This window comes from Schistocerca cancellata, chromosome 2 (genome assembly GCF_023864275.1).
Source record: "Schistocerca cancellata isolate TAMUIC-IGC-003103 chromosome 2, iqSchCanc2.1, whole genome shotgun sequence".
Taxonomy (NCBI): domain Eukaryota; kingdom Metazoa; phylum Arthropoda; class Insecta; order Orthoptera; family Acrididae; genus Schistocerca; species Schistocerca cancellata.
In genome coordinates, this window is record NC_064627.1 from 3524766 (window position 1) to 3596854 (window position 72089).

Here is a 72089-nt window from a genome sequence, read left to right on the forward strand (position 1 = left end):
GGATCACACAAATTGCGTCCCGATTCAATACATCGTCCTCCAGCAGACTTGTCTCCATGGGTCTATTGCTGCCTCGGGCACCTTATGGCAGGCCTGCTGTGACTCAAAGATTTTCGAATCGGCCGAAAAACTGATAGTGAATTGTAACGTTCAGGGCCTCATAATGACGATGGAACACTCAAATTGCGTCCCGATACAATACATCGTCCTCCAGCAGACTTGTCTCCATGCGTCTATTGCTGCCTCGGGCACCTTATGGCCGTTCTGCTGTGAGTCAAAGATTTTCGAATCGGATGAAGAACTGATAGTGAATTGTACCGTTCAGGGCCACCTAATGACGATGGATCACTCAAATTGCGTCCCGATTCAATACATCGTCCTCCAGCAGACTTGTCTCCATGCGTCTATTGCTGCCTCGGGCACCTTATGGCCGTTCTGCTGTGAGTCAAAGATTTTCGAATCGGATGAAGAACTGATAGTGAATTGTACCGTTCAGGGCCACCTAATGACGATGGATCACTCAAATTGCGTCCCGATTCAATACATCGTCCTCCAGCAGACTTGTCTCCATGCGTCTATTGCTGCCTCGGGCACCTTATGGCCGTTCTGCTGTGAGTCAAAGATTTTCGAATCGGATGAAGAACTGATAGTGAATTGTACCGTTCAGGGCCACCTAATGACGATGGATCACTCAAATTGCGTCCCGATTCAATACATCGTCCTCCAGCAGACTTGTCTCCATGCGTCTATTGCTGCCTCGGGCACCTTATGGCCGTTCTGCTGTGAGTCAAAGATTTTCGAATCGGACGAAGAACTGATAGTGAATTGTACCGTACAGGGCCACCTAATGACGATGGATCACTCAAATTGCGTCCCGATTCAATACATCGTCCTCCAGCCGACTTGACTCCATGGGTCTATTGCTGCCTCGGGCACCTTATGGCCGTTCTGCTGTGAGTCTAGATTATCGAATGGGACAAAAAACTGATAGTGAGTTGTAACGTTCAGGGCCTCCTAATGACGATGGATCACTCAAATTGCGTCCCGATTCAATACATCGTCCTCCAGCAGACTTGTCTCCATGGGTCTATTGCTGCCTCGGGCACCTTATAGCCGTTCTGCTGTGAGTCTAGATTATCGAATGGGACGAAAAACTGATAGTGAATTGTAACGTTCAGGGCCACCTAATGACGATGGATCTCTCAAATTGCGTCCCGATTCAATACATCGTCCTCCAGCCGACTTGACTCCATGGGTCTATTGCTGCCTCGGGCACCTTATGGCCGTTTTGCTGTGAGTCTAGATTATCGAATGGGACGAAAAACTGATAGTGAATTGTAACGTTCAGGGCCTCCTAATGACGATGGATCACTCAAATTGCGTCCCGATTCAATACATCGTCCTCCAGCCGACTTGACTCCATGGGTCTATTGCTGCCTCGGGCACCTTATGGCCGTTCTGCTGTGAGTCTAGATTATCGAATGGGACGAAAAACTGATAGTGAATTGTAACCTTCAGGGCCTCCTAATGACGATGGATCACTCAAATTGCGAACCGATTCAATACATCGTCCTCCAGCAGACTTGTCTCCATGGGTCGATTGCTGCCTCGGGCACCTAAAGGCCGTTCTGCTGTGAGTCAAAGAATTTCGAATCGGACGAAAAACTGATAGTGAATTGTAACATTCAGGGCCACCTAATGACGATGGACCACGCAAATTGCGTCCCAATTCAATACATCGTCCTCCAGCCGAGTTGACTCCATGGGTCTATTGCTGCCTCGGGCAGCTTATGGCCGTTCTGCTGTGAATCTAGATTATCGAATGGGACGAAAAACTGATAGTGAATTGTAACGTTCAGGGCCACCTAATGACGATGGATCACTCAAATTGCGTCCTGATTCAATACATCGTCCTCCAGCAGACTTGACTTCATGGGTCTATTGCTGCCTCGGGCACCTTATGGCCGTTCTGCTGTGAGTCAAAGATTTTCGAATCGGACGAAAAACTGATAGTGAATTGTAACTTTCAGGGCCACCTAATGACGATGGATCACTCAAATTGCGTCCCGATTCAATACAGCGTCCTCCAGCGGACTTGTCTCCATTGGTCTATTGCTGCCTCGGGCACCTTATGGCCGTTCTGCTGTGAGTCAAAGACTTTCGAATCGGACGAAAAACTGATAGTGAATTGTAACATTCAGGGCCACCTAATGACGATGGAACACGCAAATTGCGTCCCGATTCAATACATCGTCCTCCAGCCGAGTTGACTCCATGGGTCTATTGCTGCCTCGGGCACCTTATGGCCGTTCTGCTGTGAATCTAGATTATCGAATGGGACGAAAAACTGGTAGTGAATTGTAACGTTCAGGGCCTCCTAATGACGATGGATCACTCAAATTGCGTCCCGATTCAATACATCGTCCTCCAGCCGACTTGACTCCATGGGTTTATTGCTGCCTCGGGCACCTTATGGCCGTTCTGCTGTGAGTCTAGATTAACGAATGGGACGAAAAACTGATAGTGAATTGTAACGTTCAGGGCCTCCTAATGACGATGGATCACTCAAATTGCGTCCCGATTCAATACATCGTCCTCCAGCAGACTTGTCTCCATGGGTCGATTGCTGCCTTCGGCACCTAATGGCCGTTCTGCTGTGAGTCAAAGAATTTCGAATCGGACGAAAAACTGATAGTGAATTGTAACATTCAGGGCCACCTAATGACGATGGACCACGCAAATTGCGTCCCGATTCAATACATCGTCCTCCAGCCGAGTTGACTCCATGGGTATATTGCTGCCTCGGGCAGCTTATGGCCGTTCTGCTGTGAATCTAGATTATCGAATGGGACGAAAAACTGATAGTGAATTGTAACGGTCAGGACCACCTATTGACGATGGATCACTCAAATTGCGTCCCGATTCAATACATCGTCCTCCAGCAGACGTTTCTCCATGGGTCTATTGCTGCCTCGGGCACCTTATGGCAGGCCTGCTGTGAGTCAAAGATTATCGAATCGGACGAAAAACTGATAGTGAATTGTAACGTTCAGGGCCTCCTAATGACGATGGAACACTCAAATTGCGTCCCGATTCAATACATCATCCTCCAGCAGACTTGTCTCCATGGGTCTATTGCTGCCTCGGGCACCTTATGGCCGTTCTGCTGTGAGTCAAAGATTTTTGAATCGGACGAAAAACTGATAGTGAATTGTAACATTCAGGGCCACCTAATGACGATGGACCACACAAATTGCGTCCCGATTCAGTACATCGTCCGCCAGCCGATCTGACTCCATGGGTCTATTGCTGCCTCAGGCACCTTATGGCCGTTCTGCTGTGAGTCTAGATTATCGAATGGGACGAAAAACTGATAGTGAATTGTCACGTTCAGGGCCACCTAATGACGATGGATCACTCAAATTGCGCCCCGATTCAATATATCGTCCTCCAGCAGACTTGTTTCCATGGGTCTATTGTTGCCTCGGGCACCTTATGGCCGTTCTGCTGTGAGTCAAAGATTTTCGAATCGGACGAAAAACTGATAGTGAATTGTAACTTTCAGCGCAACCTAATGACGATGGATCACTCAAATTGCGTCCCGATTCAATACATCGTCCACCAGCCGACTTGTCTCCATGGGTCTATTGCTGCCTCGGGCACCTTATTTCCGTTCTGCTGTGAGTCAAAGGGTTTCGAATAGGACGAAAAACAGATAGTAAATTGGAACGTTCAGGGCCTCTAATGACGATGGAACACTCAAATTGCGTCCCGATTCAATACTTCGTCCTCCAGCGGACTTGTCTCCATTGGTCTATTACTGCCTCGCGCACCTTATGGCCGTTCTGCTGTGAGTCAAAGACTTTCGAATCGGACGAAAAACTGATAGTGAATTGTAACATTCAGGGCCACCTAATGACGATGCAACACGCAAATTGCGTCCCGGTTCGATACATCGTCCTCCAGCCGAGTTGACTCCATGGGTCTATTGCTGCCTCGGGCACCTTATGGCCGTTCTGCTGTGAGTCTAGATTATCGAATGGGACGAAAAACTGATAGTGAATTGTAACGTTCAGGGCCACCTAATGACGATGGACCACACAAATTGCGTCCCGATTCAAGACATCGTCCACTAGCCGACTTGACTCCATGGGACTATTGCTGCCTCGGGCACCTTATGGCCGTTCTGCTGTGAGTCTAGATTATCGAATGGGATGAAATACTGATAGTGAATTGTAATGTTCAGGACCACCTAATGACGATGGATCACTCAAATTGCGTCCCGATTCAATACATCGTCCTCCAGCAGACTTGTCTCCATGGGTCTATTGCTGCCTCGGGCACCTTATGGCAATCCTGCTGTGACTCAAAGATTTTCGATTCGGACGAAAAACTGATAGTGAATTGTAACGTTCAGGGCCTCCTAATGACGATGGAACACTCAAATTGCGTCCCGATTCAATACATCGTCCTCCAGCAGACTTGTCTCCATGCGTCTATTGCTGCCTCGGGCACTTTATGGCCGTTCTGCTGTGAGTCAAAGATTTTCGAATCGGACGAAAAACTGATAGTGAATTGTAACGTTCAGGGCCACCTAATGACGATGGATCACTCAAATTGCGTCCCGATTCAATACATCGTCCTCCAGCCGACTTGACTCCATGGGTCGAATTGCTGCCTCGGGAACCTTATGGCCGTTCTGCTGTGAGTCTAGATTATCGAATGGGACAAAAAACTGGTAGTGAATTGTAACGTTCAGGGCCTCCTAATGACGATGGATCACTCAAATTGCGTCCCGATTCAATACATCGTCCTCCAGCAGACTTGTCTCCATGGGTCTATTGCTGCCTCGGGCACCTTATGGCCGTTCTGCTGTGAGTCAAAGATTTTCGAATAGGACGGAAAACTGATAGTGAAGTGTAACATTCAGGGCCACCTAATGACGATGGATCTCTTAAATTGCGTCCCGATTCAATACATCGTCCTCCAGCCGACTTGACTCCATGGGTCTATTGCTGCCTCGGGCACCTTATGGCCGTTCTGCTGTGAGTCTAGATTATCGAATGGGACGAAAAACTGATAGTGAATTGTAACGTTCAGGGCCTCCTAATGACGATGGATCACTCAAATTGCGTCCCGATTCAATACATCGTCCTTCAGCAGACTTGTCTCCATGGGTCGATTGCTGCCTCGGGCACCTAATGGCCGTTCTGCTGTGGGTCAAAGATTTTCGAATCGGACAAAAAACTGATAGTGAATTGTAACATTCAGGGCCACCTAATGACGATGGACCACGCAAATTGCGTCCCGATTCAATTCATCGTCCTCCAGCCGAGTTGACTCCTTGGGTCTATTGCTGCCTCGGGCACCTTATGGCCGTTCTGCTGTGAATCTAGATTATCGAATGGGACGAAAAACTGATAGTGAATTGTAACGTTCAGGGCCACCTAATGACGGTGGATCACTCAAATTGCGTCCCGATTCAATACATCGTCCCCAGCCGACTTGACTCCATGGGACTATTGCTGCCTCGGGCACCTTATGGCCGTTCTGCTGTGAGTCTAGATTATAGAATGGGATGAAAAACTGATAGTGAATTGTAACGTTCAGGGCCACCTAATGACGATGGATCACTCAAATTGCGTCCCGATTCAATACATCGTCCTCCCTCAGACTTGTCTCCATGGGTCTATTGCTGCCTCGGGCACCTTATGGCAGGCCTGCTGTGACTCAAAGATTTTCGAATCGGACGAAAAACTGATAGTGAATTGTAACGTTCAGGGCCTCCTAATGACGATGGATCACTCAAATTGCGTCCCGATTCAATACAACGTCCTCCAGCCGACTTGACTCCATGGGTCTATTGCTGCCTCGGGAACCTTATGGCCGTTCTGCTGTGAGTCTAGATTATCGAATGGGACAAAAAACTGATAGTGAATTGTAACGTTCAGGGCCTCCTAATGACGATGGATCACTCAAATTGCGTCCCGATTCAATACATCGTCCTCCAGCAGACTTGTCTCCATGGGTCTATTGTTGCCTCGGGCACCTTATGGCCGTTCTGCTGTGAGTCTAGATTACCGAATGGGACGAAAAACTGATAGTGAATTGTAACGTTCAGGGCCACCTAATGACGATGGATCTCTCAAATTGCGTCCCGATTCAATACATCGTCCTCGAGCCGACTTGACTCCATAGGTCTATTGCTGCCTCGGGCACCTGATGGCCGTTCTGCTGTGAGTCTAGATTATCGAATGGGACGAAAAACTGATTGTGAATTGTAACGTTCAGGGCCTCCTAATGACGATGGATCACTCAAATTGCGTCCCGATTCAATACATCGTCCTCCAGCCGACTTGACTCCATGGGTCTATTGCTGCCAAGGGCACCTTATGGCCGTTCTGCTGTGAATCTAGATTATCGAATGGGACGAAAAACTGATAGTGAATTGTAACGTTCATGGCCACCTAATGACGGTGGATCACTCAAATTGCGTCCCGATTCAATACATCGTCCCCAGCCGACTTGACTCCATGGGACTATTGCTGCCTCGGGCACCTTATGGCCGTTCTGCTGTGAGTCTAGATTATAGAATGGGATGAAAAACTGATAGTGAATTGTAACGTTCAGGGCCACCTAATGACGATGGATCACTCAAATTGCGTCCCGATTCAATACATCGTCCTCCCTCAGACTTGTCTCCATGGGTCTATTGCTGCCTCGGGCACCTTATGGCAGGCCTGCTGTGACTCAAAGATTTTCGAATCGGACGAAAAACTGATAGTGAATTGTAACGTTCAGGGCCTCCTAATGACGATGGATCACTCAAATTGCGTCCCGATTCAATTCATCGTCCTCCAGCCGACTTGTCTCCATGGGTCTATTGTTGCCTCGGGCACCTTATGGCCGTTCTGCTGTGAGTCTAGATTACCGAATGGGACGAAAAACTGATAGTGAATTGTAACGTTCAGGGCCACCTAATGACGATGGATCTCTCAAATTGCGTCCCGATTCAATACATCGTCCTCCAGCCGACTTGACTCCATGGGTCTATTGCTGCCTCGGGCACCTTATGGCCGTTCTGCTGTGAGTCAAAGATTTTCGAATCGGACGACAAACTGATAGTGAATTGTAACTTTCAGGGCCACCTAATGACGATGGATCACTCAAATTGCGTCCCGATTCAATACATCGTCCTCCAGCCGACATGTCTCCATGGGTCTATTGCTGCCTCGGGCACCTAGGCCGTTCTGCTGTGAGTCAAAGATTTTCGAATCGGACGAAAAACTGATAGTGAATTGTAACGTTCAGGGCCTCCCAATGACGATGGAACACTCAAATTGCGTCCCGATTCAATACATCGTCCTCCAGCCGACATGTCTCCATGGGTCTATTGCTGCCTCGGGCACCTAGGCCGTTCTGCTGTGAGTCAAAGATTTTCGAATCGGACGAAAAACTGATAGTGAATTTTAACGTTCAGGGCCTCCTAATGACGATGGATCACTCAAATTGCGTCCCGATTCAATACATCGTCCTCCAGCCAATTGACTCCATGTGTCTATTGCTGCCTCGGGCACCTTATGGCCGTTCTGCTGTGAGTCTAGATTATCGAATGGGACAAAAATCTGATAGTGAATTGTAACGTTCGGGGCCTCCTAATGACGATGGATCACTCAAATTGCGTCCCGATTCAATACATCGTCCTCCAGCAGACTTGACTCCATGGGTCTATAGTTGCCTCGGGCACCTTATGGCCGTTCTGCTGTGAGTCAAAGGTTTTCGAATCGGACGAAAAACTGATAGTGATTTGTAACATTCAGGGCCACCTAATGACGATGGATCACTCAAATTGCGTCCCGATTCAATACATCGTCCTCCAGCCGACTTGACTCCATGGGTCGAATTGCTGCCTCGGGCACCTTATGGCCGTTCTGCTGTGAGTCTAGATTATAGAGTGGGACAAAAAACTGATAGTGAATTGTAACGTTCAGGGCCTCCTAATGACGATGGATCACTCAAATTGCGTCCCGATTCAATACATCGTCCTCCAGCAGACTTGTCTCCATGGGTCTATTGCTGCCTCGGGCACCTTATGGCAGGCCTGCTGTGACTCAAAGATTTTCGAATCGGACGAAAAACTGATAGTGAATTGTAACGTTCAGGGCCTCCTAATGACGATGGAACACTCAAATTGCGTCCCGATTCAATACATCGTCCTCCAGCAGACTTGTCTCCATGCGTCTATTGCTGCCTCGGGCACCTTATGGCCGTTCTGCTGTGAGTCAAAGATTTTCGAATCGGACGAAAAACTGATAGTGAATTGTAACGTTCAGGGCCACCTAATGACGATGGATCACTCAAATTGCGTCCCGATTCAATACATCGTCCTCCAGCCGACTTGACTCCATGGGTCGAATTGCTGCCTCGGGCACCTTATGGCCGTTCTGCTGTGAGTCTAGATTATCGAATGGGACAAAAAACTGATAGTGAATTGTAACGTTCAGGGCCTCCTAATGACGATGGATCACTCAAATTGCTTCCCGATTCAATACATCGTCCTCCAGCAGACTTGTCTCCATGCGTCTATTGCTGCCTCGGGCACCTTATGGCCGTTCTGCTGTGAGTCAAAGATTTTCGAATCGGACGAATAACTGATAGTGAATTGTAACTTTCAGGGCCACCTAATGACGATGGATCTCTCAAATTGCGTCCCGATTCAATACATCGTCCTTCAGCCGACTTGACTCCATGGGTCTATTGCTGCCTCGGGCACCTTATGGCCGTTCTGCTGTGAGTCTAGATTATCGAATGGGACGAAAAACTGATAGTGAATTGTAACGTTCAGGGCCTCCTAATGACGATGGATCACTCAAATTGCGTCCCGATTCAATACATCGTCCTCCGGCCGACTTGACTCCATGGGTCTATTGCTGCCTCGGGCACCTTATGGCCGTTCTGCTGTGAGTCTAGATTATCGAATGGGACGAAAAACTGATAGTGAATTGTAATGTTCAGGGCCTCCTAATGACGATGGATCACTCAAATTGCGTCCCGATTCAATACAACGTCCTCCAGCAGACTTGTCTCCATGGGTCGATTGCTGCCTCGGGCACCTAATGGCCGTTCTGCTGTGAGTCAAAGATTTTCGAATCGGACGAAAAACTGATAGTGAATTGTAACATTCAGGGCCACCTAATGACGATGGACCACGCAAATTGCGTCCCGTTCAATACATAGTCCTCCAGCCGAGTTGACTCCATGGGTCTATTGCTGCCTCGGGCACCTTATGGCCGTTCTGCTGTGAATCTAGATTATCGAATGGGACGAAAAACTGATAGTGAATTGTAACGTTCAGGGCCACCTAATGACGGTGGATCACTCAAATTGCGTCCCGATTCAATACATCGTCCCCAGCCGACTTGACTCCATGGGACTATAGCTGCCTCGGGCACCTTATGGCCGTTCTGCTGTGAGTCTAGATTATAGAATGGGATGAAAAACTGATAGTGAATTGTAACGTTCAGGGCGACCTAATGACGATGGATCACTCAAATTGCGTCCCGATTCAATACATCGTCCTCCAGCAGACTTGTCTCCATGGGTCTATTGCTGCCTCGGGCACCTTATGGCAGGCCTGCTGTGACTCAAAGATTTTCGAATCGGACGAAAAACTGATAGTGAATTGTAACGTTCAGGGCCTCCTAATGACGATGGAACACTCAAATTGCGTCCCGATTCAATACATCGTCCTCCAGCAGACTTGTCTCCATGCGTCTATTACTGCCTCGGGCACCTTATAGCCGTTCTGCTGTGAGTCAAAGATTTTCGAATCGGACGAAAAACTGATAGTGAATTGTATCGTTCAGGGCCACCTAATGACGATGGATCACTCAAATTGCGTCCCGATTCAATACAACGTCCTCCAGCCGACTTGACTCCATGGGTGTATTGCTGCCTCGGGCACCTTATGGCCGTTCTGCTGTGAGTCTAGATTATCGAATGGGACAAAAAACTGATAGTGAATTGTAACGTTCATGGCCTCCTAATGACGATGGATCACTCAAATTGCGTCCCGATTCAATACATCGTCCTCCAGCAGAATTGTCTCCATGGGTCTATTGCTGCCTCGGGCACCTTATGGCCGTTCTGCTGTGAGTCAAAGATTTTCGATTCGGACGAAAAACTGATCGTGAATTGTAACATTCAGGGCCACCTAATGACGATGGACCATGCAAATTGCGTCCCGATTCAATTCATCGTCCTCCAGCCGAGTTGACTCCATGGGTCTATTGCTGCCTCGGGCACCTTATGGCCGTTCTGCTGTGAGTCTAGATTATCGAATGGGACGAAAAACTGATAGTGAATTGTAACGTTCAGGGCCACCTAATGACGATGGATCACTCAAATTGCGTCCTGATTCAATACATCGTCCTCCAGCAGACTTGACTCCATGGGTCGATTGCTGCCTCGGGCACCTTATGGCCGTTCTGCTGTGAGTCAAAGATTTTCGAATCGGACGAAAAACTGATAGTGATTTGTAACATTCAGGGCCACCTACTGACGATGGACCACACAAATTGCGTCCCGATTCAGTACATCGTCCACTAGCCGACTTGACTCCATGGGACTATTGCTGCCTCGGGCACCTTATGGCCGTTCTGCTGTGAGTCTAGATTATAGAATGGGATGAAAAACTGATAGTGAATTCTAACGTTCAGGGCCACCTAATGACGATGGATCACTCAAATTGCGTCCTGATTCAATACATCGTCCTCCAGCAGACTTGTCTCCATGGGTCTATTGCTGCCTCGGGCACCTTATGGCAGGCCTGCTGTGACTCAAAGATTTTCGAATCGGACGAAAAACTGATAGTGAATTGTAACGTTCAGGGCCTCCTCATGACGATGGACCACACAAATTGCGTCCCGAGTCAGTACATCGTCCTCCAGCCGACCTGACTCCATGGGTCTATTGCTGCCTCAGGCACCTTATGGCCGTTCTGCTGTGAGTCTAGATTATCGAATGGGACGAAAAACTGATAGTGAATTGTAACGTTCATGGCCACCTAATGACGATGGATCACCCAAATTGCGTCCCGATTCAATATATCGTCCTCCAGCAGACTTGTTTCCATGGGTCTATTGTTGCCTCGGCACCTTATGGCCGTTCTGCTGTGAGTCAAAGATTTTCGAATCGGACGAAAAACTGATAGTGAATTGTAACTTTCAGGGCAACCTAATGACGATGGATCACTCAAATTGCGTCCCGATTCAATACATCGTCCTCCAGCCGACTTGTCTCCATGGGTCTATTGCTGCCTCGGGCACCTTATGGCCGTTCTCCTGTGAATCTAGATTATCGAATGGGACGAAAAACTGATAGTGAATTGTAACGTTCAAGGCCTCCTAATGACGATGGAACACTCAAATTGCGTCCCGATTCAATACATCGTCCTCCAGCAGACTTGTCTCCATGCGTCTATTGCTGCCTCGGGCACCTTATGGCCGTTCTGCTGTGAGTCAAAGATTTTCGAATCGGACGAAAAACTGATAGTGAATTGTAACGTTCAGGGCCACCTAATGACGATGGATCACTCAAATTGCGTCCCGATTCAATACATCGTCCTCCAGCAGACTTGTCTCCATGGGTCTATTGCTGCCTCGGGCACCTTATGGCAGGCCTGCTGTGACTCAAAGATTTTCGAATCGGACGAAAAACTGATAGTGAATTGTAACGTTCAGGGCCTCCTAATGACGATGGATCACTCAAATTGCGTCCCGATTCAATACATCGTCCTCCACCAGACTTGTCTCCATGGGTCTATTGCTGCCTCGGGCACCTTATGGCCGTTCTGCTGTGAGTCTAGATTATCGAATGGGACGAAAAACTGATAGTGAATTGTAACGTTCAGGGCCACCTAATGACGATGGATCTCTCAAATTGCGTCCCGATTCAATACATCGTCCTCCAGCCGACTTGACTCCATGGGTCTATTGCTGCCTCGGGCACCTTATGGCCGTTCTGCTGTGAGTCTAGATTATCGAATGGGACGAAAAACTGATAGTGAATTGTAACGTTCAGGGCCTCCTAATGACGATGGATCACTCAAATTGCGTCCCGAATCAATACATCGTCCTCCGGCAGACTTGTCTCCATGGGTCGATTGCTGCCTCGGGCACCTAATGGCCGTTCTGCTGTGAGTCAAAGATTTTCGAATCGGAAGAAAAACTGATAGTGAATTGTAACATTCAGGGCCACCTAATGACGATGGACCACGCAAATTGCGTCCCGATTCAATACATCGTCCTCCAGCCGAGTTGACTCCATGGGTCTATTGCTGCCTCCGGCACCTTATGGCCGTTCTGCTGTGAATCTAGATTATCGAATGGGACGAAAAACTGATAGTGAATTGTAACGTTCAGGGCCACCTAATGATGAAGGATCACTCAAATTGCGTCCCGATTCAATACATCGTCCCCAGCCGACTTGTCTCCATGGCTCTATTGCTGCCTCGGGCACCTTATGGCCGTTCTGCTGTGAGTCTAGATTATCGAATGGGACGAAAAACTGATAGTGAATTGTAACGTTCAGGGCCACCTAATGACGATGGATCACTCAAATTGCGTCCTGATTCAATACATCGTCCTCCAGCAGACTTGACTTCATGGGTCTATTGCTGCCTCGGGCACCTTATGGCCGTTCTGCTGAGTGTCAAAGATTTCCGAATCGGACGAAAAACTGATAGTGAATTCTAATTTTCAGGGCCACCTAATGACGATGGATCACTCAAATTGCGTCCCGATTCAATTAATCGTCCTCCAGCCGACTTGACTCCATGGGTCGATTGCTGCCTCGGGCACCTTATGGCCGTTCTGCTGTGAATCTAGATTATCGAATGGGACGAAAAACTGATAGTGAATTGTAACGTTCAGGGCCACCTAATGACGAAGGATCACTCAAATTGCGTCCCGATTCAATACATCGTCCCCAGCCGACTTGTCTCCATGGGTCTATTGCTGCCTCGGGCACCTTATGGCCGTTCTGCTGTGAGTCTAGATTATCGAATGGGACGAAAAACTGATAGTGAATTGTAACGTTCAGGGCCACCTAATGACGATGGATCACTCAAATTGCGTCCCGATTCAATACATCGTCCTCCAGCAGACTTGACTTCATGGGTCTATTGCTGCCTCGGGCACCTTATGGCCGTTCTGCTGAGTGTCAAAGATTTTCGAATCGGACGAAAAACTGATAGTGAATTGTAACTTTCAGGGCCACCTAATGACGATGGATCACTCAAATTGCGTCCCGATTCAATACATCGTCCTCCAGCCGACTTGACTCCATGGGTCGATTGCTGCCTCGGGCACCTTATGGCCGTTCTGCTGTGAGTCAAAGATTTTCGAATCGGACGAAAAACTGATAGTGATTTGTAACATTCAGGGCCACCTAATGACGATGGACCACACAAATTGCGTCCCGATTCAGTACATCGTCCACTAGCCGACTTGACTCCATGGGACTATTGCTGCCTCGGGCACCTTATGGCCGTTCTGCTGTGAGTCTAGATTATAGAATGGGATGAAAAACTGATAGTGAATTGTAACGTTCAGCGCCACCTTATGACGATGGATCACTCAAATTGCGTCCCGATTCAATACATCGTCCTCCAGCAGACTTGTCTCCATGGGTCTATTGCTGCCTCGGGCACCTTATGGCAGGCCTGCTGTGACTCAAAGATTTTCGAATCGGACGAAAAACTGATAGTGAATTGTAACGTTCAGGGCCTCCTAATGACGATGGAACACTCAAATTGCGTCCCGATTCAATACATCGTCCTCCAGCAGACTTGTCTCCATGCGTCTATTGTTGCCTCGGGCACCTTATGGCCGTTCTGCTGTGAGTCAAAGATTTTCGAATCGGACGAAAAACTGATAGTGAATTGTAACGTTCAGGGCCACCTAATGACGATGGATCACTCAAATTGCGTCCCGATTCAATACATCGTCCTCCAGCAGACTTGTCTCCATGGGTCTATTGCTGCCTCGGGCACCTTATGGCCGTCCTGCTGTGAGTCAAAGATTTTCGAATCGGACGAAAAACTGATAGTGAATTGTAACTTTCAGGGCCACCTAATGACGATGGATCTCTCAAATTGCGTCCCGATTCAATACATCGTCCTCCAGCCGACTTGACTCCATGGGTCTATTGCTGCCTCGGGCACCTTATGGCCGTTCTGCTGTGAGTCTAGATTATCGAATGGGACGAAAAACTGATAGTGAATTGTAACGTTCAGGGCCTCCGAATGACGATGGATCACTCAAATTGCGTCCCGATTCAATACATCGTCCTCCAGCCGACTTGACTCCATGGGTCTATTGCTGCCTCGGGCACCTTATGGCCGTTCTGCTATGAGTCTAGATTATCGAATGGGACGAAAAACTGATAGTGAATTGTAACTTTCAGGGCCACCTAATGACGATGGATCACTCAAATTGCGTCCCGATTCAATACATCGTCCTCCAGCAGACTTGTCTCCATGGGTCTATTGCTGCCTCGGGCACCTTATGGCCGTTCTGCTGTGAGTCAACGATTTTCGAATCGGACGAAAAACTGATAGTGAATTGTAACGTTCAGGGCCACCTAATGACGATGAATCACTCAAATTGCGTCCAGATTCAATACATCGTCCTCCTGCCGACATGTCTCCATGGGTCTATTGCTGCCTTGGCACCTTATGGCCGTTCTGCTGTGAGTCAAAGATTTTCGAATCGGACGAAAAACTGATAGTGAATTGTAACGTTCAGGGCCACCTAATGACGATGGATCACTCAAATTGCGTCCCGATTCAATACATTGTCCTCCAGCAGACTGTCTCCATGGGTCTATTGCAGCCTCGGGCACCTTATGGCCGTCAGCTGTGACTCAAAGATTTTCGAATCGGACGAAAAACTGATAGTGAATTGTAACGTTCAGGGCCTCCTAATGACGATGGAACACTCAAATTGCGTCCCGATTCAATACATCGTCCTCCAGCCGACTTGACTCCATGGGACTATTGCTGCCTCGGGCACCTTATGGCCGTTCTGCTGTGAGTCTAGATTATAGAATGGGATGAAAAACTGATAGTGAATTGTAACGTTCAGCGCCACCTTATGACGATGGATCACTCAAATTGCGTCCCGATTCAATACATCGTCCTCCAGCAGACTTGTCTCCATGGGTCTATTGCTGCCTCGGGCACCTTATGGCAGGCCTGCTGTGACTCAAAGATTTTCGAATCGGACGAAAAACTGATAGTGAATTGTAACGTTCAGGGCCTCCTAATGACGATGGAACACTCAAATTGCGTCCCGATTCAATACATCGTCCTCCAGCAGACTTGTCTCCATGCGTCTATTGCTGCCTCGGGCACCTTATGGCCGTTCTGCTGTGAGTCAAAGATTTTCGAATCGGACGAAAAACTGATAGTGAATTGTAACGTTCAGGGCCACCTAATGACGATGGATCACTCAAATTGCGTCCCGATTCAATACATCGTCCTCCAGCAGACTTGTCTCCATGGGTCTATTGCTGCCTCGGGCACCTTATGGCCGTCCTGCTGTGAGTCAAAGATTTTCGAATCGGACGAAAAACTGATAGTGAATTGTAACGTTCAGGGCCACCTAATAACGATGGATCTCTCAAATTGCGTCCCGATTCAATACATCGTCCTCCAGCCGACTTGACTCCATGGGTCTATTGCTGCCTCGGGCACCTTATGGCCGTTCTGCTGTGAGTCTAGATTATCGAATGGGACGAAAAACTGATAGTGAATTGTAACGTTCAGGGCCTCCTAATGACGATGGATCACTCAAATTGCGTCCCGATTCAATACATCGTCCTCCAGCAGACTTGTCTCCATGGGTCGATTGCTGCCTCGGGCACCTAATGGCCGTTCTGCTGTGAGTCAAAGATTTTCAAATCGGACGAAAAACTGATAGTGAATTGTAACATTCAGGGCCACCTAATGACGATGGACCACGCAAATTGCGTCCCGATTCAATACATCGTCCTCCAGCCGAGTTGACTCCATGGGTCTATTGCTGCCTCGGGCACCTTATGGCCGTTCTGCTGTGAATCTAGATTATCGAATGGGACGAAAAACTGATAGTGAATTGTAACGTTCAGGGCCACCTAATGACGGTGGATCACTCAAATTGCGTCCCGATTCAATACATCGTCCCCAGCCGACTTGACTCCATGGGACTATTGCTGCCTCGGGCACCTTATGGCCGTTCTGCTGTGAGTCTAGATTATAGAATGGGATGAAAAACTGATAGTGAATTGTAACGTTCAGGGCGACCTAATGACGATGGATCACTCAAATTGCGTCCCGATTCAATACATCGTCCTCCAGCAGACTTGTCTCCATGGGTCTATTGCTGCCTCGGGCACCTTATGGCAGGCCTGCTGTGACTCAAAGATTTTCGAATCGGACGAAAAACTGATAGTGAATTGTAACGTTCAGGGCCTCCTAATGACGATGGATCACTCAAATTGCGTCCCGATTCAATACATCGTCCTCCAGCAGACTTGTCTCCATGGGTCGATTGCTGCCTCGGGCACCTTATGGCCGTTCTGCTGTGAGTCAAAGATTTTCGAATCGGACGAAAAACTGATAGTGAATTGTAACATTCAGGGCCACCTAATGACGATGGACCACGCAAATTGCGTCCCGATTCAATACTTCGTCCTCCAGCCGAGTTGACTCCATGGGTCTATTGCTGCCTCCGGCACCTTATGGCCGTTCTGCTGTGAATCTAGATTATCGAATGGGACGAAAAACTGATAGTGAATTGTAACGTTCAGGGCCACCTAATGATGAAGGATCACTCAATTTGCGTCCCGATTCAATACATCGTCCCCAGCCGACTTGTCTCCATGGGTCTATTGCTGCCTCGGGCACCTTATGGCCGTTCTGCTGTGAGTCTAGATTATCGAATGGGAGGAAAAACTGATAGTGAATTGTAACGTTCAGGGCCACCTAATGACGATGGATCACTCAAATTGCGTCCTGATTCAATACATCGTCCTCCAGCAGACTTGACTTCATGGGTCTATTGCTGCCTCGGGCACCTTATGGCCGTTCTGCTGAGTGTCAAAGATTTTCGAATCGGACGAAAAACTGATAGTGAATTGCAACTTTCAGGGCCACCTAATGACGATGGATCACTCAAATTGCGTCCCGATTCAATTAATCGTCCTCCAGCCGACTTGACTCCATGGGTCGATTGCTGCTTCGGGCACCTTATGGCCGTTCTGCTGTGAGTCAAAGATTTTCGAATCGGACGAAAAACTGATAGTGATTTGTAACATTCAGGGCCACCTAATGACGATGGACCACACAAATTGCGTCCCGATTCAGTACATCGTCCACTAGCCGACTTGACTCCATGGGACTATTGCTGCCTCGGGCACCTTATGGCCGTTCTGCTGTGAGTCTAGATTATAGAATGGGAAGAAAAACTGATAGTGAATTCTAACGTTCAGGGCCACCTAATGACGATGGATCACTCAAATTGCGTCCTGATTCAATACATCGTCCTCCAGCAGACTTGTCTCCATGGGTCTATTGCTGCCTCGGGCACCTTATGGCAGGCCTGCTGTGACTCAAAGATTTTCGAATCGGACGAAAAACTGATAGTGAATTGTAACTTTCAGGGCAACCTAATGACGATGGATCACTCAAATTGCGTCCCGATTCAATACATCGTCCTCCAGCCGACTTGTCTCCATGGGTCTCTTGCTGCCTCGGGCACCTTATGGCCGTTCTGCTGTGAGTCTAGATTATCGAATGGGACGAAAAACTGATAGTGATTTGTAACTTTCAGGGCCACCTAATGACGATGGATCACTCAAATTGCGTCCCGATTCAATACATCGTCCTCCAGCAGACTTGTCTCCATGGGTCTATTGCTGCCTCGGGCACCTTATGGCCGTTCTGCTGTGAGTCAAAGATTTTCGAATCGGACGAAAAACTGATAGTGAATTGTAACGTTCAGGGCCACCTAATGACGATGAATCACTCAAATTGCGTCCCGATTCAATACATCGTCCTCCAGCCGACATGTCTCCATGGGTCTATTGCTGCCTTGGCACCTTATGGCCGTTCTGCTGTGAGTCAAAGATTTTCGAATCGGACGAAAAACTGATACTGAATTGTAACGTTCAGGGCCACCTTATGACGATGGATCACTCAAATTGCGTCCCGATTCAATACATTGTCCTCCAGCAGACTGTCTCCATGGGTCTATTGCAGCCTCGGGCACCTTATGGCCGTTCAGCTGTGACTCAAAGATTTTCGAATCGGACGAAAAACTGATAGTGAATTGTAACGTTCAGGGCCTCCTAATGACGATGGAACACTCAAATTGCGTCCCGATTCAATACATCGTCCTCCAGCAGACTTGTCTCCATGGGTCTATTGCTGCCTCGGGCACCTTATGGCCGTTCTGCTGTGAGTCAAAGATTTTCGAATCGGACGAAAAACTGATAGTGAATTGTAACGTTCAGGGCCACCTAATGACGATGGATCACTCAAATTGCGTCCCGATTCAATACATCGTCCTCCAGCCGACTTGACTCCATGGGTCTATTGCTGCCTCAGGCACCGTATGGCCGTTCTGCTGTGAGTCTAGATTATCGAATGGGACGAAAAACTGATAGTGAATTGTAACGTTCAGGGCCACCTAATGACGATGGATCACTCAAATTGCGTCCCGATTCAATATATCGTCCTCCAGCAGACTTGTTTCCATGGGTCTATTGTCGCCTCGGCACCTTATGGCCGTTCTGCTGTGAGTCTAAGATTTTCGAATCGGACGAAAAACTGATAGTGAATTGTAACTTCCAGGGCAACCTAATGACGATGGATCACTCAAATTGCGTCCCGATTCAATTCATCGTCCTCCAGCCGACTTGTCTCCATGGGTCTATTGCTGCCTCGGGCACCTTATGGCCGTTCTGCTGTGAGTCTAGATTATCGAATGGGACGAAAAACTGATAGTGAATTGTAACTTTCAGGGCCACCTAATGACGATGGATCACTCAAATTGCGTCCCGATTCAATACATCGTCCTCCAGCAGACTTGTCTCCATGGGTCTATTGCTGCCTCGGGCACCTTATGGCCGTTCAGCTGTGACTCAAAGATTTTCGAATCGGACGAAAAACTGATAGTGAATTGTAACGTTCAGGGCCCCCTAATGACGATGGAACACTCAAATTGCGTCCCGATTCAATACATCGTCCTCCAGCCGACTTGTCTCCATGGGTCTATTGCAGCCTCGGGCACCTTATGGCCGTTCAGCTGTGACTCAATGATTTTCGAATCGGACGAAAAACTGATAGTGAATTGTAACGTTCAGGGCCTCCTAATGACGATGGAACACTCAAATTGCGTCCCGATTCAATACATCGTCTTCCAGCCGACTTGTCTCCATGGGTCTATTGCTGCCTCGGGCACCTTATATCCGTTCTGCTGTGAGTCAAAGATTTTCGAATCGGACGAAAAACTGAAAGTGAATTGTAACTTTCAGGGCCACCTAATGACGATGGATCTTTCAAATTGCGTCCCGATTAAATACATCGTCCTCCAGCCGACTTGTCTCCATGGGTCTATTGCTGCCTCGGGCACCTTATGGCCATTCTGCTGTGAGTCAAAGATTTTCGAATCGGTCGAAAAACTGATAGTGAATTGTAACGTTCAGGGCCACCTAATGACGATGGATCACTCAAATTGCGTCCCGATTCAATACATCGTCCTCCAGCAGACTTGTCTCCATGCGTCTATTGCTGCCTCGGGCACCTTATGGCCGTTCGGCTGTGAGTCAAAGATTTTCGAATCGGTCGAAAAACTGATAGTGAATTGTAACGTTCAGGGCCACCTAATGACGATGGATCACTCAAATTGCGTCCCGATTCAAACATCGTCCTCCAGCAGACTTGTCTCCATGGGGCTATTGCTGCCTCGGGCACCTTATGGCAGGCCTGCTGTGACTCAAAGATTTTCGAATCGGACGAAAAACTGATAGTGAATTGTAACGTTCAGGGCCTCCTAATGACGATGGAACACTCAAATTGCGTCCCGATTCAATACATCGTCCTCCAGCAGACTTGTCTCCATGCGTCTATTGCTGCCTCGGGCACCTTATGGCCGTTCGGCTGTGAGTCAAAGATTTTCGAATCGGACGAAAAACTGATAGTGAATTGTAACGTTCAGGGCCACCTAATGACGATGGATCACTCAAATTGCGTCCCGATTCAATACATCGTCCTCCAGCCGACTTGACTCCATGGGTCTATTGCTGCCTCGGGCACCTTATGGCCGTTCTGCTGTGAGTCTAGATTATCGAATGGGACAAAAAACTGATAGTGAATTGTAACGTTCAGGGCCTCCTAATGACGATGGATCACTCAAATTGCGTCCCGATTCAATACATCGTCCTCCAGCAGACTTGTCTCCATGGGTCTATTGCTGCCTCGGGCACCTTATGGCCGTTCTGCTGTGAGTCTAGATTATCGAATGGGACTAAAAACTGATAGTGAATTGTAACGTTCAGGGCCACCTAATGACGATGGATCACTCAAATTGCGTCCCGATTCAATACATCGTCCTCCAGCCGACTTGACTCCATGGGTCTATTGCTGCCTCGGGCACCTTATGGCCGTTCTGCTGTGAGTCTAGATTATCGAATGGGACGAAAAACTGATAGTGAATTGTAACGTTCAGGGCCTCCTAATGACGATGGATCACTCAAATTGCGTCCCGATTCAATACATCGTCCTCCAGCCGTCTTGACTCCATGGGTCGATTGCTGCCTCGGGCACCTTATGGCCGTTCTGCTGTGAGTCTAGATTATCGAATGGGACGAAAAACTGATACTGAAATGTAACGTTCAGGGCCTCCTAATGACGATGGATCACTCAAATTGCGTCCCGATTCAATACATCGTCCTCCAGCAGACTTGTCTCCATGGGTCGATTGCTGCCTCGGGCACCTAATGGCCGTTCTGCTGTGAGTCAAAGATTTTCGATTCGGACGAAAAACTGATAGTGAATTGTAACATTCAGGGCCACCTAATGACGATGGATCACTCAAATTGCGTCCCGATTCAATACATCGTCCTCCAGCCGAGTTGACTCCATGGGTCTATTGCTGCCTCGGGCACCTTATGGCCGTTCTGCTGTGAATCTAGATTATCGAATGGGACGAAAAACTGATAGTGAATTGTAACGTTCAGGGCCACCTAATGACGATGGATCACTCAAATTGCGTCCCGATTCAATACATCGGCCTCCAGCCGACTTGACTCCATGGGTCTATTGCTGCCTCGGGCACCTTATGGCCGTTCTGCTGTGAGTCTAGATTATCGAATGGGACAAAAAACTGATAGTGAATTGTAACGTTCAGGGCCTCCTAATGACGATGGATCACTCAAATTGCGTCCCGATTCAATACATCGTCCTCCAGCAGACTTGTCTCCATGGGTCTATTGCTGCCTCGGGCACCTTATGGCCGTTCTGCTGTGAGTCTAGATTATCGAATGGGACGAAAAACTGATAGTGAATTGTAACGTTCAGGGCCTCCTAATGACGATGGATCACTCAAATTGCGTCCCGATTCAATACATCGTCCTCCAGCAGACTTGTCTCCATGGGTCTATTGCTGCCTCGGGCACCTTATGGCCGTTCTGCTGTGAGTCTAGATTATCGAATGGGACGAAAAACTGATAGTGAATAGTAACGTTCAGGGCCACCTAATGACGATGGATCACTCAAATTGCGTCCCGATTCAATACATCGTCCTCCAGCCGACTTGACTCCATGGGACTATTGCTGCCTCGGGCACCTTATGGCCGTTCTGCTGTGAGTCTAGATTATCGAATGGGACGAAAAACTGATAGTGAATTGTAACGTTCAGGGCCTCCTAATGACGATGGATCACTCAAATTGCGTCCCGATTCAATACATCGTCCTCCAGCCGACTTGACTCCATGGGTCTATTGCTGCCTCGGGCACCTTATGGCCGTTCTGCTGTGAGTCTAGATTATCGAATGGGACGAAAAACTGATAGTGAATTGTAACGTTCAGGGCCTCCTAATGACGATGGATCACTCAAATTGCGTCCCGATTCAATACATCGTCCTCCAGCAGACTTGTCTCCATGGGTCGATTGCTGCCTCGGGCACCTAATGGCCGTTCTGCTGTGAGTCAAAGATTTTCGATTCGGACGAAAAACTGATAGTGAATTGTAACATTCAGGGCCACCTAATGACGATGGATCACTCAAATTGCGTCCCGATTCAATACATCGTCCTCCAGCCGAGTTGACTCCATGGGTCTATTGCTGCCTCGGGCACCTTATGGCCGTTCTGCTGTGAGTCTAGATTATCGAATGGGATGAAAAACTGATAGTGAATTGTAACGTTCAGGGCCTCCTAATGACGATGGATCACTCAAATTGCTTCCCGATTCATTACATCGTCCTCCAGCCGAGTTGACTCCATGGGTCTATTGCTGCCTCGGGCACCTTATGGCCGTTCTGCTGTGAGTCTAGATTATCGAATGGGACGAAAAACTGATAGTGAATTGTAACGTTCAGGGCCTCCTAATGACGATGGATCACTCAAATTGCGTCCCGATTCAATACATCGTCCTCCAGCCGACTTGACTCCATGGGTCTATTGCTGCCTCGGGCACCTTATGGCCGTTCTGCTGTGAGTCTAGATTATCGAATGGGACGAAAAACTGATAGTGAATTGTAACGTTCAGGGCCTCCTAATGACGATGGATCACTCAAATTGCGTCCCGATTCAATACATCGTCCTCCAGCAGACTTGTCTCCATGGGTCGATTGCTGCCTCGGGCACCTAATGGCCGTTCTGCTGTGAGTCAAAGATTTTCGATTCGGACGAAAAACTGATAGTGAATTGTAACATTCAGGGCCACCTAATGACGATGGATCACTCAAATTGCGTCCCGATTCAATACATCGACCTCCAGCCGAGTTGACTCCATGGGTCTATTGCTGCCTCGGGCACCTTATGGCCGTTCTGCTGTGAGTCTAGATTATCGAATGGGATGAAAAACTGATAGTGAATTGTAACGTTCAGGGCCTCCTAATGACGATGGATCACTCAAATTGCGTCCCGATTCATTACATCGTCCTCCAGCCGACTTGACTCCATGGGTCTATTGCTGCCTTGGGCACCTTATGGCCGTTCTGCTGTGAGTCTAGATTATCGAATGGGACGAAAAACTGATAGTGAATTGTAACGTTCAGGGCCTCCTAATGACGATGGATCACTCAAATTGCGTCCCGATTCAATACATCGTCCTCCAGCAGACTTGTCTCCATGGGTCGATTGCTGCCTCGGGCACCTAATGGCCGTTCTGCTGTGAGTCAAAGATTTTCGAATCGGACGAAAAACTGATAGTGAATTGTAACATTCAGGGCCACCTAATGACGATGGACCACGCAAATTGCGTCCCGATTCAATACATCGTCCTCCAGCCGAGTTGACTCCATGGGTCTATTGCTGCCTCGGGCACCTTATGGCCGTTCTGCTGTGAATCTAGATTATCGAATGGGACGAAAAACTGATAGTGAATTGTAACGTTCAGGGCCACCTAATGACGATGGATCACTCAAATTGCGTCCCGATTCAATACATCGGCCTCCAGCCGACTTGACTCCATGGGTCTATTGCTGCCTCGGGCACCTTATGGCCGTTCTGCTGTGAGTCTAGATTATCGAATGGGACAAAAAACTGATAGTGAATTGTAACGTTCAGGGCCTCCTAATGACGATGGATCACTCAAATTGCGTCCCGATTCAATACATCGTCCTCCAGCAGACTTGTCTCCATGGGTCTATTGCTGCCTCGGGCACCTTATGGCCGTTCTGCTGTGAGTCTAGATTATCGAATGGGACGAAAAACTGATAGTGAATTGTAACGTTCAGGGCCTCCTAATGACGATGGATCACTCAAATTGCGTCCCGATTCAATACATCGTCCTCCAGCAGACTTGTCTCCATGGGTCTATTGCTGCCTCGGGCACCTTATGGCCGTTCTGCTGTGAGTCTAGATTATCGAATGGGACGAAAAACTGATAGTGAATTGTAACGTTCAGGGCCACCTAATGACGATGGATCACTCAAATTGCGTCCCGATTCAATACATCGTCCTCCAGCCGACTTGACTCCATGGGTCTATTGCTGCCTCGGGCACCTTATGGCCGTTCTGCTGTGAGTCTAGATTATCGAATGGGACGAAAAACTGATAGTGAATTGTAACATTCAGGGCCTCCTAATGACGATGGATCACTCAAATTGCGTCCCGATTCAATACATCGTCCTCCAGCAGACTTGTCTCCATGGGTCGATTGCTGCCTCGGGCACCTAATGGCCGTTCTGCTGTGAGTCAAAGATTTTCGATTCGGACGAAAAACTGATAGTGAATTGTAACATTCAGGGCCACCTAATGACGATGGATCACTCAAATTGCGTCCCGATTCAATACATCGTCCTCCAGCCGAGTTGACTCCATGGGTCTATTTGCTGCCTCGGGCACCTTATGGCCGTTCTGCTGTGAGTCTAGATTATCGAATGGGATGAAAAACTGATAGTGAATTGTAACGTTCAGGGCCTCCTAATGACGATGGATCACTCAAATTGCGTCCCGATTCATTACATCGTCCTCCAGCCGACTTGACTCCATGGGTCTATTGCTGCCTTGGGCACCTTATGGCCGTTCTGCTGTGAGTCTAGATTATCGAATGGGACGAAAAACTGATAGTGAATTGTAACGTTCAAGGCCTCCTAATGACGATGGATCACTCAAATTGCGTCCCAATTCAATACATCGTCCTCCAGCAGACTTGTCTCCATGGGTCGATTGCTGCCTCGGGCACCTAATGGCCGTTCTGCTGTGAGTCAAAGATTTTCGAATCGGATGAAAAACTGATAGTGAATTGTAACATTCAGGGCCACCTAATGACGATGGACCACGCAAATTGCGTCCCGATTCAATACATCGTCCTCCAGCCGAGTTGACTCCATGGGTCTATTGCTGCCTCGGGCACCTTATGGCCGTTCTGCTGTGAATCTAGATTATCGAATGGGACGAAAAACTGATAGTGAATTGTAACGTTCAGGGCCACCTAATGACGATGCATCACTCAAATTGCGTCCCGATTCAATACATCGTCCTCCAGCCGACTTGACTCCATGGGTCTATTGCTGCCTCGGGCACCTTATGGCCGTTCTGCTGTGAGTCTAGATTATAGAATGGGATGAAAAACTGATAGCGAATTGTAACGTTCAGGGCCACCTAATGACGATGGATCACTCAAATTGCATCCCGATTCAATACATCGTCCTCCAGCAGACTTGTCTCCATGGGTCTATTGCTGCCTCGGGCACCTTATGGCAGGCCTGCTGTGACTCAAAGATTTTCGAATCGGACGAAAAACTGATAGTGAATTGTAACGTTCAGGGCCTCCTAATGACGATGGAACACTCAAATTGCGTCCCGATTCAATACATCGTCCTCCAGCAGACTTGTCTCCATGCGTCTATTGCTGCCTCGGGCACCTTATGGCCGTTCGGCTGTGAGTCAAAGATTTTCAAATCGGACGAAAAACTGATAGTGAATTGTAACGTTCAGGGCCACCTAATGACGATGGATCACTCAAATTGCGTCCCGATTCAATACATCGTCCTCCAGCCGACTTGACTCCATGGGTCTATTGCTGCCTCGGGCACCTTATGGCCGTTCTGCTGTGAGTCTAGATTATCGAATGGGACAAAAAACTGATAGTGAATTGTAACGTTCAGGGCCTCCTAATTACGATGGATCACTCAAATTGCGTCCCGATTCAATACATCGTCCTCCAGCAGACTTGTCTCCATGGGTCTATTGCTGCCTCGGGCACCCTATGGCCGTTCTGCTGTGAGTCTAGATTATCGAATGGGACGAAAAACTGATAGTGAATTGTAACGTTCAGGGCCACCTAATGACGATGGATCACTCAAATTGCGTCCCGATTCAATACATCGTCCTCCAGCCGACTTGACTCCATGGGTCTATTGCTGCCTCGGGCACCTTATGGCCGTTCTGCTGTGAGTCTAGATTATCGAATGGGACGAAAAACTGATAGTGAATTGTAACGTTCAGGGCCTCCTAATGACGATGGATCACTCAAATTGCGTCCCGATTCAATACATCGTCCTCCAGCAGACTTGTCTCCATGGGTCGATTGCTGCCTCGGGCACCTAATGGCCGTTCTGCTGTGAGTCAAAGATTTTCGATTCGGACGAAAAACTGATAGTGAATTGTAACATTCAGGGCCACCTAATGACGATGGATCACTCAAATTGCGTCCCGATTCAATACATCGTCCTCCAGCCGACTTGACTCCATGGGTCTATTGCTGCCTCGGGCACCTTATGGCCGTTCTGCTGTGAGTCTAGATTATCGAATGGGATGAAAAACTAATAGTGAATTGTAACGTTCAGGGCCTCCTAATGACGATGGATCACTCAAATTGCGTCCCGATTCATTACATCGTCCTCCAGCCGACTTGACTCCATGGGTCTATTGCTGCCTTGGGCACCTTATGGCCGTTCTGCTGTGAGTCTAGATTATCGAATGGGACGAAAAACTGATAGTGAATTGTAACGTTCAGGGCCTCCTAATGACGATGGATCACTCAAATTGCGTCCCGATTCAATACATCGTCCTCCAGCAGACTTGTCTCCATGGGTCGATTGCTGCCTCGGGCACCTAATGGCCGTTCTGCTGTGAGTCGAAGATTTTCGAATCGGACGAAAAACTGATAGTGAATTGTAACATTCAGGGCCACCTAATGACGATGGACCACGCAAATTGCGTCCCGATTCAATACATCGTCCTCCAGCCGAGTTGACTCCATGGGTCTATTGCTGCCTCGGGCACCTTATGGCCGTTCTGCTGTGAATCTAGATTATCGAATGGGACGAAAAACTGATAGTGAATTGTAACGTTCAGGGCCACCTAATGACGATGGATCACTCAAATTGCGTCCCGATTCAATACATCGGCCTCCAGCCGACTTGACTCCATGGGTCTATTGCTGCCTCGGGCACCTTATGGCCGTTCTGCTGTGAGTCTAGATTATCGAATGGGACAAAAAACTGATAGTGAATTGTAACGTTCAGGGCCTCCTAATGACGATGGATCACTCAAATTGCGTCCCGATTCAATACATCGTCCTCCAGCAGACTTGTCTCCATGGGTCTATTGCTGCCTCGGGCACCTTATGGCCGTTCTGCTGTGAGTCTAGATTATCGAATGGGACGAAAAACTGATAGTGAATTGTAACGTTCAGGGCCTCCTAATGACGATGGATCACTCAAATTGCGTCCCGATTCAATACATCGTCCTCCAGCAGACTTGTCTCCATGGGTCGATTGCTGCTTCGGGCACCTAATGGCCGTTCTGCTGTGAGTCAAAGATTTTCGATTCGGACGAAAAACTGATAGTGAATTGTAACATTCAGGGCCACCTAATGACGATGGATCACTCAAATTGCGTCCCGATTCAATACATCGTCCTCCAGCCGACCTGACTCCATGGGTCTATTGCTGCCTCGGGCACCTTATGGCCGTTCTGCTGTGAGTCTAGATTATCGAATGGGACGAAAAACTGATAGTGAATTGTAACGTTCAGGGCCTCCTAATGACGATGGATCACTCAAATTGCGTCCCGATTCATTACATCGTCCTCCACCCGACTTGACTCCATGGGTCTATTGCTGCCTCGGGCACCTTATGGCCGTTCTGCTGTGAGTCTAGATTATCGAATGGGACGAAAAACTGATAGTGAATTGTAACGTTCAGGGCCTCCTAATGACGATGGATCACTCAAATTGCGTCCCGATTCAATACATCGTCCTCCAGCAGACTTGTCTCCATGGGTCGATTGCTGCCTCGGGCACCTAATGGCCGTTCTGGTGTGAGTCAAAGATTTTCGAATCGGACGAAAAACTGATAGTGAATTGTAACATTCAGGGCCACCTAATGACGATGGACCACGCAAATTGCGTCCCGATTCAATACATCGTCCTCCAGCCGAGTTGACTCCATGGGTCTATTGCTGCCTCGGGCACCTTATGGCCGTTCTGCTGTGAATCTAGATTATCGAATGGTACGAAAAACTGATAGTGAATTGAAACGTTCAGGGCCACCTAATGACGATGGATCACTCAAATTGCGTCCCGATTCAATACATCGTCCCCAGCCGACTTGTCTCCATGGGTTTATTGCTGCCTCGGGCACCTTATGGCCGTTCTGCGGTGAGTCTAGATTATCGAATGGGACGAAAAACTGATAGCGAATTGTAACGTTCAGGGCCACCTAATGACGATGGATCACTCAAATTGCATCCCGATTCAATACATCGTCCTCCAGCCGACATGTCTCCATGGGTCTATTGCTGCCTCGGGCACCTTATGGCAGGCCTGCTGTGACTCAAAGATTTTCGAATCGGACGAAAAACTGATAGTGAATTGTAACGTTCAGGGCCTCCTAATGACGATGGAACACTCAAATTGCGTCCCGATTCAATACATCGTCCTCCAGCAGACTTGTCTCCATGCGTCTATTGCTGCCTCGGGCACCTTATGGCCGTTCGGCTGTGAGTCAAAGATTTTCGAATCGGACGAAAAAATGATAGTGAATTGTAACGTTCAGGGCCACCTAATGACGATGGATCACTCAAATTGCGTCCCGATTCAATACATCGTCCTCCAGCCGACTTGACTCCATGGGTCTATTGCTGCCTCGGGCACCTTATGGCCGTTCTGCTGTGAGTCTAGATTATCGAATGGGACGAAAAACTGATAGTGAATTGTAACGTTCAGGGCCTCCTAATGACGATGGATCACTCAAATTGCGTCCCGATTCAATACATCGTCCTCCAGCAGACTTGTCTCCATGGGTCGATTGCTGCCTCGGGCACCTAATGGCCGTTCTGCTGTGAGTCAAAGATTTTCGAATCGGACGAAAAACTGATAGTGAATTGTAACATTCAGGGCCACCTAATGACGATGGACTACACAAATTGCGTCCCGATTCAGTACATCGTCCACTAGCTGACTTGACTCCATGGGACTATTGCTGCCTCGGGCACCTTATGGCCGTTCTGCTGTGAGTCTAGATTATAGGATGGGATGAAAAACTGATAGCGAATTGTAACGTTCAGGGCCACCTAATGACGATGGATCACTCAAATTGCATCCCGATTCAATACATCGTCCTCCAGCAGACTTGTCTCCATGGGTCTATTGCTGCCTCGGGCACCTTATGGCAGGCCTGCTGTTACTCAAAGATTTTCGAATCGGACGAAAAACTGATAGTGAATTGTAACGTTCAGGGCCTCCTAATGACGATGGAACACTCAAATTGCGTCCCGATTCAATACATCGTCCTCCAGCAGACTTGTCTCCATGCGTCTATTGCTGCCTCGGGCACCTTATGGCCGTTCTGCTGTGAGTCAAAGATTTTCGAATCGGACGAAAAACTGATAGTGAATTGTAACGTTCAGGGACTCCTAATGACGATGGATCACTCAAATTGCGTCCCGATTCAATACATCGTCCTCCAGCAGACTTGTCTCCATGGGTCGATTGCTGCCTCGGGCACCTAATGGCCGTTCTGCTGTGAGTCAAAGATTTTCGAATCGGACGAAAAACTGATAGTGAATTGTAACATTCAGGGCCACCTAATGACGATGGACCACGCAAATTGCGTCCCGATTCAATACATCGTCCTCCAGCCGAGTTGACTCCATGGGTCTATTGCTGCCTCGGGCACCTTATGGCCGTTCTGCTGTGAATCTAGATTATCGATTGGGACGAAAAACTGATAGTGAATTGTAACGTTCAGGGCCACCTAATGACGGTGGATCACTCAAATTGCGTCCCGATTCAATACATCGTCCCCAGCCGACTTGACTCCATGGGACTATTGCTGCCTCGGGCACCTTATGGCCGTTCTGCTGTGAGTCTAGATTATCGAATGGGACGAAAAACTGATAGTGAATTGTAACGTTCAGGGCCTCCTAATGACGATGGATCACTCAAATTGCGTCCCGATTCAATACATTGTCCTCCAGCAGACTGTCTCCATGGGTCTATTGCAGCCTCGGGCACCTTATGGCCGTTCAGCTGTGACTCAAAGATTTTCGAATCGGACGAAAAACTGATAGTGAATTGTAACGTTCAGGGCCTCCTAATGACGATGGAACACTCAAATTGCGTCCCGATTCAATACATCGTCCTCCAGCCGACTTGTCTCCATGGGTCTATTGCTGCCTCGGGCACCTTATGGCCGTTCAGCTGTGACTCAAAGATTTTCGAATCGGACGAAAAACTGATAGTGAATTGTAACGTTCAGGGCCTCCTAATGACGATGGAACACTCAAATTGCGTCCCGATTCAATACATCGTCCTCCAGCCGACTTGTCTCCATGGGTCTATTGCTGCCTCTGGCACCTTATGGCCGTTCTGCTGTGAGTCAAAGATTTTCGAATCGGACGAAAAACTGATAGTGAATTGTAACTTTCAGGGCCACCTAATGACGATGGATCACTCAAATTGCGTCACGATTAAATACATCGTCCTCCAGCCGACTTGTCTCCATGGGTCTATTGCTGCCTCGGGCACCTTATGGCCATTCTGCTGAGAGTCAAAGATTTTCGAATCGGACGAAAAACTGATAATGAATTGTAACGTTCAGGGCCTCCTAATGACGATGGAACACTAAAATTGCGTCCCGATTCAATACATCGTCCTCCAGCAGACTTGACTTCATGGGTCTATTGCTGCCTCGGGCACCTTATGGCCATTCTGCTGTGAGTCTAGATTATCGAATGGGACGAAAAACTGATAGTGAATTGTAACGTTAAGGGCCACCTAATGACGATGGATCACTCAAATTGCGTCCCGATTCAATACATCGTCCTCCAGCCGAGTTGACTCCATGGGTCTATTGCTGCCTCGGGCACCTTATGGCCGTTCTGCTGTGAGTCTAGATTATCGAATGGGACGAAAAACTGATAGTGAATTGTAACGTTCAGGGCCTCCTAATGACGATGGATCACTCAAAATGCGTCCCGATTCATTACATCGTCCTCCAGCCGACTTGACTCCATGGGTCTATTGCTGCCTCGGGACCCTTATGGCCGTTCTGCTGTGAGTCTAGATTATCGAATGGGACGAAAAACTGATAGTGAATTGTAACGTTCAGGGCCTCCTAATGACGATGGATCACTCAAATTGCGTCCCGATTCAATACATCGTCCTCCAGCAGACTTGTCTCCATGGGTCGAGTGCTGCCTCGGGCACCTAATGGCCGTTCTGCTGTGAGTCAAAGATTTTCGAATCGGACGAAAAACTGATAGTGAATTGTAACATTCAGGGCCACCTAATGACGATGGACCACGCAAATTGCGTCCCGATTCAATACATCGTCCTCCAGCAGACTTGACTTCATGGGTCTATTGCTGCCTCGGGCACCTTATGGCCGTTCTGCTGAGTGTCAAAGATTTTCGAATCGGACGAAAAACTGATAGTGAATTGTAACTTTCAGGGCCACCTAATGACGATGGATCACTCAAATTGCGTCCCGATTCAATACATCGTCCTCCAGCAGACTTGACTTCATGGGTCTATTGCTGCCTCGGGCACCTTATGGCCATTCTGCTGTGAGTCTAGATTATCGAATGGGACGAAAAACTGATAGTGAATTGTAACGTTAAGGGCCACCTAATGACGATGGACCACACAAATTGCGTCATGATTCAGTACATCGTCCACTAGCCGACTTGACTCCATGGGACTATTGCTGCCTCGGGCACCTTATGGCCGTTCTGCTGTGAGTCTAGATTATAGAATGGGATGAAAAACTGATAGTGAATTCTAACGTTCAGGGCCACCTAATGACGATGGATCACTCAAATTGCGTCCTGATTCAATACATCGTCCTCCAGCAGATTTGTCTCCATGGGTCTATTGCTGCCTCGGGCACCTTATGGCCGTTCTGCTGTGAGTCAAAGATTTTCGAATCGGAAGAAAAACTGATAGTGAATTGTTTCATTCAGGGTCACCTAATGACGATGGACCACACAAATTGCGTCCCGATTCAGTACATCGTCCTCCAGCCGACCTGACTCCATGGGTCTATTGCTGCCTCAGGCACCTTATGGCCGTTCTGCTGTGAGTCTAGATTATCGAATGGGACGAAAAACTGATAGTGAATTGTAACGTTCAGGGCCACCTAATGACGATGGATCACTCAAATTGCGTCCCGACTCAATATATCGTCCTTCAGCAGACTTCTTTCCATGGGTCTATTGTTGCCTCGGCACCTTATGGCCGTTCTGCTGTGAGTCAAAGATTTTCAAATCGGACGAAAAACTGATAGTGAATTGTAACTTTCAGGGCAACCTAATGACGATGGATCACTCAAATTGCGTCCCGATTCAATTCATCGTCCTCCAGCCGACTTGTCTCCATGGGTCTATTGCTGCCTCGGGCACCTTATGGCCGTTCTGCTGTGAGTCTAGATTATCGAATGGGACGAAAAACTGATAGTGAATTGTAACTTTCAGGGCCACCTAATGACGATGGATCACTCAAATTGCGTCCCGATTCAATACATTGTCCTCCAGCAGACTTGTCTCCATGGGTCTATTGCAGCCTCGGGCACCTTATGGCCGTTCAGCTGTGACTCAAAGATTTTCGAATCGGACGAAAAACTGATAGTGAATTGTAACGTTCAGGGCCTCCTAATGACGATGGAACACTCAAATTACGTCCCGATTCAATACATCGTCCTCCAGCCGACTTGTCTCCATGGGTCTATTGCTGCCTCGGGCACCTTATGGCCGTTCTGCTGTGAGTCAAAGATTTTCGAATCGGACGATAAACTGATAGTGAATTGTAACTTTCAGGGCCACCTAATGACGATGGATCACTCAAATTGCGTCCCGATTAAATACATCGTCCTCCAGCCGACTTGTCTCCATGGGTCTATTGCTGCCTCGGGCACCTTATGGCCATTCTGCTGTGAGTCAAAGATTTTCGAATCGGTCGAAAAACTGATAGTGAATTGTAACGTTCAGGGCCTCCTAATGACGATGGAACACTAAAATTGCGTCCCGATTCAATACATCGTCCTCCAGCAGACTTGACTTCATGGGTCTATTGCTGCCTCGGGCACCTTATGGCCGTTTTACTGTGAGTCAAAGATTTTTGAATCGGACGAAAAACTGATAGTGAATTGTAACGTTCAGGGCCACCTAATGACGATGGATCACTCAAATTGCGTCCTGATTCAATACATCGTCCTCCAGCAGACTTGACTTCATGGGTCTATTGCTGCCTCGGGCACCTTATTGCCGTTCTGCTGTGAGTCAAAGATTTTCGAATCGGACGAAAAACTGATAGTGAATTGTAAGTTTCAGGGCCACCTAATGACGATGGATCACTCAAATTGCGTCCCGATTCAATACATCGTCCTCCAGCAGACTTGTCTCCATGGGTCGATTGCTGCCTCGGGCACCTTATGGCCGTTCTGCTGTGAGTCAAAGGATTTCGAATCGGACGGAAAACTGATAGTGAATTGTAACATTCAGGGCCACCTAATGACGATGGACCACTCAAATTGCGTCCCGATTCAGTACATCGTCCACTAGCCGACTTGACTCCATGGGACTATTGCTGCCTCGGGCAACTTATGGCCGTTCTGCTGTGAGTCTAGATTATAGAATGGGATGAAAAACTGATAGCGAATTGTAACGTTCAGGGCCACCTAATGACGATGGATCACTCAAATTGCATCCCGATTCAATACATCGTCCTCCAGCAGACTTGTCTCCATGGGTCTATTGCTGCCTCGGGCACCTTATGGCAGGCCTGCTGTGACTCAAAGATTTTCGAATCAGACGAAAAACTGATAGTGAATTGTAACGTTCAGGGCCTCCTAATGACGATGGAACACTCAAATTGCGTCCCGATTCAATACATCGTCCTCCAGCAGACTTGTCTCCATGCGTCTATTGCTGCCTCGGGCACCTTATGGCCGTTCGGCTGTGAGTCAAAGATTTTCGAATCGGACGAAAAACTGATAGTGAATTGTAACGTTCAGGGCCACCTAATGACGATGGATCACTCAAATTGCGTCCCGATTCAATACATCGTCCTCCAGCCGACTTGACTCCATGGGTCTATTGCTGCCTCGGGCACCTTATGGCCGTTCTGCTGTGAGTCTAGATTATCGAATGGGACGAAAAACTGATAGTGAATTGTAACGTTCAGGGCCTCCTAATGACGATGGATCACTCAAAATGCGTCCCGATTCATTACATCGTCCTCCAGCCGACTTGACTCCATGGGTCTATTGCTGCCTCGGGACCCTTATGGCCGTTCTGCTGTGAGTCTAGATTATCGAATGGGACGAAAAACTGATAGTGAATTGTAACGTTCAGGGCCTCCTAATGACGATGGATCACTCAAATTGCGTCCCGATTCAATACATCGTCCTCCAGCAGACTTGTCTCCATGGGTCGATTGCTGCCTCGGGCACCTAATGGCCGTTCTGCTGTGAGTCAAAGATTTTCGAATCGGACGAAAAACTGATAGTGAATTGTAACATTCAGGGCCACCTAATGACGATGGACCACGCAAATTGCGTCCCGATTCAATACATCGTCCTCCAGCAGACTTGACTTCATGGGTCTATTGCTGCCTCGGGCACCTTATGGCCGTTCTGCTGAGTGTCAAAGATTTTTGAATCGGACGAAAAACTGATAGTGATTTGTAACATTCAGGGCCACCTAATGACGATGGACCACACAAATTGCGTCCCGATTCAGTACATCGTCCACTAGCCGACTTGACTCCATGGGACTATTGCTGCCTCGGGCACCTCATGGCCGTTCTGCTGTGAGTCTAGATTATAGAATGGGATGAAAAACTGATAGTGAATTTTAACGTTCAGGGCCACCTAATGACGATGGATCACTCAAATTGCGTCCTGATTCAATACATCGTCCTCCAGCAGACTTGTCTCCATGGGTCTATTGCTGCCTCGGGCACCTTATGGCCGTTCTGCTGTGAGTCAAAGATTTTCGAATCGGAAGAAAAACTGATAGTGAATTGTAACATTCAGGGTCACCTAATGACGATGGACCACACAAATTGCGTCCCGATTCAGTACATCGTCCTCCAGCCGACCTGACTCCATGGGTCTATTGCTGCCTCAGGCACCTTATGGCCGTTCTGCTGTGAGTCTAGATTATCGAATGGGACGAAAAACTGATAGTGAATTGTAACGTTCAGGGCCACCTAATGACGATGGATCACCCAAATTGCGTCCCGATTCAATATATCGTCCTCCAGCAGACTTGTCTCCATGGGTCTATTGCTGCCTCGGGCACCTTATGGCCGTTCTGCTGCGACCTAGATTATCGAATGGGACGAAAAACTGATACTGAATTGTAACTTTCAGGGCCACCTAATGACGATGGATCACTCAAATTGCGTCCCGATTCAATACATCGTCCTCCAGCAGACTTGTCTCCATGGGTCTATTGCTGCCTCGGGCACCTTATGGCAGGCCTGCTGTGACTCAAAGATTTTCGAATCGGACGAAAAACTGATAGTGAATTGTAACGTTCAGGGCCTCCTAATGACGATGGAACACTCAAATTACGTCCCGATTCAATACATCGTCCTCCAGCCGACTTGTCTCCATGGGTCTATTGCTGCCTCGGTCACCTTATGGCCGTTCTGCTGTGAGTCAAAGATTTTCGAATCGGACGAAAAACTGATAGTGAATTGTAACTTTCAGGGCCACCTAATGACGATGGATCACTCAAATTGCGTCCCGATTAAATACATCGTCCTCCAGCCGACTTGTCTCCATGGGTCTATTGCTGCCTCGGGCACCTTATGGCCATTCTGCTGTGAGTCAAAGATTTTCGAATTGGTCGAAAAACTGATAGTGAATTGTAACGTTCAGGGCCTCCTAATGACGATGGAAGACTAAAATTGCGTCCCGATTCAATACATCGTCCTCCAGCAGACTTGACTTCATGGGTCTATTGCTGCCTCGGGCACCTTATGGCCGTTTTACTGTGAGTCAAAGATTTTCGAATCGGACGAAAAACTGATAGTGAATTGTAACGTTCAGGGCCACCTAATGACGATGGATCACTCAAATTGCGTCCTGATTCAATACATCGTCCTCCAGCAGACTTGACTTCATGGGTCTATTGCTGCCTCGGGCACCTTATGGCCGTTCTGCTGTGAGTCAAAGATTTTCGAATCGGACGAAAAACTGATAGTGAATTGTAACTTTCAGGGCCACCTAATGACGATGGATCACTCAAATTGCGTCCCGATTCAATACATCGTCCTCCAGCAGACTTGTCTCCATGGGTCGATTGCTGCCTCGGGCACCTTATAGCCGTTCTGCTGTGAGTCTAAGATTTTCGAATCGGACGGAAAACTGATAGTGAATTGTAACATTCAGGGCCACCTAATGACGATGGACCACTCAAATTGCGTCCCGATTCAGTACATCGTCCACTAGCCGACTTGACTCCATGGGACTATTGCTGCCTCGGGCAACTTATGGCCGTTCTGCTGTGAGTCTAGATTATAGAATGGGATGAAAAACTGATAGCGAATTGTAACGTTCAGGGCCACCTAATGACGATGGATCACTCAAATTGCATCCCGATTCAATACATCGTCCTCCAGCAGACTTGTCTCCATGGGTCTATTGCTGCCTCGGGCACCTTATGGCAGGCCTGCTGTGACTCAAAGATTTTCGAATCGGACGAAAAACTGATAGTGAATTGTAACGTTCAGGGCCTCCTAATGACGATGGAACACTCAAATTGCGTCCCGATTCAATACATCGTCCTCCAGCAGACTTGTCTCCATGCGTCTATTGCTGCCTCGGGCACCTTATGGCCGTTCGGCTGTGAGTCAAAGATTTTCGAATCGGACAAAAAACTGATAGTGAATTGTAACGTTCAGGGCCACCTAATGACGATGGATCACTCAAATTGCGTCCCGATTCAATACATCGTCCTCCAGCCGACTTGACTCCATGGGTCTATTGCTGCCTCGGGCACCTTATGGCCGTTCTGCTGTGAGTCTAGATTATCGAATGGGACGAAAAACTGATAGTGAATTGTAACGTTCAGGGCCTCCTAATGACGATGGATCACTCAAAATGCGTCCCGATTCATTACATCGTCCTCCAGCCGACTTGACTCAATGGGTCTATTGCTGCCTCGGGACCCTTATGGCCGTTCTGCTGTGAGTCTAGATTATCGAATGGGACGAAAAACTGATAGTGAATTGTAACGTTCAGGGCCTCCTAATGACGATGGATCACTCAAATTGCGTCCCGATTCAATACATCGTCCTCCAGCAGACTTGTCTCCATGGGTCGATTGCTGCCTCGGGCACCTAATGGCCGTTCTGCTGTGAGTCAAAAATTTTCGAATCGGACGAAAAACTGATAGTGAATTGTAACATTCAGGGCCACCTAATGACGACGGACCACGCAAATTGCGTCCCGATTAAATACATCGTCCTCCAGCAGACTTGACTTCATGGGTCTATTGCTGCCTCGGGCACCTTATGGCCGTTCTGCTGTGAGTCAAAGATTTTCGAATCGGACGAAAAATTGATAGTGAATTGTAACTTTCAGGGCCACCTAATGACGATGGATCACTCAAATTGCGTCCCGATTAAATACATCTTCATCCAGCCGACTTGTCTCCATGGGTCTATTGCTGCCTCGGGCACCTTATGGCCATTCTGCTGTGAGTCAAAGATTTTCGAATCGGTCGAAAAACTGATAGTGAATTGTAACGTTCAGGGCCTCCTAATGACGATGGAAAACTAAAATTGCGTCCCGATTCAATACATCGTCCTCCAGCAGACTTGACTTCATGGGTCTATTGCTGCCTCGGGCACCTTATGGCCGTTTTACTGTGAGTCAAAGATTTTCGAATCGGACGAAAAACTGATAGTGAATTGTAACGTTCAGGGCCACCTAATGACGATGGATCTCTCAAATTGCGTCCTGATTCAATACATCGTCCTCCAGCAGACTTGACTTCATGGGTCTATTGCTGCCTCGGGCACCTTATGGCCGTTCTGCTGTGAGTCAAAGATTTTCGAATCGGACGAAAAACTGATAGTGAATTGTAACTTTCAGGGCCACCTAATGACGATGGATCACTCAAATTGCGTCCCGATTCAATACATCGTCCTCCAGCAGACTTGTCTCCATGGGTCGATTGCTGCCTCGGGCACCTTATGGCCGTTCTGCTGTGAGTCAAAGATTTTCGAATCGGACGGAAAACTGATAGTGAATTGTAACATTCAGGGCCACCTAATGACGATGGACCACTCAAATTGCGTCCCGATTCAGTACATCGTCCACTAGCCGACTTGACTCCATGGGACTATTGCTGCCTCGGGCAACTTATGGCCGTTCTGCTGTGAGCCTAGATTATAGAATGGGATGAAAAACTGATAGCGAATTGTAACGTTCAGCGCCACCTAATGACGATGGATCACTCAAATTGCATCCCGATTCAATACATCGTCCTCCAGCAGACTTGTCTCCATGGGTCTATTGCTGCCTCGGGCACCTTATGGCAGGCCTGCTGTGACTCAAAGATTTTCGAATCGGACGAAAAACTGATAGTGAATTGTAACGCTCAGGGCCTCCTAATGACGATGGAACACTCAAATTGCGTCCCGATTCAATACATCGTCCTCCAGCAGACTTGTCTCCATGCGTCTATTGCTGCCTCGGGCACCTTATGGCCGTTCGGCTGTGAGTCAAAGATTTTCGAATCGGACGAAAAACTGATAGTGAATTGTAACGTTCAGGGCCACCTAATGACGATGGATCACTCAAATTGCGTCCCGATTCAATACATCGTCCTCCAGCCGACTTGACTCCATGGGTCTATTGCTGCCTCGGGCACCTTATGGCCGTTCTGCTGTGAGTCTAGATTATCGAATGGGACGAAAAACTGATAGTGAATTGTAACGTTCAGGGCCTCCTAATGACGATGGATCACTCAAATTGCGTCCCGATTCAATACATCGTCCTCCAGCCGACTTGACTCCATGGGTCTATTGCTGCCTCGGGCACCTTATGGCCGTTCTGCTGTGAGTCTAGATTATCGAATGGGACGAAAAACTGATAGTGAATTGTAACGTTCAGAGCCTCCTAATGACGATGGATCACTCAAATTGCGTCCCGATTCAATACATCGTCCTCCAGCAGACTTGTCTCCATGGGTCGATTGCTGCGTCGGGCACCTAATGGCCGTTCTGCTGTGAGTCAAAAATTTTCGAATCGGACGAAAAACTGATAGTGAATTGTAACATTCAGGGCCACCTAATGACGACGGACCACGCAAATTGCGTCCCGATTAAATACATCGTCCTCCAGCAGACTTGACTTCATGGGTCTATTGCTGCCTCGGGCACCTTATGGCCGTTCTGCTGAGTGTCAAAGATTTTCGAATCGGACGAAAAACTGATAGTGAATTGTAACTTTCAGGGCCACCTAATGACGATGGATCACTCAAATTGCGTCCTGATTCAATACATCGTCCTCCAGCCGACTTGACTCCATGGGTCGATAGCTGCCTCGGGCACCTTATGGCCGTTCTGCTGTGAGTCAAAGATTTTCGAATCGGACGAAAAACTGATTGTGATTTGTAACATTCAGGGCCACCTAATGACGATGGACCACACAAATTGCGTCCCGATTCAGTACATCGTCCACTAGCCGACTTGACTCCATGGGACTATTGCTGCCTCGGGCACCTTATGGCCGTTCTGCTGTGAGTCAAAGATTTTCGAATCGGACGAAAAACTGATAGTGTATTGTAACTTTCAGGGCCACCTAATGACGATGGATCACTCAAATTGCGTCCCGATTAAATACATCGTCCTCCAGCCGACTTGTCTCCATGGGTCTATTGCTGCCTCGGGCACCTTATGGCCATTCTGCTGTGAGTCAAAGATTTTCGAATCGGTCGAAAAACTGATAGTGAATTGTAACGTTCAGGGCCTCCTAATGACGATGGAAAACTAAAATTGCGTCCCGATTCAATACATCGTCCTCCAGCAGACTTGACTTCATGGGTCTATTGCTGCCTCGGGCACCTTATGGCCGTTTTACTGTGAGTCAAAGATTTTCGAATCGGACGAAAAACTGATAGTGAATTGTAACGTTCAGGGCCACCTAATGACGATGGATCACTCAAATTGCGTCCTGATTCAATACATCGTCCTCCAGCAGACTTGACTTCATGGGTCTATTGCTGCCTCGGGCACCTTATGGCCGTTCTGCTGTGAGTCAAAGATTTTCGAATCGGACGAAAAACTGATAGTGAATTGTAACTTTCAGGGCCACCTAATGACGATGGATCACTAAAATTGCGTCCCGATTCAATACATCGTCCTCCAGCAGACTTGTCTCCATGGGTCGATTGCTGCCTCGGGCACCTTATGGCCGTTCTGCTGTGAGTCAAAGATTTTCGAATCGGACGGAAAACTGATAGTGAATTGTAACATTCAGGGCCACCTAATGACGATGGACCACTCAAATTGCGTCCCGATTCAGTACATCGTCCACTAGCCGACTTGACTCCATGGGACTATTGCTGCCTCGGGCAACTTATGGCCGTTCTGCTGTGAGCCTAGATTATAGAATGGGATGAAAAACTGATAGCGAATTGTAACGTTCAGGGCCACCTAATGACGATGGATCACTCAAATTGCATCCCGATTCAATACATCGTCCTCCAGCAGACTTGTCTCCATGGGTCTATTGCTGCCTCGGGCACCTTATGGCAGGCCTGCTGTGACTCAAAGATTTTCGAATCGGACGAAAAACTGATAGTGAATTGTAACGTTCAGGGCCTCCTAATGACGATGGAACACTCAAATTGCGTCCCGATTCAATACATCGTCCTCCAGCAGACTTGTCTCCATGCGTCTATTGCTGCCTCGGGCACCTTATGGCCGTTCGGCTGTGAGTCAAAGATTTTCGAATCGGACGAAAAACTGATAGTGAATTGTAACGTTCAGGGCCACCTAATGACGATGGATCACTCAAATTGCGTCCCGATTCAATACATCGTCCTCCAGCCGACTTGACTCCATGGGTCTATTGCTGCCTCGGGCACCTTATGGCCGTTCTGCTGTGAGTCTAGATTATCGAATGGGACGAAAAACTGATAGTGAATTGTAACGTTCAGGGCCTCCTAATGACGATGGATCACTCAAATTGCGTCCCGATTCAATACATCGTCCTCCAGCCGACTTGACTCCATGGGTCTCTTGCTGCCTCGGGCACCTTATGGCCGTTCTGCTGTGAGTCTAGATTATCGAATGGGACGAAAAACTGATAGTGAATTGTAACGTTCAGAGCCTCCTAATGACGATGGATCACTCAAATTGCGTCCCGATTCAATACATCGTCCTCCAGCAGACTTGTCTCCATGGGTCGATTGCTGCCTCGGGCACCTAATGGCCGTTCTGCTGTGAGTCAAAGATTTTCGATTCGGACGAAAAACTGATAGTGAATTGTAACATTCAGGGCCACCTAATGACGATGGATCACTCAAATTGCGTCCCGATTCAATACATCGTCCTCCAGCCGAGTTGACTCCATGGGTCTATTGCTGCCTCGGGCACCTTATGGCCGTTCTGCTGTGAGTCTAGATTATCGAATGGGACGAAAAACTGATAGTGAATTGTAACGTTCAGGGCCTCCTAATGACGATGGGTCACTCAAATTGCGTCCCGATTCATTACATCGTCCTCCAGCCGACTTGACTCCATGGGTCTATTGCTGCCTCGGGCACCTTATGGCCGTTCTGCTGTGAGTCTAGATTATCGAATGGGACGAAAAACTGATAGTGAATTGTAACGTTCAGGGCCACCTAATGACGATGGATCACTCAAATTGCGTCCCGATTCAATACATCGTCCTCCAGCCGACTTGACTCCATGGGTCTATTGCTGCCTCGGGCACCTTATGGCCGTTCTGCTGTGAGTCTAGATTATCGAATGGGACAAAAAACTGATAATGAATTGTAACGTTCAGGGCCTCCTAATGACGATGGATCACTCAAATTGCGTCCCGATTCAATACATCGTCCTCCAGCAGACTTGTCTCCATGGGTCTATTGCTGCCTCGGGCACCTTATGGCCGTTCTGCTGTGAGTCTAGATTATCGAATGGGACGAAAAACTGATAGTGAATTGTAACGTTCAGGGCCACCTAATGACGATGGATCACTCAAATTGCGTCCCGATTCAATACATCGTCCTCCAACCGACTTGACTCCATGGGTCTATTGCTGCCTCGGGCACCTTATGGCCGTTCTGCTATGAGTCTAGATTATCGAATGGGACGAAAAACTGATAGTGAATTGTAACTTTCAGGGCCTCCTAATGACGATGGATCACTCAAATTGCGTCCCGATTCAATACATCGTCCTCCAGCCGACTTGACTCCATGGGTCTATTGCTGCCTCGGGCACCTTATGGCCGTTCTGCTGTGAGTCTAGATTATCGAATGGGACGAAAAACTGATAGTGAATTGTAAAGTTCAAGGCCTCCTAATGACGATGGATCACTCAAATTGCGTCCCGATTCAATACATCGTCCTCCAGCAGGCTTGTCTCCATGGGTCGATTGCTGCCTCGGGCACCTAATGGCCGTTGTGCTGTGATTCAAAGATTTTCGATTCGGACGAAAAACTGATAGTGAATTGTAACATTCAGGGCCACCTAATGACGATGGATCACTCAAATTGCGTCCCGATTCAATACATCGTCCTCCAGCCGAGTTGACTCCATGGGTCTATTGCTGCCTCGGGCACCTTATGGCCGTTCTGCTGTGAGTCTAGATTATCGAATGGGACGAAAAACTGATAGTGAATTGTAACGTTCAGGGCCTCCTAATGACGATGGATCACTTAAATTGCGTCCCGATTCAATACATCGTCCTCCAGCAGACTTGTCTCCATGGGTCGATTGCTGCCTCGGGCACCTAATGGCCATTCTGCTGTGAGTCAAAGATTTTCGAATCGGACGAAAAACTGATAGTGAATTGTAACATTCAGGGCCACCTAATGACGATGGACCACGCAAATTGCGTCCCGATTCAATACATCGTCCTCCAGCTGAGTTGACTCCATGGGTCTATTGCTGCCTCGGGAACCTTATGGCCGTTCTGCTGTGAATCTAGATTATCGAATGGGACGAAGAACTGATAGTGAATTGTAACGTTCAGGGCCACCTAATGACGATGGATCACTCAAATTGCGTCCCGATTCAATACATCGTCCCCAGCCGACTTGTCTCCATGGGTTTATTGCTGCCTCGGGCACCTTATGGCCGTTCTGCGGTGAGTCTAGATTATCGAATGGGACGAAAAACTGATAGTGAATTGTAACGATCAGGGCCACCTAATGACGATGGATCACTCAAATTGCGTCCTGATTCAATACATCGTCCTCCAGCAGCCTTGACTTCATGGGTCTATTGCTGCCTCGGGCACCTTATGGCCGTTCTGCTGTGAGTCAAAGATTTTCGAATCGGACGACAAACTGATAGTGAATTGTAACTTTCAGGGCCACCTAATGACGATGGATCACTCAAATTGCGTCCCGATTCAATACATCGTCCTCCAGCAGACTTGTCTCCATGGGTCGATTGCTGCCTCGGGCACCTTATGGCCGTTCTGCTGTGAGTCAAAGATTTTCGAATCGGACGGAAAACTGATAGTGATTTGTAACATTCAGGGCCACCTAATGACGATGGACCACTCAAATTGCGTCCCGATTCAGTACATCGTCCACTAGCCGACTTGACTCCATGGGACTATTGCTGCCTCGGGCACCTTATGGCCGTTCTGCTGTGAGTCTAGATTATAGAATGGGATGAAAAACTGATAGCGAATTGTAACGTTCAGGGCCACCTAATGACGATGGATCACTCAAATTGCATCCCGATTCAATACATCGTCCTCCAGCAGACTTGTCTCCATGGGTCTATTGCTGCCTCGGGCACCTTATGGCCGCTCGGCTGTGAGTCAAAGATTTTCGAATCGGACGAAAAAATGATAGTGAATTGTAACGTTCAGGGCCACCTAATGACGATGGATCACTCAAATTGCGTCCCGATTCAATACATCGTCCTCCAACCGACTTGACTCCATGGGTCTATTGCTGCCTCGGGCACCTTATGGCCGTTCTGCTGTGAGTCTAGATTATCGAATGGGACGAAAAACTGATAGTGAATTGTAACGTTCAGGGCCACCTAATGACGATGGATCACTCAAATTGCGTCCCGATTCAATACATCGTCCTCCAGCCGACTTGACTCCATGGGTCGATTGCTGCCTCGGGCACCTAATGGCCGTTCTGCTGTGAGTCAAAGATTTTCGAATCGGACGAAAAACTGATAGTGAATTGTAACATTCAGGGCCACCTAATGACGATGGACCACACAAATTGCGTCCCGATTCAGTACATCGTCCACTAGCCGACTTGACTCCATGGGACTATTGCTGCCTCGGGCACCTTATGGCCGTTCTGCTGTGAGTCTAGATTATAGAATGGGATGAAAAACTGATAGGGAATTGTAACGTTCAGGGCCACCTAATGACGATGGATCACTCAAATTGCATCCCGATTCAATACATCGTCCTCCAGCAGACTTGTCTCCATGGGTCTATTGCTGCCACGGGCACCTTATGGCAGGCCTGCTGTGACTCAAAGATTTTCGAATCGGACGAAAAACTGATAGTGAATTGTAACGTTCAGGGCCTCCTAATGACGATGGAACACTCAAATTGCGTCCCGATTCAATACTTCGTCCTCCAGCAGACTTGTCTCCATGCGTCTATTGCTGCCTCGGGCACCTTATGGCCGTTCGGCTGTGAGTCAAAGATTTTCGAATCGGACGAAAAACTGATAGTGAATTGTAACGTTCAGGGCCACCTAATGACGATGATTCACTCAAATTGCGTCCCGATTCAATACATCGTCCTCCAGCCGACTTGACTCCATGGTTTTATTGCTGCCTCGGGCACCTTATGGCCGTTCTGCTGTGAGTCTAGATTATCGAATGGGACAAGAGACTGATAGTGAATTGTAACGTTCAGGGCCTCCTAATGACGATGGATCACTCAAATTGCGTCCCGATTCAATACATCGTCCTCCAGCAGACTTGTCTCCATGGGTCTATTGCTACCTCGGGCACCTTATGGCCGTTCTGCTGTGAGTCTAGATTATCGAATGGGACGAAAAACTGATAGTGAATTGTAACGTTCAGGGCCACCTAATGACGATGGATCACTCAAATTGCGTCCCGATTCAATACATCGTCCTCCAGCCGACTTGACTCCATGGGTCTATTGCTGCCTCGGGCACCTTATGGCCGTTCTGCTGTGAGTCTAGATTATCGAATGGGACGAAAAACTGATAGTGAATTGTAACGTTCAGGGCCTATTAATGACGATGGATCACTCAAATTGCGTCCCGATTCAATACATCGTCCTCCAGCCTACTTGACTCCATGGGTCTATTGCTGCCTCGGGCACCTTATGGCCGTTCTCCTGTGAGTGTAGATTATCGAATGGGACGAAAAACTGATAGTGAATTGTAACGTTCAGGGCCTCCTAATGACGATGGATCTCTCAAATTGCGTCCCGATTCAATACATCGTCCTCCAGCAGACTTGTCTCCATGGGTCGATTGCTGCCTCGGGCACCTAATGGCCGTTCTGCTGTGAGTCAAAGATTTTCGATTCCGACGAAAAACTGATAGTGAATTGTAACATTCAGGGCCACCTAATGACGATGGATCACTCAAATTGCGTCCCGATTCAATACATCGTCCTCCAGCCGAGTTGACTCCATGGGTCTATTGCTGCCTCGGGCACCTTATGGCCGTTCTGCTGTGAGTCTAGATTATCGAATGGGACGAAAAACTGATAGTGAATTGTAACGTTCAGGGCCTCCTAATGACGATGGATCACTCAAATTGCGTCCCGATTCAATACATCGTCCCCAGCCGACTTGTCTCCATGGGTTTATTGCTGCCTCGGGCACCTTATGGCCGTTCTGCGGTGAGTCTAGATTATCGAATGGGACGAAAAACTGATAGTGAATTGTAACGTTCAGGGCCACCTAATGACGATGGATCACTCAAATTGCGTCCTGATTCAATACATCGTCCTCCAGCAGACTTGACTTCATGGGTCTATTGCTGCCATGGGGCACCTTATGGCCGTTCTGCTGTGAGTCAAAGATTTTCGAATCGGACGACAAACTGAAAGTGAATTGTAACTTTCAGCGCCACCTAATGACGATGGATCACTCAAATTGCGTCCCGATTCAATACATCGTCCTCCAGCAGACTTGTCTCCATGGGTCGATTGCTGCCTCGGGCACCTTATGGCCGTTCTGCTGTGAGTCATAGATTTTCGAATCGGACGGAAAACTGATAGTGATTTGTAACATTCAGGGCCACCTAATGACGATGGACCACACAAATTGCGTCCCGATTCAGTACATCGTCCACTAGCCGACTTGACTCCATGGGACTATTGCTGCCTCGGGCACCTTATGGCCGTTCTGCTGTGAGTCTAGATTATAGAATGGGATGAAAAACTGATAGCGAATTGTAACGTTCAGGGCCACCTAATGACGATGGATCACTCAAATTGCATCCCGATTCAATACATCGTCCTCCAGCAGACATGTCTCCATGGGTCTATTGCTGCCTCGGGCACCTTATGGCAGGCCTGCTGTGACTCAAAGATTTTCGAATCGGACGAAAAACTGATAGTGAATTGTAACGTTCAGGGCCTCCTAATGACGATGGAACACTCAAATTGCGTCCCGATTCAATACATCGTCCTCCAGCAGACTTGTCTCCATGCGTCTATTGCTGCCTCGGGCACCTTATGGCCGTTCGGCTGTGAGTCAAAGATTTTCGAATCGGACGAAAAAATGATAGTGAATTGTAACGTTCAGGGCCACCTAATGACGATGGATCACTCAAATTGCGTCCCGATTCAATACATCGTCCTCCAGCCGACTTGACTCCTTGGGTCTATTGCTGCCTCGGGCACCTTATAGCCGTTCTGCTGTGAGTCTAGATTATCGAATGGGACAAAAAACTGATAGTGAATTGTAACGTTCAGGGCCTCCTAATGACGATGGATCACTCAAATTGCGTCCCGATTCAATACATCGTCCTCCAGCAGACTTGTCTCCATGGGTCGATTGCTGCCTCGGGCACCTAATGGCCGTTCTGCTGTGAGTCAAAGATTTTCGAATCGGACGAAAAACTGATAGTGAATTGTAACATTCAGGGCCACCTAATGACGATGGACCACACAAATTGCGTCCCGATTCAGTACATCGTCCACTAGCCGACTTGACTCCATGGGACTATTGCTGCCTCGGGCACCTTATGGCCGTTCTGCTGTGAGTCTAGATTATAGAATGGGATGAAAAACTGATAGGGAATTGTAACGTTCAGGGCCACCTAATGACGATGGATCACTCAAATTGCATCCCGATTCAATACATCGTCCTCCAGCAGACTTGTCTCCATGGGTCTATTGCTGCCACGGGCACCTTATGGCAGGCCTGCTGTGACTCAAAGATTTTCGAATCGGACGAAAAGCTGATAGTGAATTGTAACGTTCAGGGCCTCCTAATGACGATGGAACACTCAAATTGCGTCCCGATTCAATACATCGTCCTCCAGCAGACTTGTCACCATGCGTCTATTGCTGCCTCGGGCACCTTATGGCCGTTCGGCTGTGAGTCAAAGATTTTCGAATCGGACGAAAAAATGATAGTGAATTGTAACGTTCAGGGCCACCTAATGACGATGGATCACTCAAATTGCGTCCCGATTCAATACATCGTCCTCCAGCCGACTTGACTCCATGGGTCTATTGCTGCCTCGGGCACCTTATGGCCGTTCTGCTGTGAGTCTAGATTATCGAATGGGACAAAAAACTGATAGTGAATTGTAACGTTCAGGGCCTCCTAATGACGATGGATCACTCAAATTGCGTCCCGATTCAATACATCGTCCTCCAGCAGACTTGTCTCCATGGGTCGATTGCTGCCTCGGGCACCTAATGGCCGTTCTGCTGTGAGTCAAAGATTTTCGAATCGGACGAAAAACTGATAGTGAATTGTAACGTTCAGGGCCACCTAATGACGATGGATCACTCAAATTGCGTCCCGATTCAATACATCGTCCTCCAGCCGACTTGACTCCATGGGTCTATTGCTGCCTCGGGCACCTTATGGCCGTTCTGCTGTGAGTCTAGATTATCGAATGGGACAAAAGACTGATAGTGAATTGTAACGTTCAGGGCCCCCTAATGACGATGGATCACTCAAATTGCGTCCCGATTCAATACATCGTCCTCCAGCAGACTTGTCTCCATGGGTCTATTGCTACCTCGGGCACCTTATGGCCGTTCTGCTGTGAGTCTAGATTATCGAATGGGACGAAAAACTGATAGTGAATTGTAACGTTCAGGGCCACCTAATGACGATGGATCACTCAAATTTCGTCCCGATTCAATACATCGTCCTCCAGCCGACTTGACTCCATGGGTCTATTGCTGCCTCGGGCACCTTATGGCCGTTCTGCTGTGAGTATAGATTATCGAATGGGACGAAAAACTGATAGTGAATTGTATCGTTCAGGGCCTATTTATGACGATGGATCACTCAAATTTCGTCCCGATTCAATACATCGTCCTCCAGCCTACTTGACTCCATGGGTCTATTGCTGCCTCGGGCACCTTATGGCCGTTCTGCTGTGAGTCTAGATTATCGAATGGGACGAAAAACTGATAGTGAATTGTAACGTTCAGGGCCTCCTAATGACGATGGATCACTCAAATTGCGTCCCGATTCAATACATCGTCCTCCAGCAGACTTGTCTCCATGGGTCGATTGCTGCCTCGGGCACCTAATGGCCATTCTGCTGTGAGTCAAAGATTTTCGAATCGGACGAAAAACTGATAGTGAATTGTAACATTCAGGGCCACCTAATGACGATGGACCACGCAAATTGCGTCCCGATTCAATACATCGTCCTCCAGCCGAGTTGACTCCATGGGTCTATTGCTGCCTCGGGCACCTTATGGCCGTTCTGCTGTGAATCTAGATTATCGAATGGGACGAAGAACTGATAGTGAATTGTAACGTTCAGGGCCACCTAATGACGATGGATCACTCAAATTGCGTCCCGATTCAATACATCGTCCCCAGCCGACTTGTCTCCATGGGTTTATTGCTGCCTCGGGCACCTTATGGCCGTTCTGCGGTGAGTCTAGATTATCGAATGGGACGAAAAACTGATAGTGAATTGTAACGTTCAGGGCCACCTAATGACGATGGATCACTCAAATTGCGTCCTGATTCAATACATCGTCCTCCAGCAGCCTTGACTTCATGGGTCTATTGCTGCCTCGGGCACCTTATGGCCGTTCTGCTGTGAGTCAAAGATTTTCGAATCGGACGACAAACTGATAGTGAATTGTAACTTTCAGGGCCACCTAATGACGATGGATCACTCAAATTGCGTCCCGATTCAATACATCGTCCTCCAGCAGACTTGTCTCCATGGGTCGATTGCTGCCTAGGGCACCTTATGGCCGTTCTGCTGTGAGTCAAAGATTTTCGAATCGGACGGAAAACTGATAGTGATTTGTAACATTCAGGGCCACCTAATGACGATGGACCACACAAATTGCGTCCCGATTCAGTACATCGTCCACTAGCCGACTTGACTCCATGGGACTATTGCTGCCTCGGGCACCTTATGGCCGTTCTGCTGTGAGTCTAGATTATAGAATGGGATGAAAAACTGATAGCGAATTGTAACGTTCAGGGCCACCTAATGACGATGGATCACTCAAATTGCATCCCGATTCAATACATCGTCCTCCAGCAGACTTGTCTCCATGGGTCTATTGCTGCCTCGGGCACCTTATGGCAGGCCTGCTGTGACTCAAAGATTTTCGAATCGGACGAAAAACTGATAGTGAATTGTAACGTTCAGGGCCTCCTAATGACGATGGAACACTCAAATTGCGTCCCGATTCAATACGTCGTCATCCAGCAGACTTGTCTCCATGCGTCTATTGCTGCCTCGGGCACCTTATGGCCGTTCGGCTGTGAGTCAAAGATTTTCGAATCGGACGAAAAAATGATAGTGAATTGTAACGTTCAGGGCCACCTAATGACGATGGATCACTCAAATTGCGTCCCGATTCAATACATCGTCCTCCAGCCGACTTGACTCCATGGGTCTATTGCTGCCTCGGGCACCTTATGGCCGTTCTGCTGTGAGTCTAGATTATCGAATGGGACAAAAGACTGATAGTGAATTGTAACGTTCAGGGCCTCCTAATGACGATGGATCCCTCAAATTGCGTCCCGATTCAATACATCGTCCTCCAGCAGACTTGTCTCCATGGGTCTATTGCTACCTCGGGCACCTTATGGCCGTTCTGCTGTGAGTCTAGATTATCGAATGGGACGAAAAACTGATAGTGAATTGTAACGTTCAGGGCCTATTAATGACGATGGATCACTCAAATTGCGTCCCGATTCAATACATCGTCATCCAGCTGACTTGACTCCGTGGGTCTATTGCTGCCTCGGGCACCTTATGGCCGTTCTCCTGTGAGTGTAGATTATCGAATGGGACGACAAACTGATAGTGAATTGTAACGTTCAGGGCCTCCTAATGACGATGGATCACTCAAATTGCGTCCCGATTCAATACATCGTCCTCCAGCAGACTTGTCTCCATGGGTCGATTGCTGCCTCGGGCACCTTATGGCCGTTCTGCTGTGAGTCAAAGATTTTCGATTCCGACGAAAAACTGATAGTGAATTGTAACATTCAGGGCCACCTAATGACGATGGATCACTCAAATTGCGTCCCGATTCAATACATCGTCCTCCAGCCGAGTTGACTCCATGGGTCTATTGCTGCCTCGGGCACCTTATGGCCGTTCTGCTGTGAGTCTAGATTATCGAATGCGACGAAAAACTGATAGTGAATTGTAACGTTCAGGGCCACCTAATGACGATGGACCACACAAATTGCGTCCCGATTCAGTACATCGTCCACTAGCCGACTTGACTCCATGGGACTATTGCTGCCTCGGGCACCTTATGGCCGTTCTGCTGTGAGTCTAGATTATAGAATGGGATGAAAAACTGATAGGGAATTGTAACGTTCAGGGCCACCTAATGACGATGGACCACACAAATTGCGTCCCGATTCAGTACATCGTCCACTAGCCGACTTGACTCCATGGGACTATTGCTGCCTCGGGCACCTTATGGCCGTTCTGCTGTGAGTCTAGATTATAGAATGGGATGAAAAACTGATAGGGAATTGTAACGTTCAGGGCCACCTAATGACGATGGATCACTCAAATTGCGTCCCGATTCAATACATCGTCCTCCAGCCGACTTGACTCCATGGGTCTATTGCTGCCTCGGGCACCTTATGGCCGTTCTGCTGTGAGTCTAGATTATCGAATGGGACGAAAAACTGATAGTGAATTGTAACGTTCAGGGCCTATTAATGACGATGGATCACTCAAATTGCGTCCCGATTCAATACATCGTCCTCCAGCCTACTTGACTCCATGGGTCTATTGCTGCCTCGGGCACCTTATGGCCGTTCTCCTGTGAGTGTAGATTATCGAATGGGACGAAAAACTGATAGTGAATTGTAACGTTCAGGGCCTCCTAATGACGATGGATCTCTCAAATTGCGTCCCGATTCAATACATCGTCCTCCAGCAGACTTGTCTCCATGGGTCGATTGCTGCCTCGGGCACCTAATGGCCGTTCTGCTGTGAGTCAAAGATTTTCGATTCCGACGAAAAACTGATAGTGAATTGTAACATTCAGGGCCACCTAATGACGATGGATCACTCAAATTGCGTCCCGATTCAATACATCGTCCTCCAGCCGAGTTGACACCATGGGTCTATTGCTGCCTCGGGCACCTTATGGCCGTTCTGCTGTGAGTCTAGATTATCGAATGGGACGAAAAACTGATAGTGAATTGTAACGTTCAGGGCCTCCTAATGACGATGGATCACTCAAATTGCGTCCCGATTCAATACATCGTCCCCAGCCGACTTGTCTCCATGGGTTTATTGCTGCCTCGGGCACCTTATGGCCGTTCTGCGGTGAGTCTAGATTATCGAATGGGACGAAAAACTGATAGTGAATTGTAACGTTCAGGGCCACCTAATGACGATGGATCACTCAAATTGCGTCCTGATTCAATACATCGTCCTCCAGCAGACTTGACTTCATGGGTCTATTGCTGCCTCGGGCACCTTATGGCCGTTCTGCTGTGAGTCAAAGATTTTCGAATCGGACGACAAACTGACAGTGAATTGTAACTTTCAGGGCCACCTAATGACGATGGATCACTCAAATTGCGTCCCGATTCAATACATCGTCCTCCAGCAGACTTGTCTCCATGGGTCGATTGCTGCCTCGGGCACCTTATGGCCGTTCTGCTGTGAGTCAAAGATTTTCGAATCGGACGGAAAACTGATAGTGATTTGTAACATTCAGGGCCACCTAATGACGATGGACCACACAAATTGCGTCCCGATTCAGTACATCGTCCACTAGCCGACTTGACTCCATGGGACTATTGCTGCCTCGGGCACCTTATGGCCGTTCTGCTGTGAGTCTAGATTATAGAATGGGATGAAAAACTGATAGCGAATTGTAACGTTCAGGGCCACCTAATGACGATGGATCACTCAAATTGCATCCCGATTCAATACATCGTCCTCCAGCAGACTTGTCTCCATGGGTCTATTGCTGCCTCGGGCACCTTATGGCAGGCCGGCTGTGACTCAAAGATTTTCGAATCGGCCGAAAAACTGATAGTGAATTGTAACGTTCAGGGCCTCCTAATGACGATGGAACACTCAAATTGCGTCCCGATTCAATACATCGTCCTCCAGCAGACTTGTCTCCATGCGTCTATTGCTGCCTCGGGCACCTTATGGCCGTTCGGCTGTGAGTCAAAGATTTTCGAATCGGACGAAAAAATGATAGTGAATTGTAACGTTCAGGGCCACCTAATGACGATGGATCACTCAAATTGCGTCCCGATTCAATACATCGTCCTCCAGCCGACTTGACTCCATGGGTCTATTGCTGCCTCGGTCACCTTATAGCCGTTCTGCTGTGAGTCTAGATTATCGAATGGGACAAATAACTGATAGTGAATTGTAACGTTCAGGGCCTCCTAATGACGATGGATCACTCAAATTGCGTCCCGATTCAATACATCGTCCTCCAGCAGACTTGTCTCCATGGGTCGATTGCTGCCTCGGGCACCTAATGGCCGTTCTGCTGTGAGTCAAAGATTTTCGAATCGGACGAAAAACTGATAGTGAATTGTAACATTCAGGGCCACCTAATGACGATGAACCACACAAATTGCGTCCCGATTCAGTACATCGTCCACTAGCCGACTTGACTCCATGGGACTATTGCTGCCTCGGGCACCTTATGGCCGTTCTGCTGTGAGTCTAGATTATAGAATGGGATGAAAAACTGATAGGGAATTGTAACGTTCAGGGCCACCTAATGACGATGGATCACTCAAATTGCATCCCGATTCAATACATCGTCCTCCAGCAGACTTGTCTCCATGGGTCTATTGCTGCCACGGGCACCTTATGGCAGGCCTGCTGTGACTCAAAGATTTTCGAATCGGACGAAAAACTGATAGTGAATTGTAACGTTCAGGGCCTCCTAATGACGATGGAACACTCAAATTGCGTCCCGATTCAATACATCGTCCTCCAGCAGACTTGTCTCCATGCGTCTATTGCTGCCTCGGGCACCTTATGGCTGTTCGGCTGTGAGTCAAAGATTTTCGAATCGGACGAAAAAATGATAGTGAATTGTAACGTTCAGGGCCACCTAATGACGATGGATCACTCAAATTGCGTCCCGATTCAATACATCGTCCTCCAGCCGACTTGACTCCATGGGTCTATTGCTGCCTCGGGCACCTTATGGCCATTCTGCTGTGAGTCTAGATTATCGAATGGGACAAAAAACTGATAGTGAATTGTAACGTTCAGGGCCTCCTAATGACGATGGATCACTCAAATTGCGTCCCGATTCAATACATCGTCCTCCAGCAGACTTGTCTCCATGGGTCGATTGCTGCCTCGGGCACCTAATGGCCGTTCTGCTGTGAGTCAAAGATTTTCGAATCGGACGAAAAACTGATAGTGAATTGTAACGTTCAGGGCCACCTAATGACGATGGATCACTCAAATTGCGTCCCGATTCAATACATCGTCCTCCAGCCGACTTGACTCCATGGGTCTATTGCTGCCTCGGGCACCTTATGGCCGTTCTGCTGTGAGTCTAGATTATCGAATGGGACAAAAGACTGATAGTGAATTGTAACGTTCAGGGCCCCCTAATGACGATGGATCACTCAAATTGCGTCCCGATTCAATACATCGTCCTCCAGCAGACTTGTCTCCATGGGTCTATTGCTACCTCGGGCACCTTATGGCCGTTCTGCTGTGAGTCTAGATTATCGAATGGGACGAAAAACTGATAGTGAATTGTAACGTTCAGGGCCACCTAATGACGATGGATCACTCAAATTTCGTCCCGATTCAATACATCGTCCTCCAGCCGACTTGACTCCATGGGTCTATTGCTGCCTCGGGCACCTTATGGCCGTTCTGCTGTGAGTCTAGATTATCGAATGGGACGAAAAACTGATAGTGAATTGTAACGTTCAGGGCCACCTAATGACGATGGATCACTCAAATTGCGTCCCGATTCAATACATCGTCCTCCAGCCTACTTGACTCCATGGGTCTATTGCTGCCTCGGGCACCTTATGGCCGTTCTCCTGTGAGTGTAGATTATCGAATGGGACGAAAAACTGATAGTGAATTGTAACGTTCAGGGCCTCCTAATGACGATGGATCTCTCAAATTGCGTCCCGATTCAATACATCGTCCTCCAGGAGACTTGTCTCCATGGGTCGATTGCTGCCTCGGGCACCTAATGGCCGTTGTGCTGTGAGTCAAAGATTTTCGATTCCGACGAAAAACTGATAGTGAATTGTAACATTCAGGGCCACCTAATGACGATGGATCACTCAAATTGCGTCCCGATTCAATACATCGTCCTCCAGCCGAGTTGACTCCATGGGTCTATTGCTGCCTCGGGCACCTTATGGCCGTTCTGCTGTGAGTCTAGATTATCGAATGGGACGAAAAACTGATAGTGAATTGTAACGTTCAGGGCCTCCTAATGACGATGGATCACTCAAATTGCGTCCCGATTCATTACATCGTCCTCCAGCCGACTTGACTCCATGGGTCTATTGCTGCCTCGGGCACCTTATGGCCGTTCTGCTGTGAGTCTAGATTATCGAATGGGACGAAAAACTGATAGTGAATTGTAACGTTCAGGGCCTCCTAATGACGATGGATCACTCAAATTGCGTCCCGATTCAATACATCGTCCTCCAGCAGACTTGTCTCCATGGGTCGATTGCTGCCTCGGGCACCTAATGGCCATTCTGCTGTGAGTCAAAGATTTTCGAATCGGACGAAAAACTGATAGTGAATTGTAACATTCAGGGCCACCTAATGACGATGGACCACGCAAATTGCGTCCCGATTCAATACATCGTCCTCCAGCCGAGTTGACTCCATGGGTCTATTGCTGCCTCGGGCACCTTATGGCCGTTCTGCTGTGAATCTAGATTATCGAATGGGACGAAGAACTGATAGTGAATTGTAACGTTCAGGGCCACCTAATGACGATGGATCACTCAAATTGCGTCCCGATTCAATACATCGTCCCCAGCCGACTTGTCTCCATGGGTTTATTGCTGCCTCGGGCACCTTATGGCCGTTCTGCGGTGAGTCTAGATTATCGAATGGGACGAAAAACTGATAGTGAATTGTAACGTTCAGGGCCACCTAATGACGATGGATCACTCAAATTGCGTCCTGATTCAATACATCGTCCTCCAGCAGACTTGACTTCATGGGTCTATTGCTGCCTCGGGCACCTTATGGCCGTTCTGCTGTGAGTCAAAGATTTTCGAATCGGACGACAAACTGATAGTGAATTGTAACTTTCAGGGCCACCTAATGACGATGGATCACTCAAATTGCGTCCCGATTCAATACATCGTCCTCCAGCAGACTTGTCTCCATGGGTCGATTGCTGCCTCGGGCACCTTATGGCCGTTCTGCTGTGAGTCAAAGATTTTCGAATCGGACGGAAAACTGATAGTGATTTGTAACATTCAGGGCCACCTAATGACGATGGACCACACAAATTGCGTCCCGATTCAGTACATCGTCCACTAGCCGACTTGACTCCATGGGACTATTGCTGCCTCGGGCACCTTATGGCCGTTCTGCTGTGAGTCTAGATTATAGAATGGGATGAAAAACTGATAGCGAATTGTAACGTTCAGGGCCACCTAATGACGATGGATCACTCAAATTGCATCCCGATTCAATACATCGTCCTCCAGCAGACTTGTCTCCATGGGTCTATTGCTGCCTCGGGCACCTTATGGCAGGCCTGCTGTGACTCAAAGATTTTCGAATCGGCCGAAAAACTGATAGTGAATTGTAACGTTCAGGGCCTCCTAATGACGATGGAACACTCAAATTGCGTCCCGATTCAATACATCGTCCTCCAGCAGACTTGTCTCCATGCGTCTATTGCTGCCTCGGGCACCTTATGGCCGTTCGGCTGTGAGTCAAAGATTTTCGAATCGGACGAAAAAATGATAGTGAATTGTAACGTTCAGGGCCACCTAATGACGATGGATCACTCAAATTGCGTCCCGATTCAATACATCGTCCCCAGCCGACTTGTCTCCATGGGTTTATTGCTGCCTCGGGCACCTTATGGCCGTTCTGCGGTGAGTCTAGATTATCGAATGGGACGAAAAACTGATAGTGAATTGTAACGTTCAGGGCCACCTAATGACGATGGATCACTCAAATTGCGTCCTGATTCAATACATCGTCCTCCAGCAGACTTGACTTCATGGGTCTATTGCTGCCTCGGGCACCTTATGGCCGTTCTGCTGTGAGTCAAAGATTTTCGAATCGGACGACAAACTGATAGTGAATTGTAACTTTCAGGGCCACCTAATGACGATGGATCACTCAAATTGCGTCCCGATTCAATACATCGTCCTCCAGCCGACTTGACTCCATGGGTCTATTGCTGCCTCGGGCACCTTATAGCCGTTCTGCTGTGAGTCTAGATTATCGAATGGGACAAATAACTGATAGTGAATTGTAACGTTCAGGGCCTCCTAATGACGATGGATCACTCAAATTGCGTCCCGATTCAATACATCGTCCTCCAGCAGACTTGTCTCCATGGGTCGATTGCTGCCTCGGGCACCTAATGGCCGTTCTGCTGTGAGTCAAAGATTTTCGAATCGGACGAAAAACTGATAGTGAATTGTAACATTCAGGGCCACCTAATGACGATGAACCACACAAATTGCGTCCCGATTCAGTACATCGTCCACTAGCCGACTTGACTCCATGGGACTATTGCTGCCTCGGGCACCTTATGGCAGGCCTGCTGTGACTCAAAGATTTTCGAATCGGACGAAAAACTGATAGTGAATTGTAACGTTCAGGGCCTCCTAATGACGATGGAACACTCAAATTGCGTCCCGATTCAATACATCGTCCTCCAGCAGACTTGTCTCCATGCGTCTATTGCTGCCTCGGGCACCTTATGGCCGTTCGGCTGTGAGTCAAAGATTTTCGAATCGGACGAAAAAATGATAGTGAATTGTAACGTTCAGGGCCACCTAATGACGATGGATCACTCAAATTGCGTCCCGATTCAATACATCGTCCTCCAGCCGACTTGACTCCATGGGTCTATTGCTGCCTCGGGCACCTTATGGCCATTCTGCTGTGAGTCTAGATTATCGAATGGGACAAAAAACTGATAGTGAATTGTAACGTTCAGGGCCTCCTAATGACGATGGATCACTCAAATTGCGTCCCGATTCAATACATCGTCCTCCAGCAGACTTGTCTCCATGGGTCGATTGCTGCCTCGGGCACCTAATGGCCGTTCTGCTGTGAGTCAAAGATTTTCGAATCGGACGAAAAACTGATAGTGAATTGTAACGTTCAGGGCCACCTAATGACGATGGATCACTCAAATTGCGTCCCGATTCAATACATCGTCCTCCAGCCGACTTGACTCCATGGGTCTATTGCTGCCTCGGGCACCTTATGGCCGTTCTGCTGTGAGTCTAGATTATCGAATGGGACAAAAGACTGATAGTGAATTGTAACGTTCAGGGCCCCCTAATGACGATGGATCACTCAAATTGCGTCCCGATTCAATACATCGTCCTCCAGCAGACTTGTCTCCATGGGTCTATTGCTACCTCGGGCACCTTATGGCCGTTCTGCTGTGAGTCTAGATTATCGAATGGGACGAAAAACTGATAGTGAATTGTAACGTTCAGGGCCACCTAATGACGATGGATCACTCAAATTTCGTCCCGATTCAATACATCGTCCTCCAGCCGACTTGACTCCATGGGTCTATTGCTGCCTCGGGCACCTTATGGCCGTTCTGCTGTGAGTCTAGATTATCGAATGGGACGAAAAACTGATAGTGAATTGTAACGTTCAGGGCCACCTAATGACGATGGATCACTCAAATTGCGTCCCGATTCAATACATCGTCCTCCAGCCTACTTGACTCCATGGGTCTATTGCTGCCTCGGGCACCTTATGGCCGTTCTCCTGTGAGTGTAGATTATCGAATGGGACGAAAAACTGATAGTGAATTGTAACGTTCAGGGCCTCCAAATGACGATGGATCTCTCAAATTGCGTCCCGATTCAATACATCGTCCTCCAGGAGACTTGTCTCCATGGGTCGATTGCTGCCTCGGGCACCTAATGGCCGTTGTGCTGTGAGTCAAAGATTTTCGATTCCGACGAAAAACTGATAGTGAATTGTAACATTCAGGGCCACCTAATGACGATGGATCACTCAAATTGCGTCCCGATTCAATACATCGTCCTCCAGCCGAGTTGACTCCATGGGTCTATTGCTGCCTCGGGCACCTTATGGCCGTTCTGCTGTGAGTCTAGATTATCGAATGGGACGAAAAACTGATAGTGAATTGTAACGTTCAGGGCCTCCTAATGACGATGGATCACTCAAATTGCGTCCCGATTCATTACATCGTCCTCCAGCCGACTTGACTCCATGGGTCTATTGCTGCCTCGGGCACCTTATGGCCGTTCTGCTGTGAGTCTAGATTATCGAATGGGACGAAAAACTGATAGTGAATAGTAACGTTCAGGGCCTCCTAATGACGATGGATCACTCAAATTGCGTCCCGATTCAATACATCGTCCTCCAGCAGACTTGTCTCCATGGGTCGATTGCTGCCTCGGGCACCTAATGGCCATTCTGCTGTGAGTCAAAGATTTTCGAATCGGACGAAAAACTGATAGTGAATTGTAACATTCAGGGCCACCTAATGACGATGGACCACGCAAATTGCGTCCCGATTCAATACATCGTCCTCCAGCCGAGTTGACTCCATGGGTCTATTGCTGCCTCGGGCACCTTATGGCCGTTCTGCTGTGAATCTAGATTATCGAATGGGACGAAGAACTGATAGTGAATTGTAACGTTCAGGGCCACCTAATGACGATGGATCACTCAAATTGCGTCCCGATTCAATACATCGTCCCCAGCCGACTTGTCTCCATGGGTTTATTGCTGCCTCGGGCACCTTATGGCCGTTCTGCGGTGAGTCTAGATTATCGAATGGGACGAAAAACTGATAGTGAATTGTAACGTTCAGGGCCACCTAATGACGATGGATCACTCAAATTGCGTCCTGATTCAATACATCGTCCTCCAGCAGACTTGACTTCATGGGTCTATTGCTGCCTCGGGCACCTTATGGCCGTTCTGCTGTGAGTCAAAGATTTTCGAATCGGACGACAAACTGATAGTGAATTGTAACTTTCAGGGCCACCTAATGACGATGGATCACTCAAATTGCGTCCCGATTCAATACATCGTCCTCCAGCAGACTTGTCTCCATGGGTCGATTGCTGCCTCGGGCACCTTATGGCCGTTCTGCTGTGAGTCAAAGATTTTCGAATCGGACGGAAAACTGATAGTGATTTGTAACATTCAGGGCCACCTAATGACGATGGACCACACAAATTGCGTCCCGATTCAGTACATCGTCCACTAGCCGACTTGACTCCATGGGACTATTGCTGCCTCGGGCACCTTATGGCCGTTCTGCTGTGAGTCTAGATTATAGAATGGGATGAAAAACTGATAGCGAATTGTAACGTTCAGGGCCACCTAATGACGATGGATCACTCAAATTGCATCCCGATTCAATACATCGTCCTCCAGCAGACTTGTCTCCATGGGTCTATTGCTGCCTCGGGCACCTTATGGCAGGCCTGCTGTGACTCAAAGATTTTCGATTCGGACGAAAAACTGATAGTGAATTGTAACGTTCAGGGCCTCCTAATGACGATGGAACACTCAAATTGCGTCCCGATTCAATACGTCGTCATCCAGCAGACTTGTCTCCATGCGTCTATTGCTGCCTCGGGCACCTTATGGCCGATCGGCTGTGAGTCTAGATTATCGAATGGGACAAAAGACTGATAGTGAATTGTAACGTTCAGGGCCTCCTAATGACGATGGATCACTCAAATTGCGTCCCGATTCAATACATCGTCCTCCAGCAGACTTGTCTCCATGGGTCTATTGCTACCTCGGGCACCTTATGGCCGTTCTGCTGTGAGTCTAGATTATCGAATGGGACGAAAAACTGATAGTGAATTGTAACGTTCAGGGCCTATTAATGACGATGGATCACTCAAATTGCGTCCCGATTCAATACATCGTCATCCAGCTGACTTGACTCCATGGGTCTATTGCTGCCTCGGGCACCTTATGGCCGTTCTCCTGTGAGTGTAGATTATCGAATGGGACGAAAAACTGATAGTGAATTGTAACGTTCAGGGCCTCCTAATGACGATGGATCACTCAAATTGCGTCCCGATTCAATACATCGTCCTCCAGCAGACTTGTCTCCATGGGTCGATTGCTGCCTCGGGCACCTTATGGCCGTTCTGCTGTGAGTCAAAGATTTTCGATTCCGACGAAAAACTGATAGTGAATTGTAACATTCAGGGCCACCTAATGACGATGGATCACTCAAATTGCGTCCCGATTCAATACATCGTCCTCCAGCCGAGTTGACTCCATGGGTCTATTGCTGCCTCGGGCACCTTATGGCCGTTCTGCTGTGAGTCTAGATTATCGAATGGGACGAAAAACTGATAGTGAATTGTAACGTTCAGGGCCTCCTAATGACGATGGATCACTCAAATTGCGTCCCGATTCATTACATCGTCCTCCAGCCGACTTGACTCCATGGGTCTATTGCTGCCTCGGGCACCTTATGGCCGTTCTGCTGTGAGTCTAGATTATCGAATGGGACGAAAAACTGATAGTGAATTGTAACGTTCAGGGCCTCCTAATGACGATGGATCACTCAAATTGCGTCCTGATTCAATACATCGTCCTCCAGCAGACTTGACTTCATGGGTCTATTGCTGCCTCGAGCACCTTATGGCAGGCCTGCTGTGACTCAAAGATTTTCGAATCGGACGAAAAACTGATAGTGAATTGTAACGTTCAGGGCCACCTAATGACGATGGATCACTCAAATTGCGTCCCGATTCAATACATCGTCCTCCAGCCGACTTGACTCCATGGGTCTATTGCTGCCTCGGGCACCTTATGGCCGTTCTGCTGTGAGTCTAGATTATCGAATGGGACGAAAAACTGATAGTGAATGGTAACGTTCAGGGCCTCCTAATGACGATGGATCACTCAAATTGCGTCCCGGTTCAATACATCGTCCTCCAGCAGACTTGTCTCCATGGGTCGATTGCTGCCTCGGGCACCTAATGGCCGTTCTGCTGTGAGTCAAAGATTTTCGATTCGGACGAAAAACTGATAGTGAATTGTAACATTCAGGGCCACCTAATGACGATGGACCACACAAATTGCGTCCCGATTCAGTACATCGTCCACTAGCCGACTTGACTCCATGGGACTATTGCTGCCTCGGGCACCTTATGGCCGTTCTGCTGTGAGTCTAGATTATAAAATGGGATGAGAAACTGATAGGGAATTGTAACGTTCAGGGCCACCTAATGACGATGGATCACTCAAATTGCATCCCGATTCAATACATCGTCCTCCAGCAGACTTGTCTCCATGGGTCTATTGCTGCCACGGGCACCTTATGGCAGGCCTGCTGTGACTCAAAGATTTTCGAATCGGACGAAAAACTGATAGTGAATTGTAACGTTCAGGGCCTCCTAATGACGATGGAACACTCAAATTGCGTCCCGATTCAATACATCGTCCTCCAGCAGACTTGTCTCCATGCGTCTATTGCTGCCTCGGGCACCATATGGCCGTTCGGCTGTGAGTCAAAGATTTTTGAATCGGACGAAAAACTGATAGTGAATTGTAACGTTCAGGGCCACCTAATGCCGATGGATCACTCAAATTGCGTCCCGATTCAATACATCGTCCTCCAGCCGACTTGACTCCATGGGTCTATTGCTGCCTCGGGCACCTTATGGCCGTTCTGCTGTGAGTCTAGATTATCGAATGGGACTAAGGACTGATAGTGAATTGTAACGTTCAGGGCCTCCTAATGACGATGGATCACTCAAATTGCGTCCCGATTCAATACATCGTCCTCCAGCAGACTTGTCTCCATGGGTCTATTGCTACCTCGGGCACCTTATGGCCGTTCTGCTGTGAGTCTAGATTATCGAATGGGACGAAAAACTGATAGTGAATTGTAACGTTCAGGGCCACCTAATGACGATGGATCACTCAAATTGCGTCCCGATTCAATACATCGTCCTCCAGCCGACTTGACTCCATGGGTCTATTGCTGCCTCGGGCACCTTATGGCCGTTCTGCTGTGAGTCTAGATTATCGAATGGGACGAAAAACTGATAGTGCATTGTAACGTTCAGGGCCTATTAATGACGATGGATCACTCAAATTGCGTCCCGATTCAATACATCGTCCTCCAGCAGACTTGACTCCATGGGTCTATTGCTGCCTCGGGCACCTTATGTCCGTTCTCCTGTGAGTGTAGATTATCGAATGGGACGAAAAACTGATAGTGAATTGTAACGTTCAGGGCCTCCTAATGACGATGGATCACTCAAATTGCGTCCCGATTCAATACATAGTCCTCCAGCAGACTTGTCTCCATGGGTCGATTGCTGCCTCGGGCACCTAATGGCCGTTCTGCTGTGAGTCAAAGATTTTCGATTCCGACGAAAAACTGATAGTGAATTGCAACATTCAGGGCCACCTAATGACGATGGATCACTCAAATTGCGTCCCGATTCAATACATCGTCCTCCAGCCGAGTTGACTCCATGGGTCTATTGCTGCCTCGGGCACCTTATGGCCGTTCTGCTGTGAGTCTAGATTATCGATTGGGACGAAAAACTGATAGTGAATTGTAACGTTCAGGGCCTCCTAATGACGATGGATCACTCAAATTGCGTCCCGATTCATTACATCGTCCTCCAGCAGACTTGACTCCATGGGTCTATTGCTGCCTCGGGCAGCTTATGGCCGTTCTGCTGTGAGTCTAGATTATCGAATGGGACGAAAAACTGATAGTGAATTGTAACGTTCAGGACCTCCTAATGACGATGGATCACTCAAATTGCGTCCTGATTCAATACATCGTCCTCCAGCAGACTTGACTTCATGGGTCTATTGCTGCCTCGAGCACCTTATGGCAGGCCTGCTGTGACTCAAAGATTTTCGAATCGGACGAAAAACTGATAGTGAATTGTAACGTTCAGGGCCACCTAATGACGATGGATCACTCAAATTGCGTCCCGTTTCAATACATCGTCCTCCAGCCGACTTGACTCCATGGGTCTATTGCTGCCTCGGGCACCTTATGGCCGTTCTGCTGTGAGTCTAGATTATCGAATGGGACGAAAAACTGATAGTGAATTGTAACGCTCAGGGCCTCCTAATGACGATGGATCACTCAAATTGCGTCCCGATTCAATACATCGTCCTCCAGCCGACTTGACTCCATGGGTCTATTGCAGCCTCGGGCACCTTATGGCCGTTCTGCTGTGAGTCTAGATTATCGAATGGGACGAAAAACTGATAGTGAATGGTAACGTTCAGGGCCTCCTAATGACGATGGATCACTCAAATTGCGTCCCGGTTCAATACATCGTCCTCCAGCAGACTTGTCTCCATGGGTCGATTGCTGCCTCGGGCACCTAATGGCCGTTCTGCTGTGAGTCAAAGATTTTCGATTCGGACGAAAAACTGATAGTGAATTGTAACATTCAGGGCCACCTAATGACGATGGACCATGCAAAATGCGTCCCGATTCAATACATCGTCCTCCAGCCGAGTTGACTCCATGGGTCTATTGCTGCCTCGGGCACCTTATGGCCGTTCTGCTGTGAATCTAGATTATCGAATGGGACGAAAAACTGGTAGTGAATTGTAACGTTCAGGGCCACCTAATGACGATGGATCACTCAAATTGCGTCCCGATTCAATACATCGTCCCCAGCCGACTTGTCTCCATGGGTCTATTGCTGCCTCGGGCACCTTATGGCCGTTCTGCTGTGAGTCTAGATTATCGAATGGGACGAAAAACTGATAGTGAATTGTAACGTTCAGGGCCTCCTAATGACGATGGATCACTCAAATGGCGTCCCGATTCAATACATCGTCCTCCAGCAGACTTGTCTCCATGGGTCGATTGCTGCCTCGGGCACCTAATGGCCGTTCTGCTGTGAGTCAAAGATTTTCGAATCGGACGAAAAACTGATAGTGAATTGTAACATTCAGGGCCACCTAATGACGATGGACCATGCAAATTGCGTCCCGATTCAATACATCGTCCTCCAGCCGAGTTGACTCCATAGGTCTATTGCTGCCTCGGGCACCTTATGGCCGTTGTGCTGTGAATCTAGATTATCGAGTGGGACGAAAAACTGATAGTGAATTGTAACGTTCAGGGCCACCTAATGACGATGGATCACTCAAATTGCGTCCCGATTCAATACATCGTCCCCAGCCGACTTGTCTCCATGGGTCTATTGCTGCCTCGGGCACCTTATGGCCGTTCTGCTGTGAGTCAAAGATTTTCGAATCGGACGAAAAACTGATAGTGAATTGTAACGTTCAGGGCCACCTAATGACGATGGATCACTCAAATTGCGTCCCGATTCAATACATCGTCCTCCAGCAGACTTGTCTCCATGGGTCTATTGCTGCCTCGGGCACCTTATGGCAGGCCTGCTGTGACTCAATGATTTTCGAATCGGACGAAAAACTGATAGTGAATAGTATCGTTCAGGGCCACCTAATGACGATGGATCACTCAAATTGCGTCCCGATTCAATACATCGTCCTCCAGCAGACTTGACTCCATGGGTCTATTGCTGCCTCGGGCACCTTATGGCCGTTCTGCTGTGAGTCTAGATTATCGAATGGGACGAAAAACTGATAGTGAATTGTAACGTTCAGGGCCTCCTAATGACGATGGATCACTCAAATTGCGTCCCGATTCATTACATCGTCCTCCAGCCGACTTGACTCCATGGGTCTATTGCTGCCTCGGGCACCTTATGGCCGTTCTGCTGTGAGTCTAGATTATCGAATGGGACGAAAAACTGATAGTGAATTGTAACGTTCAGGGCCTCCTAATGACGATGGATCACTCAAATTGCGTCCCGATTCAATACATCGTCCTCCAGCAGACTTGTCTCCATGGGTCGATTGCTGCCTCGGGCACCTAATGGCCGTTCTGCTGTGAGTCAAAGATTTTCGAATCGGACGAAAAACTGATAGTGAATTGTAACATTCAGGGCCACCTAATGACGATGGACCACGCAAATTGCGTCCCGATTCAATACATCGTCCTCCAGCCGACTTGACTCCATGGGTCTATTGCTGCCTCGGGCACCTTATGGCCGTTCTGCTGTGAATCTAGATTATCGAATGGGACGAAAAACTGATAGTGAATTGTAACGTTCAGGGCCACCTAATGACGATGGATCACTCAAATTGCGTCCCGATTCAATACATCGTCCTCCAGCCGACTTGACTCCATGGGTCTATTGCTGCCTCGGGCACCTTATGGCCGTTCTACTGTGAGTCTAGATTATCGAATGGGACAAAAAACTGATAGTGAATTGTAACGTTCAGGGCCTCCTAATGACGATGGATCACTCAAATTGCGTCCCGATTCAATACATCGTCCTCCAGCAGACTTGTCTCCATGGGTCTATTGCTGCCTCGGGCACCTTATGGCCGTTCTGCTGTGAGTCTAGATTATCGAATGGGACGAAAAACTGATAGTGAATTGTAACGTTCAGGGCCTCCTAATGACGATGGATCACTCAAATTGCGTCCCGATTCAATACATCGTCCTCCAGCAGACTTGTCTCCATGGGTCGATTGCTGCCTCGGGCACCTAATGGCCATTCTGCTGTGAGTCAAAGATTTTCGAATCGGACGAAAAACTGATAATGAATTGTAACATTCAGGGCCACCTAATGACGATGGACCACGCAAATTGCGTCCCGATTCAATACATCGTCCTCCAGCCGAGTTGACTCCATGGGTCTATTGCTGCCTCGGGCACCTTATGGCCGTTCTGCTGTGAATCTAGATTATCGAATGGGACGAAGAACTGATAGTGAATTGTAACGTTCAGGGCCACCTAATGACGATGGATCACTCAAATTGCGTCCCGATTCAATACATCGTCCCCAGCCGACTTGTCTCCATGGGTTTATTGCTGCCTCGGGCACCTTATGGCCGTTCTGCGGTGAGTCTAGATTATCGAATGGGACGAAAAACTGATAGTGAATTGTAACGTTCAGGGCCACCTAATGACGATGGATCACTCAAATTGCGTCCTGATTCAATACATCGTCCTCCAGCAGCCTTGACTTCATGGGTCTATTGCTGCCTCGGGCACCTTATGGCCGTTCTGCTGTGAGTCAAAGATTTTCGAATCGGACGACAAACTGATAGTGAATTGTAACTTTCAGGGCCACCTAATGACGATGGATCACTCAAATTGCGTCCCGATTCAATACATCGTCCTCCAGCAGACTTGTCTCCTTGGGTCGATTGCTGCCTCGGGCACCTTATGGCCGTTCTGCTGTGAGTCAAAGATTTTCGAATCGGACGGAAAACTGATAGTGATTTGTAACATTCAGGGCCACCTAATGACGATGGACCACACAAATTGCGTCCCGATTCAGTACATCGTCCACTAGCCGACTTGACTCCATGGGACTATTGCTGCCTCGGGCACCTTATGGCCGTTCTGCTGTGAGTCTAGATTATAGAATGGGATGAAAAACTGATAGCGAATTGTAACGTTCAGGGCCACCTAATGACGATGGATCACTCAAATTGCATCCCGATTCAATACATCGTCCTCCAGCAGACTTGTCTCCATGGGTCTATTGCTGCCTCGGGCACCTTATGGCAGGCCTGCTGTGACTCAAAGATTTTCGAATCGGACGAAAAACTGATAGTGAATTGTAACGTTCAGGGCCTCCTAATGACGATGGAACACTCAAATTGCGTCCCGATTCAATACATCGTCCTCCAGCAGACTTGTCTCCATGCGTCTATTGCTGCCTCGGGCACCTTATGGCCGTTCGGCTGTGAGTCAAAGATTTTCGAATCGGACGAAAAAATGATAGTGAATTGTAACGTTCAGGGCCACCTAATGACGATGGATCACTCAAATTGCGTCCCGATTCAATACATCGTCCTCCAGCCGACTTGACTCCATGGGTCTATTGCTGCCTCGGGCACCTTATGGCCGTTCTGCTGTGAGTCTAGATTATCGAATGGGACAAAAAACTGATAGTGAATTGTAACGTTCAGGGCCTCCTAATGACGATGGATCACTCAAATTGCGTCCCGATTCAATACATCGTCCTCCAGCAGACTTGTCTCCATGGGTCGATTGCTGCCTCGGGCACCTAATGGCCGTTCTGCTGTGAGTCAAAGATTTTCGAATCGGACGAAAAACTGATAGTGAATTGTAACATTCAGGGCCACCTAATGACGATGGACCACACAAATTGCGTCCCGATTCAGTACATCGTCCACTAGCCGACTTGACTCCATGGGACTATTGCTGCCTCGGGCACCTTATGGCCGTTCTGCTGTGAGTCTAGATTATAGAATGGGATGAAAAACTGATAGGGAATTGTAACGTTCAGGGCCACCTAATGACGATAGATCACTCAAATTGCATCCCGATTCAATACATCGTCCTCCAGCAGACTTGTCTCCATGGGTCTATTGCTGCCACGGGCACCTTATGGCAGGCCTGCTGTGACTCAAAGATTTTCGAATCGGACGAAAAACTGATAGTGAATTGTAACGTTCAGGGCCTCCTAATGACGATGGAACACTCAAATTGCGTCCCGATTCAATACATCGTCCTCCAGCAGACTTGTCTCCATGCGTCTATTGCTGCCTCGGGCACCTTATGGCCGTTCGGCTGTGAGTCAAAGATTTTCGAATCGGACGAAAAACTGATAGTGAATTGTAACGTTCAGGGCCACCTAATGACGATGGATCACTCAAATTGCGTCCCGATTCAATACATCGTCCTCCAGCCGACTTGACTGCATGGTTTTATTGCTGCCTCGGGCACCTTATGGCCGTTCTGCTGTGAGTCTAGATTATCGAATGGGACAAAAGACTGATAGTGAATTGTAACGTTCAGGGCCACCTAATGACGATGGATCACTCAAATTGCGTCCCGATTCAATACATCGTCCTCCAGCCGACTTGACTCCATGGGTCTATTGCTGCCTCGGGCACCTTATGGCCGTTCTGCTGTGAGTCCAGATTATCGAATGGGACGAAAAACTGATAGTGAATTGTAACGTTCAGGGCCTATTAATGACGATGGATCACTCAAATTGCGTCCCGATTCATTACATCGTCCTCCAGCCGACTTGACTCCATGGGTCTATTGCTGCCTCGGGCACCTTATGGCCGTTCTGCTGTGAGTCTAGATTATCGAATGGGACGAAAAACTGATAGTGAATTGTAACGTTCAGGGCCTCCTAATGACGATGGATCACTCAAATTGCGTCCCGATTCAATACATCGTCCTCCAGCAGACTTGTCTCCATGGGTCGATTGCTGCCTCGGGCACCTATTGGCCATTCTGCTGTGAGTCAAAGATTTTCGAATCGGACGAAAAAATGATAGTGAATTGTAACATTCAGGGCCACCTAATGACGATGGACCACGCAAATTGCGTCCCGATTCAATACATCGTCCTCCAGCCGAGTTGACTCCATGGGTCTATTGCTGCCTCGGGCACCTTATGGCCGTTCTGCTGTGAATCTAGATTATCGAATGGGACGAAGAACTGATAGTGAATTGTAACGTTCAGGGCCACCTAATGACGATGGATCACTCAAATTGCGTCCCGATTCAATACATCGTCCCCAGCCGACTTGTCTCCATGGGTTTATTGCTGCCTCGGGCACCTTATGGCCGTTCTGCGGTGAGTCTAGATTATCGAATGGGAGGAAAAACTGATAGTGAATTGTAACGTTCAGGGCCACCTAATGACGATGGATCACTCAAATTGCGTCCTGATTCAATACATCGTCCTCCAGCAGCCTAGACTTCATGGGTCTATTGCTGCCTCGGGCACCTTATGGCCGTTCTGCTGTGAGTCAAAGATTTTCGAATCGGACGACAAACTGATAGTGAATTGTACCTTTCAGGGCCACCTAATGACGATGGATCACTCAAATTGCGTCCCGATTCAATACATCGTCCTCCAGCAGACTTGTCTCCATGGGTCGATTGCTGCCTCGGGCACCTTATGGCCGTTCTGCTGTGAGTCAAAGATTTTCGAATCGGACGGAAAACTGATAGTGATTTGTAACATTCAGGGCCACCTAATGACGATGGACCACACAAATTGCGTCCCGATTCAGTACATCGTCCACTAGCCGACTTGACTCCATGGGACTATTGCTGCCTCGGGCACCTTATGGCCGTTCTGCTGTGAGTCTAGATTATAGAATGGGATGAAAAACTGATAGCGAATTGTAACGTTCAGGGCCACCTAATGACGATGGATCACTCAAATTGCATCCCGATTCAATACATCGTCCTCCAGCAGACTTGTCTCCATGGGTCTATTGCTGCCTCGGGCACCTTATGGCAGGCCTGCTGTGACTCAAAGATTTTCGAATCGGACGAAAAACTGATAGTGAATTGTAACGTTCAGGGCCTCCTAATGACGATGGAACACTCAAATTGCGTCCCGATTCAATACATCGTCCTCCAGCAGACTTGTCTCCATGCGTCTATTGCTGCCTCGGGCACCTTATGGCCGTTCGGCTGTGAGTCAAAGATTTTCGAATCGGACGAAAAAATGATAGTGAATTGTAACGTTCAGGGCCACCTAATGACGATGGATCACTCAAATTGCGTCCCGATTCAATACATCGTCCTCCAGCCGACTTGACTCCATGGGTCTATTGCTGCCTCGGGCACCTTATGGCCGTTCTGCTGTGAGTCTAGATTATCGAATGGGACAAAAAACTGATAGTGAATTGTAACGTTCAGGGCCTCCTAATGACGATGGATCACTCAAATTGCGTCCCGATTCAATACATCGTCCTCCAGCAGACTTGTCTCCATGGGTCTATTGCTGCCACGGGCACCTTATGGCAGGCCTGCTGTGACTCAAAGATTTTCGAATCGGACGAAAAACTGATAGTGAATTGTAACGTTCAGGGCCTCCTAATGACGATGGAACACTCAAATTGCGTCCCGATTCAATACATCGTCCTCCAGCAGACTTGTCTCCATGCGTCTATTGCTGCCTCGGGCACCTTATGGCCGTTCGGCTGTGAGTCAAAGATTTTCGAATCGGACGAAAAACTGATAGTGAATTGTAACGTTCAGGGCCACCTAATGACGATGGATCACTCAAATTGCGTCCCGATTCAATACATCGTCCTCCAGCCGACTTGACTGCATGGTTTTATTGCTGCCTCGGGCACCTTATGGCCGTTCTGCTGTGAGTCTAGATTATCGAATGGGACAAAAGACTGATAGTGAATTGTAACGTTCAGGGCCACCTAATGACGATGGATCACTCAAATTGCGTCCCGATTCAATACATCGTCCTCCAGCCGACTTGACTCCATGGGTCTATTGCTGCCTCGGGCACCTTATGGCCGTTCTGCTGTGAGTCCAGATTATCGAATGGGACGAAAAACTGATAGTGAATTGTAACGTTCAGGGCCTATTAATGACGATGGATCACTCAAATTGCGTCCCGATTCATTACATCGTCCTCCAGCCGACTTGACTCCATGGGTCTATTGCTGCCTCGGGCACCTTATGGCCGTTCTGCTGTGAGTCTAGATTATCGAATGGGACGAAAAACTGATAGTGAATTGTAACGTTCAGGGCCTCCTAATGACGATGGATCACTCAAATTGCGTCCCGATTCAATACATCGTCCTCCAGCAGACTTGTCTCCATGGGTCGATTGCTGCCTCGGGCACCTATTGGCCATTCTGCTGTGAGTCAAAGATTTTCGAATCGGACGAAAAAATGATAGTGAATTGTAACATTCAGGGCCACCTAATGACGATGGACC